Source organism: Hetaerina americana, unplaced genomic scaffold (genome assembly GCF_022747635.1).
Source record: "Hetaerina americana unplaced genomic scaffold, ioHetAmer1.1.p SCAF_9, whole genome shotgun sequence".
In the NCBI taxonomy this organism is placed as follows: domain Eukaryota; kingdom Metazoa; phylum Arthropoda; class Insecta; order Odonata; family Calopterygidae; genus Hetaerina; species Hetaerina americana.
In genome coordinates this window covers 57,246,370-57,318,458 of record NW_027287538.1, presented here as the reverse complement: position 1 = coordinate 57,318,458, position 72,089 = coordinate 57,246,370, and positions in this window count along the sequence as shown.

Genomic DNA, 72,089 nt, shown 5'->3' with positions numbered 1-72,089 from the left:
CTTCGAAACGTTTGAGCGATACGATGGGGAAGAAGAACACGATCGAGGAAAGTCGTCTCGAAGGGCCTAGGGAGAAGGAAACTCGTTGGCTGAGGGTTGAGGAATGCGGGGGTGGGTAAGGATGTTAGGTCGCACACCGAGTTGGTTGCGCGGGTGGGTCGCGAAGGGGGTGGGTTAGAATTTTAAGTGTCCAGCCCAGCACGTGCGGGCGGACGAGACGATGCTAACCCTCTCAGAATGACGTCGAAAGATGCGGCACTGCCGCCTTGAATATCACTTTGAACCGGGCTTAAACAATCACCGCTCTTCCGCTAGTGGGTATCATAAAACAAATCTTAACCGCACTTTTCATCTAGCCGGCTTCGATTGATTTGCATGAAGAGAAAAGGCTTGCCTTATCACCCGATTAAATTTCATTCAACCTCAAAAAAAAAAACATTTAAAAAATCACACACTCATTTTGAAATGATTTACTACGAGACTTCTATAACGCCAAAAGCATCAATGTTAATAGGCATGAGAATTTTGTGAAATTTATGTCACCAACGAAGATCATAAATGACAACATTCCACAGTAAAAGATATTCTTTCTATAACAGTGACGACCGTATATTTGTATAAGGAATGAATTATGAAAAAAGTTATGACGAAAAATTTCATTGAAATGGTAATAGCGTCGAACAAAGGAATTATATCTCGCGCAAACATCTACCTCACATGCAGAGAGTTGTTAGCCAGGTCCAATTCTAAAAAGAGAGGGCTATGAGTTATGTGACTTAGGAAGGTAATCCTTTGAATCCCAGTGAATTAAATTCTGCTCAATAGAAAATCTTTGAAGACCGCTGGTATATCATCAAATTAAATGTATTGCACGAAGTCGATGGTTATCTCAGTGAGTATTCAATTAATTTTCTTGCAATGAAAGTCATAACTAAACATGATCCTGAAAAATGCCCAAAAAAATTGCCCAAAAAATAAGCCCAAACGGATGAAATACAATCAAGGCAGGAATCGCACGTCAAATTGGGAGTTGATAAACTCATTTCTAATTACCAGCGATGATTTAAGTAATTGGCATAGTTTACTTATAATATCTAATTGACCAAAAGTCCCTTTGAATTTTTAATAGAGAACCCATGAAAAACTTTGGACTAAATATTTCTAATAATGCCCTTTACTGTCTTATTGAAATTTTTACTAATAAATTAGATACCACGTCGGTATGAGTACCAGTGGGAGATATCATTTTGAATAGCATAAATAACTATCATTAAAATTTCACGTCATTAATTATTTCTCCTTAATGAGTTCCAACGTATTATCCCTACGATTAGATAATAATTTAATTTCCTTTGTGCACAAGATGAAGATTATATTCATGAAATTTGTCAAGCATTTACCGCATGTTCTAAGCTATATTTTCATTTTTACTACAGACCATTAATGCGTACTATAAAAGGTCACCCTTAAATGATAGAAAATACTGATTTAATTTCCGTCTCCTTTTTCATTGCCTACAAAAGGGGAATTTCAGAGAGCAAACTGTACTATTTTCGGCAATATAAATATGCCAAATTATTCCCTACATAATGCTAGTCAATTTTGAAGCAAACTAAACCTGAAGTAACCATAAATAGTGATAGCGATTTCCATTACCACCTATTTTTGACATTTTGTTCCTATATTTTATAAGGAAAGCATATGTACATTCACTGCATACATTTTATTTTCTGAGACAAAGTGTATTCGTGAATTTTCTATGTTCTTAAGCTAATGATTCGCTTTATAAATGAAAATGGAAAAATTTGACTGACGGGTAAATATTAAAAAAACTGAGTGCTTTAATTACACGTATGATCATAGCTACTAAAGGTTGCGGAAGGAATATAGTTTACTGATTCAGCTAGCGTAGGACTAAACTTGTAAATTAGAAACAATAATTTAGTGGATGTAACTGCATAACTACGAGTATATAATTTAGAAAGGATCCCGATTAAAAGAGGTTTTCTATCATGATACAAGCGCATTCACAATGACTACTTAAAAGTCTTCATGAAAAATAGCTCTTTGAAAACAAGAAATTACAATTTTCCAAATGCGCTTAAGCAAGCAGTTCATATTGGAAAAAGTAAATGCCAAGAAGAGCATGTTGAGACTGCAAACTTTGGAGGAACTGGGCATGAATGACTGGAGGATTTTTGCCAGCACGGGACGCTGCTTCCTTCGGCATTCGAATCATTCCGAGTGATATGCAGACCGTAAAAAGCGCAACCTTCTTCCATCTTATGGAAGCCCCAAAGCCTTACTTTTTTGTTTTCCCTCACCGGAACAAGGATGAACAACGACGTTGCCTTTTCCCTGAGTTGAGGAATGCAAATCCCTCCAAGGTTTCTACAAACGCATGAGCGATCAGCTTTTATCATTCTTGCGAAAACAGAAAAATAGGTGAAGATTCTAATGAGCGGATTCTAGTCCGTAGCTTTGGAGACATTCTACAGCTCTTAGGTGAACGGTTGAATTATCTTCACGGATATAAATGTTATTCGCTATTTCTGTAAGACCTACCGACAGTTTGAACTTTTATCGCCAACGCTATGACATTATATGCATAGAGGAGAAACCTTTGACCCAAAAGTAAGAAGTAAATGAGATTTTAGCACAATTAAGAAATCTAAAATAAAAATTGGAATGTCTCAGTTGAATTTACAGGAGCGGCATGTAGTTTGGACTATAATAGCATAGCGCAATGGCCAGCATCACAAAATCTACACAATCATATGAAATACCTGGAGTAAATTATTACCGCCAATATAAGTAACTACTCGTCTTTTAAAATGATAACCTTTGATAAAATAAATAGACTCGGGTGTTGGTTCAGATTTCAACATTCATTCTTAAATAAAAGCAACAGCTTAGTAATTTTCCACAATAATATTATCAATCATGATACAGCTTATTTGGCTTACAAATAGCATATTCTTATGGATTTGATTGTAGAATTTCGCCGGATTACTACCTAATACCCAAGGCAGAGTACTGATGGTGGGAAGAGGGGTAGAAAGAGAGAGTGATAATGGAGGGAAAGGGTGCAAAACGTATTCGCCCGCAACACAGCTGGAGGCCCCGTCCAATTCTGCAGCACATCCCGGCTCACTTAATCCCCATGTGAAGCTTTTTTCCCCATACTTTTCTAGACTATATTATATGACAAAATTCTAAAAAGCATTTCGCTAAATAATCTACTAGTTTGTCAAAAGCATAGAGCCGAGATTACTGAATTGGCTGTAGAAATTTACAAAACGAATGCAACATTTTGAAGGTAGGTATACACCGGAAGATTCAGAAAAAGGGCCTTATGTTACAAAAAACCATGATCTTTGTGAAATTTGAGATTTGAACAGGCCACAGATTGACATTCACGTGAGAGATTTAAGCTGCATTATGGGCAATGATTAGAGATTCTTATACAAAGAGTTGTTACCAAAGCTGGCGCATGAGTTTTGAATGGCACAACGCGGAGGATGACTGTGTATTCCAGGACTGTAAGGAAAGTGACTCTTAGAAAAGACATTAAACTATAAAGGATTATTTGCCCAAAGGAGTTTATTCTCCTGCAGAAAATTTCTAGGTGGTGAAGTGTAAACGTACAGACTCTATTGAAATCTTCTTTTCCATCCCACTAACTCCTCTTGCAATTGCAAAAGCCATTTCCAAAATGTCTATATTTAAGTCATCGTAATATACATATTCTCAATTTTGGTAAATTTTGCATTCTCTTCCCTAGCTTTTTGAATGGATAAATTCACCAAAATAATAGCAATCCTTCTGGGTGAATAACCAGCGTTTTTCCGCCAAATCAGTTGCAATTTATCTATACCGAAGCACTTCACTTCCGTTTCTCCGCCACAATAATCGAAAACCTTCCACAATGGCATTTGTATCAAAGATAGAGTGATGACATACGAGTATAACTGACCTCCTAGCCCAGCCTGGAGAAATTTCTATATATTATCTAGTAAAAATGAAGACGGTTTATTCGTCAAGACGTCTAGGCACACCGGAAAGAGTACCCTTTAGATTTTCCTCTCAATAAACCTGTAAGCCATCATACTATCCGACCAAGGAAAAAGAACATTAGGAACATTTTTGAATATGCATTTGGGAAACTAGCGTTGATCAAAATAATAGTAGGGGTATATTCGAATGAAGATGAAAAGGAGGGCTCTTAATTTACGCTGGCGAAATTTAGAGTGAAATAATTCTCTTGCGTTTGGGACTCTCTGAGAAAATAATTAAATTCGGAATTCAACATTGAACAAAGAAAGACTGCACGTTTTGTAAATAACTCTTGTTAAAGCTCAGAATCATTACATTTTCATTGAAATTCTATGGTCTAAAGACACTGAAATCATAATTATTAAATGCGTAACTTAAGTTATTGGGTAAAATAAATGATTTACGTTTATCGCTGGCAAAGAAATAATACTTTTAGCTCCGCATTACATTGGAATATGAGACATTTTCTTTCCATACCCGGGACCATTCAATTGCCGGGCGAATTCTCTAAGATATGATGCGTTGATGGATATATCGTTTGAGTATACAAATAGAGCATCAGATATTGTATTTAACATATTGGTCACGGCTCTGTTACAAAAAAATTATTAAAAACTAATGAATAACATTCGAATGTGAATTTTATTTGTCTATGTTCAAAAAAAGGTCAAGTGTGTCATATCAATCGTATCGATCTCGAAGAAAGAGATCTTTAAAAAATCTCCGCCTATAACTTTAATCTCTGCGATTTGTCTTTTCCAACTAATTTATAACAAATGATATAATCTTTACTCTATACTTGGAAGGTTTTTGATGCAATTCATATTATTTAAATCTTACAATAATCGACCTCAAGTGAAAGAAATATGAATGACCCAATAACAAATAAATGTGACATTGTCTTAGTAAGTTTTGTTTTATTACATTCAAATTCAAATGTTCCACAATTCATAGTTTCTTCATTTTTTAATCTTTTTCAATCTTCTATATTTCTCTTCTCCCTCTTCCTGGATGAGTACTGAGCACGACAACGCAAAATGGACTTCAAAATGATGACCACGGATAGATTGAAAAATTAGGTTGATGTATTGCATGGTCAGTCGACCGCTAAGCTCATTCATTCACCCTCGCTCATCAAAGATTCCATCAATTAAATCACATCTCGTAATCATACCAATAAGTCAAATATACCTGCCACAAACTTTAATCTATCTTTAGATGTTTGCAGTTAATATCTCTTTCCAAGATTTATCATAAGAGCGCTTCATTCAAACTAATAGTGAGGCCTGCGGTTTTCATTTTCGTGTATTTAAACCGTTTATTTCCCAAGATTTGTGTGTCAAGGGGTTCAAACCTACTTAGTTTCCCTACGAGAAGATTTTCTTTCGATGCCTTTCGTTTGCGTGTGGTTTCGGTACGCCCATAATATGTCATGCCAAAGACTCCAAAATAGTTTTTCTCCTGTTCCAGTCCTTCCACAGTGGATTCCACAATGTACTTTACCCCACATCATCAAGGATTTGGACAAGGACATTCAGTGACTTCACCAACTTATTTGCAATAGAAACCAGTAGGCAATTTAGCATTCCTGGAAGATATTTGCATTCTAACCAATAAAATTAGCTGAAAAATTCGTACACATTAGTAAAATGATTTTTATTTCCTGTTAGATAGCTACTATATTTGGATGCAGGCTTTCTTCGCGTGTTTTATAAAGGAAGGAATAGCGAAAACCGTAGGGTGAATATCGGTACGTGTAGTTCAAAGTCAAGTACTCAGAAAATAACTGATATAAGTATCAATCAACATGGTATTATGGTAAGACCTGATGAATATTTTTGAATAATTAATAAGTAAGGGTAGTAAGGGTAGATTTTCAAGCTCTATCTCTATATAATGCAAAGCAATTTCACTAGCACTGCTGTAATAATAGTGGCATTATAATTAATACCCAAAATATAAAGGGAATGGTTATAATTCATGCATTGCCAATAAACAGATATAATAAGTACTAATTGAGAACCCGACCCTCTTCGGATACCATTTAGTCAGCATAATATTTCGATTTGACTAAGCTATTCCTTTTGATATGAATGAATTACCTCTTGTCAATAAAATCCCATTCTAAATACTACATTTAGAATTTAACTGCGATGAAATTGCATCCTTATTTCGTGGTAAATGTAAGTAAATGAAAGAAATAGTGTACCAGCAGGGCATTTTGAGAACACTCCTTGCTGCTGAAGGGAGTGTGGTGTTCAGAATAAATTTTCTTGGGCTCGCGTCTCCTTGGGACTAACAAGGCATTTTTGGCGTCCCTTTGGTGCCATCGAGTGCGTTCTCTTCTCTTGCATATCATAAAACATCTTTTTGAACTTCATCCTTTGGGGGTGTTAATATTTCTAAGAATGTATGTAATTATTCCAAAGGTAAACGGAAAGAAATTCTTGAAAACGGTGCGTATGACCAAATTCCATGCTCTCGTTTTGTCCTGAACAAAAACATCACAGTTTACCTCCAAAAGGCTTCGAGGTGTGAATTTTTGCCGACTTCTAGTTGCATGTTTCTACCATCCTTATTGCTTAATACCTTAGCATGAAGTAACGTCCGTCATTTTATCGATACTATGAAATCCAGGGCCGTCTTCGAAAATAAATGTCGTAATAATGTACAACCCTAGCAGGAAAAGAGAAGGAGAGAAACAAATAAGCCGAAGGTAAGGTATAAAAGGAGCATGAGAGGCAGAAATTTTCTTCTTCTGGTCCATCCGACCCCCTCCCCGTCTCTCCAGACCACGTAACCTGGAGTCTGTCTCTGGGCTGGTAATTGAAACGACGTCCGAGTTGGACCCTGCTGGGAAATCACCTTTACTCGATTAGTGTGGCCTACCAGGAGGGGCGAGAGCGAAAGGTGGTGGCGTGGCTGTGAGTGGGGACTCCACCACCGCACCCCGGCTCTAGCCTGCCTGGCTTCAATACCACGAGGACCACCAGTAGACCTTGTTTTCCTCGGTAAGGTTCATTTCTTCTCCTGACGACCCGAGGCGTTTGTTTGCTCCAATTAATTGGCCGCCGTTCCGTCGATTTTAACTGGCTACCAGGAATCTAAGATCTTACACCTTGGAACCTAGTCATGGGCATGCTTTCATTAGGATGAAACTCCATTGGCAACCGCCTCTGTCAAAAAACTATGAGAAAACAGCACAGGTTTTTTCTACTATCACTTTTCTAACATAATGATAATTGAAGCATATTTTTGCTGTTTTTGGGAACACTGGGTAATTTTGTAACAACGCATGAATGAAAATGTGTATATACTATATACATATATCAATATGTAAGACCCACATATATATATATATATATATATATATATATATATATATATATATATATATATATATATATATATATATATATATATATATGTATGTATGTATATAATTCATGCGGTTCGTGGCAGTCCAGGGCTGGAGCGTTGAGTTGGAGGGCTGGGTTCAATGCCGGGGCAATTAACTCTGGAAACCATCAGCTGAACCCAAGCTGTCAATTTTTCGGATGCTATATCTTCCTGGGAAACCATAGCCAGCACAGGGAAAGGAACTGGCCCCCTACCCTGTGTATTTCACAAGCCGTTCGCCTTAGTACTGGGCGAACTCATTCATCACCTACCAAACCGAACTTCGGGTTGATCACTATGGTAATATATATATATATATATATATATATATATATATATATATATATATATATATATACATATATATACATATGTTATTATTATTAGGTAATCTACCGGTTAAGGTAGGTTTTGGGATGGACATAATTACTAATTAAATAATTTGTAACCCATAGCAAAACACAACATCCTATACATTATATATATATATGTATATGTATATATATATATATATATATATATATATATATATACACATATAGTTTGTGTGTATACACATAAATTCTGCAGGTAATATATATTAATGGTTACTCAAGCACGTCTCATCACAGCCCTCTCAAATGAACACAATAATCCTTTGTTTTTATATGGAACTTCAATAAATTATTATGGAAGAAAAAGCTTTCAGCATGGAGTTAAAATCATAACAATATATTATCACCAAATATTGTTCCGTTTGTCTCCAGAATGGATGAGAAATGAGTGTATATACTCTCCCTCCTATTGGGAAAGATATTAAAATGAATATTTTGTTACCAGGAATATTAATCCGAGGAATCGCTATCTATGTGATCTATTTTGTTGATCAGTCTGTCACTTTGAATTAGAATCACAAAATACGGTTTAAATAAAAATGTATTTTTTATTTACAGAGCGTAAAATATTTAATATTCAACTCATTTACAGAAAGAGAATTGCACATTACTCTGAAAACAGTAACTTAGTAATCGATCATTTTCGGAAAACATTTCTGCTTAATCTATAATACAATTCATAACCCCAGATTAATTAATATCATTTCAACGAATTCAGCATAAAATAAATATATCTTCATAAATGAAGGGAGAGAAAAAGGATTAGGATTTTAAATACTCACTCAAGAATGGGGTTATGTTTCACAACGTCGCTGCTTCCATCAATCCAACAAACTCGAAGGTAGTTACTGTTAGGTGAAAGTAGAGCATGTACTAAGCCGTACGGAGTGTGAATTTCACACGTTAGGGGTAGGGGGCTAGTTCCCATACCTATTTTACCTTTTGGATTATCCGGATATCTAATACTATTGCCCCACGTGGATATTTTAGATGCTTGTCCTAATGTATCACGCGACATGTGAGCCTGAAACCTTGCAATTAGTACCCGAACGCTCTACCCATAGAAACAATATAAACATACTGAGTGATATTCAAGATGAAAAACTATTATTGTTTGCACATTATGTTATAATATGAATGAAAAAATGAAAATTTCAGGATCTCCTAAATGCCTATCCGAATGTTATGATAGATAGATAGATAGTGGTCTTTATTTGGGCGAAATTGAGACCAAATGGTCCCTTCTTCCATTTAACCCATATGATCGGGTCGAATAAAATATACTTCCAGGAAATTACCAGAATTAAAATTTCAAAATAATCAAAAAATATTTTTAAAACATTGTTTACTCTTGGTGTGTAAATAAAAGACAAATAATATATTTTTTCCTTGAGATATTTCATTTATATAACCACTGTCCGTTTTCAACATGTCAAATCCCACACACCTTTCACCTCCACCGTAGTAGACATTCCACTCCTCATAGTTTCGGGAATTTTACCAACACCAACGCATCCCCTTCAAACCCGTAATTACCCTTTTCCACCCTTTCCCCTTCACAACCCTTCACCACTCCTCTTGGCCGTACTACCATCCTCCATCTCTTTCCCTCTCAACCGAAAACCGTGATCCCTTTTATTAAAAAATAAAGGCTTCCCTTTTTACCTCCGCCGCCGCTGATGCTCCCGTCGCTGCCGTTCCTCTTCTAATATTCCACTTTACATCTCTGCGGCAGTACTAGATTTGCATTCGTCTCCTGCCCTTTAAGCATGACCGTGTCTTCATTAATGTCGACACATTCCATACGGAGATGTTCTCCCGCCCGCCGGCACTTATCCACTTCCCTTCTCCAACCCCCATTCCCTTCCTCCCCCGGAGGCGATGAAATGCCCGGTCTTCCCTCGCTCTCCCCTCCATCCCTCCAACCTCCTTTCCCACTCCGTTCGCCTCCTCACTCACTTCCTATCTCACTCTCAATTTCATTCCCTCCACTCTCCTCTACTTCTGCTCTCCCCAAAGAGCCACTTTTGTTCAGAGCTACTTCGCACGCCAGCTGGGGAATTCATATGTACATATCACGGGGCTATGATAAGAAACCGGGTGCTACCTAGATATTAGTACTTAGGGTAAGAATATTAAGCAATAGAACTTAGAGAGGTAATTCCATGATCTAAAATTCTGAAAATACATAACTAATGTTAGTGCCTTGTTCGTTCACTGTTTGCTCCCCTTTTAAACGTGTTTACTTTTGCAAGTAAATTGATATTTTTCAAAAGAAAATTGTACCTTGAATACACAACTTAAAACAAAAACAACAGCATAACATGCCAAGTCACTAAACATAGGCAAATGTTTTGTAGGTATCTTCGCTCAGTAGCCTTCCAACTCCACATTCATTAAAATAAAACTACGAATAATGTTTCCTTTCATTCTCACTTTTGTTAATAGACGTGTATTTCGTTTTCCTGCGACGGCGTTTTTATCAAATTCTAGAGTTGACATTTAAATTAATGTTTGAACAATTTTTGTAAGCAAACAAAGCCAATTGACATTAAATAGATGAATTTAGGTTTAGCATATTTACGAATAACTCTCCAGTTGAAAAAATATTTCATCGAAAAATAATTTGTGGCGTACTCAATTTTCCCCAAGTCAAAGTGGTGTTATATATATTTTCTATGAAATTCATATTTCAATCGCAAAAATTATGGAATGCGGAATTCATATCTGATTCACCAGACCCACAACAGAAAATGAAAGAAAATGATTTGAGCTCATGCATCACAACTAAATTTGACACCCAGTGCGCCTTCTGAACAGCAGAACCACTTCCAATTTTTATCGTACGTATCATATCAGTTTAATACTCACCTAAACAGATGATCTAACTGCTAAAAATTGAGTAATGGAATAAGACTCTAAAAGTTTGCAGTAATTTAGGGTATTTAGCGTTACCAGGGAGTGAATAATATATTCACTTAAATACTTCAACAGTGCCCTCGTAGCCATCTTGATAACTAAATGTACAGCCTTTTTTTTGCTGTACTTCCTTTTTTATTATTCGAATGGGACTATTCTAAAACTTATATGTCCTGATACCCAGATATGTTCACATATTTTCATTTGTAATTTATATAGTAAAATTAAATTCACTATGACTTTTACCCGGGGAAGGAGTTAATACGTAGGAAGTAAGTAGAGTTTGGAATGGTTCTTTACTGACTTCACCGACATTATATACACGCATGAGTAAATATCATCGAAAGGCAGTTAGAACTACAGCGGTAATACAGAACATGCAATGGGATCCGGGTACACCTTTCCGATACCATACCTTTGCTTACAAGTGGGAATTTTCACTAGAAAAAACTATAAACACAATGACGACCATGGTCAGGTTTCGCTTGGAGGACGTAATGTGAAGGGCGAATCGTGTAAACGAAAAAAAAAGAAAAACTCGAAGCACGTGTCACGATTGAAATAAAATGTACGCAATGCAAGTTTTATTTCTTTCGATTAGGAAAAAAAGAGTCGTATTTTCTTTTCTCTTACGCGATAAACTATTGAGACCCAATAATGGAGAGATACAATGAGTATGTCCCCACCTCCGAACGCAATTTGGAAACGAATAACAAACGCCATCTCCCCCACGTCCCTCTTTCTCCTTTATACCCTTCCCTCCCACGGCGCTACCCGACCCCCTCTCCTTCCCATCCCAGCCCAGCAATTCATTCGCTCATTCATTATTTCTCCCTTCAACGCGCTCTGTGGAGCTGACTCACACTCGTCCACGCGCCGAATATTCTTCTACGCCTCTGCGCCCGCTTTCTTCCCCTCCCACCGCATCGTCTCCCCACCCGCCCATTCCTTTTCCCGGCCTCACAAATTCACACCAAACCCTCTCCCACACCTCACCACCCCCACCCCCACCAAACTACCAGTCCCAAAACCCTCATCCCCGCTCCCACTGGCGTAAAAAGTTCTTTCACCGGCACCCCATCCCTCCCCCGTCTCCAACCCCGTCCACTCATCAAATTTCCCGCACTTTTCGACTCATTGTTTCTCGCGTTGCCCGCCGCTCGCTGGCGTCAGTGGTGTGAGATTCCATCACCGCCCCACGCTCACTCCCTTTCTTTCCCCTTTGATGAGTTCTCTCGCCTCGTACCCTCCCCACAACTCCACACGCTCACTCCCCCCGGTACATTCGCATTCGTCAGGCGTTCTCTTTTAGTACGGCGGCCCTTTCTTCTCTATTACTCCGGCCCTCGTACTTGTACCAACGCGGAGGGGAAGTCCCGAACTGCCCTTCCTCCTTGGATTCCTCTTTCAAGATCCCTAGAACTATTTGGAGGGGTATGTAGTCCCTGGTGGAAATCGCCTCCTGGTTCAGCATTCACACATAAAATTCGAATGTTAATAATAGGAAACAGCCTATCACTGTAGCGCAAACAAACGTCAGTATTCCGTTTTTCATGTTTTGCATTTGTTTTTTACCTTTCCGAAATGATTTTTTTGAATGATAATGATTTATGCTATGGAAAATATAATTCGCATTTAATGATAGTCTGTCAAAAATGTACTAACGCAGTATTATCTCTTATGACAAATACTATTTAGGGAGCTCCATGCGTTATATATAATGCCAATAGGATATCTGTCCGTGAATCCGTTTGCTAGCAAAGCACCTTGGCAGTGTTAGTGAATATGGACAAAAACTTACCGTATAAATCAGAGGGTTTGGGTACCAAGTTGCATGCTGCTTTTAGGGGTGTTGCAGCAGATTCTGGTCCCTGACTTGTAACTTGGATGAGCGGATGTCCGTACACCTGTCCTAGAGAATAAAATAATTTGCATTAACGTTAAATTGAAAGCTTGTCCATTTTATATGTTAACATTGAAATGTGTGTAAACGTCAGATAACATTTTCATAAAAGTTCTAGTTTGCCTGCTGGAGAATGGTACCACAGGGAGGTGGTCAGCAAAGGCATACGATATTGCAGATGGTTTGAAATATTGAGCATTTCTGCCAGTGAGAGAATGACTATATCGGATATTTGGAATGGTAAGAATTCAAAAATATATTAAGGATATGCTCGAATAGTACACTGAAATTAAAGATAAAATTATTATGACACATATTTTAAGCGCTTATTTTGCAAGTGTCCAATGAATTAATGTCCAATTAATCACCGAATTCCTCGGGAGGTAAAAATTGAAACAATTTTTTAAAACTTATTTGCCAAAAACCAGACGAAAGAGTTCTTTTGGCAATCTAATTTTACTGATCATTTGTCCAATTATACTATAAGATAAAAATCCACAGAGTATTTGCCATACAAAATATTCTCAGTCCAAATTTCAACTCCGACTGAATATTTTGGGTTAACAACTTGCATTAAATCTAGGATTTTCATATTTTTTAATGAATCGCTGGGACCAAACAGCATCACTCCTTTCTCGTAACTATTTTTAATAGTCTTTCAATGCCACCTAAAAGAATTGTCAATTTGATGCATAAAACACCGATCATCGAATTCTTTGCCAATTATTTTTCCTATTTTTACCTTGAAAAGGGCGATCATTTGGACTTAAACATATCGCAAATATAAAAACAAATTAGCTGTAAAGGTAAAAACAAAATTTTCTTTAATATGTTATGAGCGGAGCCAAGCCCATATCACTAGCTGCAGGTGTCACGTGTGCCACTCTAATCGCTAGACATGGTTATTTTGCCGAGACTTAAGGCCAAAAAGATCTCAACTATGAATATAGACTAGGTAATGGAATTTAGCAAGGCCAGGCTTGTGTGAATAGTATCTATAATAAAAGTTACGGTGAGATATGGTTTTTATATTTATTTACTAACACACGTATATTCTTCACATAATATACATAAATTGAACAGATACAGCAATAAAAAATCAACAAATAGAAAGTACAAATGACTTCCGAGGAAGAACAATTAAAGCATACCAGGTCATGTATCTTTTCGTGATATCAAACAAGGTGGTATAATAGAAGAGAGGTGATTGCTGTCGCGTACAGTAATCGAGAGTGATGTAAATGTCAGGATACTTAATTCGATACAGAAATGTACTAGCTCTTAAGTAGATGTCGACCCTAAAGATAATCATGCACTTCATACATCTTTAATATCTATTGTTTGAAAATTAACTAGGGGGAACAATGGTTCCTTTGACCTCATCTCACCAAAAGAAACGGTGGGGCATCTTTCCTAATAGGAACGTTTGAATACCGACCGGGAGATCTTGGGTTTAAAATCCTAAAATGATGGACGCTTATGACTAAAACTTAAAGTTGTGTGCTATTCGGAGTAACTGACCTTTCTTGGGAATCTCACATGGAGAAACGAAAGGCCCCCAACAATCCTCTGTGAACTTCACAAGTCTTTAGACTGAGTGTGAGATGAGCTATTAAACCTATCTTCCAGAAGAATACTCTCGCCTATGGCAACATTGGAACGATCTTTAGGCATAGAGAATTGATATCCCGTAAGAAATAACCATTGTTCATATACTTTGAACATAAATAAATATAGTCCATATATAGTCGATTCCGTTGCGGTTATTTAGAGAGATAGAACATTTTTAAAAGTGTATTCTTTTATTTTGTACGGTAATTAAATATCTGAGGATATCTTTAATCAGGTTAGTTTGAAATTCTCGATAAAAGACCATAATTTTTATGGTGAAAAATGGGTTAAAGCAATTTTAGTTCAATTTTAGGGATATTCGAGAAATACCTATACAAGGTTATATGTATTAACACAACCTTTTTTGATATTAACAAAAAAATACAACATGAAAGGGCAATTGATGTGGAAATCGTGACTACGAATTCTCTCAAGGATAAAACGTCGTCCTGAAATTTATGAAATCAAAAACACCTTAGATCATCTGCAAGAGACATTGAAATACACAATTATTCTGTTTTGCTCATTTCACGGTTTCAAAGATTTTCTTTGAAATTTTGAATCTAATAACACTTTCTCTTTGCCTTTCTAAATAATTATTATTTCTTAAAATTACCAATAATAACGTACCATACACATCCTACATGGGAAAGAATCTTAAATCTAACTTGGCGTAATTCAGCTATGCTCCTTCTATGAGTGTTTGCAACAGAATTAAAAAAAAATATGCTCGCGAAAATAAAATTGAAATATGTAGGTTTCAACGAAAGGCAAGTCATGTTTGCCGTGGAAAACTTGATTTAAGTTTTCTTTTCTAGATATATATCCTCTTGTGTTTTACTTTTTGAGGAGAAACCTCTACTTCGCCTCCGTCGTTCCACAAGTCATTTTCTTCACCCTTTCCTCCCTGACTCCGTACATTACTTAGCCAACACTCTCTGAGTTTGTGCATTATTCTCCCTCTCCTCACCCTCCACCCTCATTTTTTGAGGCATTTCGCAGGGCATTAGTGAAGATGAGTGCGCAGGTACTTAAGTAAGGAGAATGATGATTTGTGGAAGACACAAGGAGGGATTCCTCATTTCCTCGTTTACTGCTCTTCCTCAATCACTAGATTCATCAACGCCCCCAGAAGGGCCGGGAGGAAATGACAAGCTTCTGCGCGAAGGAGCTCTCTCATTTTTTCCTCTCGCCTCGAGGGCCGGTTAGTTAGTTGAAGCACTAGTCTCTGAAAGAGGAGGCACTTTTGGGTCTGAGAGAAGGAATGAAATAGTAAAATCCTTCCACGTTTGAGGCACGGAGGCCAACGGGAACGTAAAACCACCATCTTCTCTGGAGCAAATATGCTCCAGGAGAACTGTATCTTTTCTTGATTATAAGTAGGTACCACATTACCACGGTGAGGCAAAGGATTTCATGAAAATAAAAATAAGTTTTTTGCCGATGTTTACATCGTATTTGCCAAATACATATCCTCCACACCTATTGTAATTTCTTACCTGTGGAGTTTAATGCACTGAATCGTTAATTTGGAAAGTAAAACATATTGATTTACACATGTTTTCTTTTTAAATAATTAATTACTGTGTTTTGATGACAAATATTCATTTTATTTATCATAGATTACGCTAAATATGTAAATAGTGTGCTCCACATTGTTCATTTTTATAAACTCTATGCAAGGATCGAGTCTCTAGAGTTCATTAGAATAAATAAGGTCGGATAGATAATGGAACATCATCAGATGAATTGAAATAATGTATTTAATGCTAGTTTACCTTTCATCTGTGTCCATATCCATTTCCTTATACCTATATCAATATAAATGAATATGTGCTTGCCGTTTGGCGAGCTTTCGTGCTGGTATACTATTATGAGTTTTTTGTAAAAATTAAATAGGGTATCATATTTTCTAATATATTTCTATTCATGAAATTAGACTTTGAGAAATTACATGGTCTAATCAACCTGAGGATCTATATAGCAGATCAGCAATTTACTTGGGAACTTATCAATCACTTTATTACCCCTCATAGCTGCTACTGCTGAGATCATCCATAAAAATGAGCGATATTAATATCCGATAGCAGAAGAATAATACAAATTGTATCACCCCTTTATCCAAAAATTTAGCTCTCAGCATATTCGCACAGTTTTTCCCGTGTCAAAACTGTGTCTTCATAAAATCAATTCGTTCAATGAGATACACTAGTTTCAAACTATACAGAAATGAATGCAGATTAAATCTCGAGAACTGAAACGTTGGTTTACCTAAACGCACATTATAATATTAATGATCTAAACTTATGGATTCTTGAACCTCTAAGAGAGCAAAACACTAATTAGCACACACTTCTATTATGAGGAAAAAACGAGATGGAAAATATTTACGTAAGGGTCTGTGTTTTAACGGCTGTTTACTCTTTTCTCATTACTTAACATAGTGAATTACACTCATAGCACCTAAAGTGATTACTCAAAAGCCTTAAGCATACGAATTTATGTTCAATTTTCGGTAAACTATTTTAAAAATAACCAAAGTTTGGCCTAAAGTGCCAATAATTTCAATCCAAATCACGAGAAAGTAATCATAAAGTTTGTCTTATTTGATCTAAAGCACATATTTGGCACAGCAATACTCTTTAGTTTTATGTATGAAAATTCGGTTTAAACAGGAAAAAATCACAACTGATATTTGATGAATGTATATTTCAGAGGACTTGGAAGCGTTAAAGAGAGCTCCATTTGATACGACGGAGAGAACGGGAGAGGGAATATAAATGAATAAAATCTATTTTCGCACTGGTTTCCACTCCACTTATCACGGAACTGAAAAATTCTCTCATCGGTATCATATCCCACGGGTTACGCTCGGGAAAACTGTTCGATCAGCCAGCCTTTTTTTTCTCTGGCTGTCGAAACACTGAAATGGTTTTTCTTAATGTTCGTCATTGATTCCATCCATGCACTTAATTCAACCATGCTTAAAGTTAGGTCAACATGAGAGAATAAATTTAAACAAAACAAAGGTTATGTGGTTTTCGTGAAAGAGGAAAGCTAATTTAAATATGAAAATAGGGGCTCATACACCAGAGGAGATGGAACAGTTTACTTATCTTGGAAGTGTTCTCCATTAAAGTGGTCAAATTAGTAGGAGCATGAGAATTGCCTTCCCTATGGCAATACTGGTATCCTAAGAATTACATTTACTAGAAAATCGCAACACTTAGATTTTAACGTTAATATGATTCAAATGCATGACGCAATCAGATGTTTGCCTGAGAATATTTTACTCAAAACCAATCTGTTTACAGCTAGGCTAACAAGGACTACTAAAACGCTTTAATTCTTATACCTTTAACAGAAATATAATTATTATCCCTACACTTTCATAAAAAGGTTCAATAAACTCTTCTTTTTGCGTGAAATAGTAGTGAATTTAGAACACTTTGGCACTTCGCTAATACAATGAGATAATTGCAATACATAGGCAAAATGATACATCTATGGATGTGATGTAATTTCGGTGACATACTAATATTGCGGTTTTACTTAGAATTCTGGGTTTTTTCTCTGTTACGTACAATTTTCGATCATCGATGTCATTTTGTAGAAGAAACAACTATGATAATTACTTAGACATTGATAGAAGATGGCAGGGGTAAAAATGATAATCTATTAGACTCAGCAACTAATAATTCATATGTAATTTTCACCCAAGGATAGCCGAAATATTTTGTTTACGATCAACCGCAGATTCAGTTCATACCGAGACTACAGTATTTAGTGACGATATGCATCGACGCATAATAGTTACGTCGGTCCTTCCTTTGGCCCATATTTTCATCTCAGATTCGAACCACGCATCAATATGATGTCGATAATTTGTAATATGGCAGAGCCCTTGTGGAGGTCGGTCCACACCCAAGCGGCCGTCACAATGTTCCACCATTTCAGGAGGATGTCTTGGTTTAGGACTTGGGAGGGGAGCCCTCACTATGAGGGTGGGAGAAAACCACGTACGCCCTGTTGATGCGGAGGGCCGAGGGTGTGCCAGCATAGAGGGTGGGGTGGGTGAGCGAGGCACGTACACACGCACAGACGGACATCGCCTCGTTAGCCGGACGGTCGGGGTGGTTTGGTGGCAGCCGCCCGATCGCCACAGCCCTCGCCCTTCCACAGGGATAGGAGGGCATCGAGGAGGTGGAATAGAAACCTTACTTCTGAGAAGGAGAGCGGGCCGAGAGATGAAGAGCGAAGGGAGAGACAGAGAGAGAGAGAGAAAGCGCAGAAGCAGCGAGTGGGGGAAAGTGGCAGCGAGGAGTAGGGCCGGGGGCGAAGGAGTGGGACGACACCGTGAGAAATGGCCGAACCAATTGCCCTAAAGGGAAGGGGTCGATGCAGACAAAAGAAAAACGCAATGTATCGAAAAGGAAGATGCGGCGTTGCCGGATCGAAGTGAAAGATGGGTCACCACGGAAAAAACCCATCTCCCACCTTCTTCTACGTCTTCCCCCACTTCATCCCCTCTTCCTCTTCTCTCCCACGTACACACTCTCCAACTGAGAAGACCTTTCTCCTCAGGGGGGATGTTTTTATAGCATTCATCCTGCCTACACACACCCTCCCCTATTCATTCGTTTGCTCCGTTACTTTAAAGTTAATTTTTCTACTTTCACCCTACCCCTTTCATTCCTCGTCTCCAGTTGAGTAGGCGAGCAAACAGACGAAATCTTTGCCTTAACACAAGTCGAATATTATAAGAGCAATAGTCAACGGCACTAGATATGATTCGGTTGACTCATTCATATATTTTCGGCTTCATTTGGGTAAGGATCATTTTATTTAATTCTTTTGTTTGAATGACACTGTATACGTTCGATCTAATTGAATTCTAAGGCGCAGCATAGAAAATGTAAGATATGAAAATCGTAACATATTAAATGTTTGTAACAAAAATGTTGTAATTAAGGTGACATTTCTAATATAACCCGCTCCGATGCGAGACAGATGGTTTTATCATTTAGAAACTGTCTCAGAATTGATAGCTGCTGTCGACAAAATTATAAAAAATGATATTAAAGGTTATTTTTTACGTTAATTGGTAATTAAAACATGAGAAAAGAGTACGCATAGTCGCTCACATTACCAAAAGTTCTACACCAGCTATTTTTTCTGGATTCCTTGACTACTTCTTATTTCCTACAAGGCTCTTGGGCAAGATATTAAAATATTCTTATTAGGCTAGTGAGGTAGATATATATATATATATATATATGTATAAAAACTCTAGGTCAATGGCATGAAAAGTGAACAGAAACAATATGTTTTTCAATTTTATCCATCAAAATCAAAATATTTATGGAAGCAATAAGTGTGCCAGGTGTATAAAAAAATAATCGCATATACTATATATCTGCAAATACGAGGAAGTTCTTCGTGGCAACCTTAAGTTTTCAATTTATAGTAACCTTTAAAGTAATGTAGTAGTATAATAAATAGTAGTGATGAAGACACATGAATGATTCTAGAATCTAATCCAAATACATATAATCTTGCCGCAGTAACATTCACTTGATAATACCCACTTTTTTTTCTCTTTATCAACAGTAGTAATAAAAATAATGATAATTATTAGTTTTCCATAGTTTTTTTCTTCATAAATCGAATGGAACGGTATATGTTAGGTATACAGTGGAAATATGTACCAACCAATAATCAATTAAGTCTACACAATGCAAATTAGAGACGGAAAAAAACATCTAGCTCAGAAGTAGCGTAGCCTGTGATGGAAAGTTGTTCGACGAATTTCAACTGGTTATTCGTTCGAATAGAAGTATTGGGGAAACTAGGAGACATAAATTTGTTCGGGAAAAAGGGAACGAAAAGCGCCATGAGATAGGCTGGAAAGGAGGAAGAGGTCATGTACCTATACAAGTATGAAGCATAACTAAAGAGGTTATAAAGGAAGTTGGTCGATATTATGATAGAGTGCTCAACCAGAGATGTATTGAAATACTAAAATACTAATTGTACGTATTATTATTATTATTAAAAAAATACACATGTGCTGATAGACATTGTCAGGTGGCACACAAGTCCCAAATAATTGCAAAAGATAATACATAAAACTAGACTTCAAAACACAAATCTCTTTAACAAAACAAGTGAATCCCCATCCCATTTACAACCATTTATCAGCAAGAAAAAAAAGATAAATTAAAAAAAAAATTAAGCTATTACATATAATACCATACACCACACATCAATCAAATTATTACATATATGCCTTACATCTATTCTTAAAAGTATACACTCTGTTAGGAAAGGGCTCGAATATTTTTGCAGGTAAAGTGTTCCACTCAACAATTGTTCTATTTAGAAAAGAAAATTTTTTTTTATTTGTTCTCTGTGCCCGGCATTTTATCTTAAATTTGTGATCATTTCTGCCTATAAAATTTGGGTTCCCCGCCTCTTTCCTAAGATCTGCCCAAGCTTTCTCCCCCTTCAAAATTCGGAACATTCCACAAAGTCTGCTTACTTTTCTTCTAGATTCTAGAGGTTCCCAGCCCAGCGTTTCTAGCATGTCAGACACACTCTCCATCCTCCCATGCTTCCCCAGTACATATGGGGCAGCCTTTCTTTGCACCTTTTCCAGTTTTTTAATATGACCTTCTTCATGAGGGTCCCATACAAGAGAAGCGTACTCTAAAATTGGCCTTACTAGGGTCTGATAAGCCTTCTCCTTGGTTGCTCTAACACTCCCTTTGAGGTTTCTCATTACCCAATGAAGAGTTTTGAAAGCTTTCTTATAGATGCACTCCACATTTAGCCCCCACCCTAAGTCCTTAGTTAAATATACACCTAAGTATTTGACAGTATCACTTCTAGGAATGACATTTTCTGAGAATTTATATTCCCTATTGTTTCCAATTACCTTATTGCTAAAAGTGATTGATTTGCATTTGTTAACATTAATATCCATCCCATTTTTTGTCACCCAATCTGCCATTTTATTAATGTCCCTTTGAAGTTTGTCACGGTCTCTGTCATTTTCGACTTTCCAGTAGATAATACAGTCGTCTGCAAAAAGTCTTATCTGAGAATTAATATTTATTGGGAGATCATTTATATATATTAAAAACAAGAGCGGGCCAAGTACGCTTCCTTGTGGGACTCCCGATGTTACCCTTGCTTTTTCAGAATACACTTCTCCTAATTTGACCCTTTGTGTTCGACCTTCCATGAAATTTCTGACCCAAGAGATTACTCTTCCATCTGTGTGTAGTGGCAATTGGCCCATCTTAAGCATTAAGAGATCGTGGTCAACTTTGTCAAAGGCTTTTGACAGGTCGACTATTATAGCATCCACCTCTATTCCCGCATCCATAGAGTCGAACATTTCTTGGCAGAACCCTAATAGCTGAGTTTCGCAAGAGTGCCCTTTTCTAAAACCGTATTGGCGACTATACAACCAATTCTCACTCTCCCACAAGTCCCAGAGATAATCAGCCATTATCTTTTCTAATAGCTTGCATACAACTGATGTCAAGCTTACCGGTCTATAATTATCAACTAGTGCCTTATGTCATCCTTTGAAAATTGGCGTAACATATGCCTCCTTCCAATCATTTGGCAGGGCATTATTGTTTAAGGTAACATTGAATAAATGATTTATATAATTTGAAACTACACTACCGCCCAATTTAAGCAAGTCAATTGAGATACCATCTGGCCCTTTTGATTTATTTGCCCTCATTTTCATAATTTTTTTATAAATTTCTGCGCTGGTCGTTTTAATACTTTTGGTATTTAATATTTTTTCGCCTCCTTGTTGACTCAGAGATGAATCTACAGGATCCTTTTTATTTACCATAACCTTAAATACACTTGCATACCAATTGTTAAACGTATTAGCCTTTTCCTTATCATCAACGATTAGTGTCCCATCCTCTTTTTTTAAAGCTGTTATGTTTTCCCTGTTGTCTTTCCTCCTCCGGAGGTACTTGTAAAATTTATTTCCATTATCTATCCCGATTATTTTCTGTAGAAAACTATCTTTGGCTATTTTCTTTTCCCTATTTAATTCACGAACTAATTTTTTGTAAATTATGAGCCATTCCGAGCTCTCGTTCCGTTTTTTGTGAATCACTCTCAGTTTTTGAGTAGGCTCTCAAGCTCTGAGCTATTTTTAATTCAAATTCTTCAAAACAAATCGGCAAATCAGTGTTTAAAACGTATTACTTGTTTTAATATGGATATTGATAACGTCTCATGTGCCATAGAAAATTATTCAATGCAAAAAAACCTTTTTGTTAACCCCTCCACTGCTAAGAACTTACTTAGTACGTTCGCACAGCAGACTACTGTGAACGTACCATTTCAACTTTTCTTTCGTGCGCTATAAAACCATAAGCGCAGTAATATACGAGAAAGTCGGTTTGATATATGATGGTAGAGTTCACCCAGTACTAAGTCTAACGGATTGTGAAATTCACACATAAGGGTAGAGTGGCCAGTTCCTTTCCCTTTGCCGATTATAGTTTCCTAGGAAAATCTGGTACCCTAAATCACACAGCTTGGGTAGAGCTGCAGGTGCCCAGAGAAACTTTCCCAGGAATCAAATCCAGGCCCTGCGCTCAGTAGCCTGCAATGCTCTACCCCTCGACTGCCGTGAAACCACTGGTGCGCTATGTATATGTATATATATATATATATACAAATATATATATATATATACAAATATATATATATATATATATATATTAATAAAAAATTACCATTACATAAACAGTGAAGAGATTATTATTATTTAATCCATATTTTTAATTTTTTGGTTATTTTTTAATTCGGGAATAATTAAGATTACGCAGACACGATATCCTTCCTTTTCGCGGCATGCATAGAGCAGGTTTCTGGAGAGTGAGCGGCAGTGAAAGGATCTGATGCTAAACGGAACCGAATCAACGTCTTTTCTCTCTCCAATCTAATCGTGCTAAATATCTGTCAGAAAACGTTGTGGGCAATACCTCCGATAGCAAAAGTTCACTATTATGAATGAAAAACCCCCAAAGTCGAAAAAAATTGAAAATGTTCAGTATTTTAAATTTCAATTTAATTAAATCAGAAGTTGTAAGAAATCAGTAACCGTCCTCCATTGCAATGAAAAAAGGAATGGCAATGTTCGTTTAATATCAAGACAAGAAGAGTATATCCTGCATACTCAATAGATTCAAGATTCTGATGTTCTTTTCAAAATACAATGATTATCAGGTTACCGCCCCGAAGAGGAAAAAAATAATCTTCAGTATTCTTCGAATTATGGTCTCAAGGTGCAATCGCCAAGATGAAAGGTAAGGACGGCCACACTCTCCTGGCGAACACACCGTATCCATCAGCGTACTAAGCCGATCGAATTTTGATAAATTTGGGAGGAGAGATCGTAATCGGTTTTTCAAAAAAATGACATTTTGAATTTATTCTTGAGTGGATTAGGTATCTAAGCCGCCTTCCGTTTCGGGAGAAGGGTATTTTACCCGCATGGCTGACGCGTGGATTTGGGATTGATCAGAATGAAAATTTAATCCGTTTTTGCTCTCGGCCCTTAATCTGAAGATGAAAACAGAGCAAGCAATTAAAGTGCTTAGACGGCTGATCAACTTCTTCGCTGCGCGGAATGGAATTCCATCTTACATAAGCCGTTTTTACGACCGAAATCTTGAGCCTCCCCTCTTCTCAGCTCTATGGACGCAAATAAGGCAGTTTTGGCTGCCCGGGAGGCAGATTCACGCAACATCCAATTAAATGATTCAGAGTCACGACTCCTTGCTTCCCATCACGCTCTGTTTCTTTCTCTTTCCGACAGATGGCGTTGCAGTGATTTTATATTCCTTGACACGAATTCTATTTTTACTGAGCCCGAATTTCGTCGAGATGCATCACTGAGTCTCACGGAAAACAGAATAGTAAATAATTCTACACGTGAACTATTGAGCGTAAAATTTATAACAATTTACGAGCATTAAACTTTTCTCAGCCACTTAGCTCAGACACTTTGCTCTGCCATAAAAAGCTATAAAAGTAAAACAACCTTCTACTATTACCAGTAGTTTAAGAATAAAATGCAATATCTATGACAATTATGTCTCGAATATCGTTTCAACGGTTCATCTGGTTGGTTCATTGGCCTATTTCCCCCTTTTAATATTTTGATGTGAAAAGCGGGGGTTCAGTTCTAAAGTAATTATCACCCCAGCTTTATGGATCAAATTTATTCTGCATATAACCTGATTTGTATGCACATAATATTGTACTTTAAAACCGATGTAGATTTTTTGATGCAGATTTTTTTCGTTTCAGGAAGCCGTCGATTGAAGTAACTCAAGTTATAGAGAAGGCATAGGCTCGCAGTGCCATTAAATTTCTTCATTTGAAAGGTTAAAATGCCCAGCAAATCCACGATGGAATTAGGGAGGTTCATGAAAATGATAGCTTGTAATTTGACAGTTGTGAGGTGGAAAAGAATTTTCAACTGGCCTCATGACCTTCACAAACTGGTCAAGAAGTGGAAGACCATCACTCACGGACGATGCTGTCACGGTGAAGAAAGTGGAAGGTATAACCTATTAGACCGAAGATCAGCCATCCAAATGATCATTAGTGAGACCGATCTTAAGTCCGGCAGTATGTGAAATAAAAAACAAAATGAACTCCTCATGTCGAACCTGTAAGCACCCTAGGTTTTACGACTGCTTATCCGGAGCAGACATGTCGCGACCTGTCAATGGCATATTGAATATTTTGGAGCAAGACGAGGAGGATATATTTTTGGTCGCCCGGTAGCAAAGGATGAACTTTTGATCTCTCAATATGATCCAGAAACCAAAGAGATGAGTATGGAGTGGAAGCACAGCTACTCTAAAATGTATAAGTCTCCAGGGAAGTTCATGCTACCTTATTTTTCGGTTTGTCGTGAATTCATCTCAACAGACTAACTTGAGAAGGGTAAGAGTATCATTGGTATCTATTACTGCACATTGCGGAAAATATTTTGCGATTCTCTGAAAAAGAAACGGCGCGGTATGATCACCAAGGCATTCGTCCTCTTACCGACAGTACATCTGGTCACTCATCTGGAGAAGGGATTGGCGACTCAAAGACATGTAGCTTTGAAATATTTACACATCTGCCCTGTTCTCTGCCCTATCTCGCCCCAAACGGCTTTTTCTTGTTTCCAGAACTAAAAAAAACATTGCAAGTTCTCGGAATTGAAAACACAAATGGCATCATTTAAGAGATGAAACAGGGGTATTTGACGCAATCAGCTGAGTTCTACAATGACGGCCTTTCGCTGGGAGAAATGTATAACTCTGGATGGCAGCTCTATGTGATATAGAGGTCTTAGGAATGGCCCATAAATATTAAATGTATATTTTGATTATTGTTTAGCTATATTTAACAGTTCAAAAAAACCCCACGGTTTTTATAAAGGTATATATACTAAATGCTGGGAAAAATTATATCATATCTAAGTATGCCCATGTCTCAATTTTAGTTTGCGGAGGTCAGTATCAAAAAAAATATTATCGGATGGAAATAATTATTGGAGTTATGATTAATAAAACACAAAAAAAGAGAAAATAATTAAAGCCATTGGCAATGATATTTTTATCGAAGATTTGAATTGATAATAAACTAAGCAAGGAGAAAAAATTCTTCTATTTTCTTCAAACATTGTTGCAGTGGTATCATCTGACGCCTCTTGTCCTCAACACCAGTAATATTAATTTTATTCTCCCCCTTCCCAAGTCTCATGTTACATAATAACAATTTTTATGCCTTGATACTAATATACTCATTTCCAAAAGATCTCAAACAAAATATGAATTCTTAAGTAAGATACGTGTACTATGTCAACAGACTTTCGGTACTTTTGGTTACATTAACAGATAGATTGGTCTTATATAAAAGCTATAATGATGGTAGAAAAATGTGAAAATCACTATTTAAATACCTCAATGAACTCTCTCTCAGCTCCCGCCATCCCGAGAATAGAACGAATGCTAAGCAAAGATTAGCGCAGACAGAAAGTTTATTCTGGATCTACGTCAGTAAAATGAGTATCGGTGTAATGAGTATCTCTGGAGGTAAGCATTGTTTTACAATCGAAGATAATTAAATAATGCACCTAAATAAATAACGCGTTATACATTAATATTACCCTAAATTGTATTGATGTATATGCAAATGGGGTTTTTTGCACTCAAACAATTCATAAAGCGCAAAATCAATATAATTTTAGCCATTTAAGTAACCCCATTGAACAAATATCAAATGTGGAAAAATCGCATTCACAGGCTCATCTTTTTGTAGAAATCGAATTCCAGAGCTCTCTCCCATAGTATAAATAAATCCGGACGGATCAAAAAAAAATTGCACATTGAACCTTTTGCTAAAATGATGTCTTGCGATTTTTTTCATTATTTTTAATTGGGGTGCTATCCAGTTCTGCGTCACGTTTCTTCAACCTAATTCCTTACCCACCACCCTCACCACTCTCAAATGGTCCACAACCCGCCACTCCCCACCATTCCCCTTCTCACAAGACAGCTTACGCTAAATCTCTACTTTCCTCAGGATGACTGAAATTAGTAGAAATCCTTAATGGCAATTGTTCGCGCGAGTAGAGGGTGGAAGTGTATACAGAAAAGGGACGGATGGAGCGGGGATCATCGACTCAGAAGCATCTTCGCGATTTAATTTAGAAGGGCATGACAAGTTGGGGAGAAGGTTGCGGAAAATGGGATGTTGTTGGACAGAGTCGCGACTATTCATGAGCTATTTCCCGAGGAAAGTCTCTCACCGAAAATTGTGAGATAAGAATTGTTGCTTGAGTTGTCGTTCGAAGACAAAGGAACCATGTGGGTCAGCGAGGCCTGGAGGACAACGCACTACGCTGTGTGAGAAAATCTATTGCACAGTTAGAAACTGAATTGATGAAAATATATTGCCTTGAATCTTAGTGGTAAATTTCCAGTAAAACCTTATATAACTCTTAAGTTCTACACGGATACGCGTAAAGTACACATTATTCTTTAGTTTTCTTAAATTTAAAATTTTCCATTATCCTAAAAATCCACATGTCTGAAATATCCAACGGAAAAATGTTTGCCTACCTTGGCTTTTAAAAATTTCACTTTGACAATTCTCTTAAACTTAAAGCTTATAAATATCATTATATTAAAGCAACTATTTGTTTTGATCATTGAATCACAATATTTGCACATAATAAGATGTAATTGTGCCCACGCAATATTTTCTTGATTACAATCATGTCGTCGACATTGCAAACATAGGAAAAACTTTAAAAACTCGCAAAAAATGTCCAAGGCATATATATCAGATTATTAAAGGTGGTCTTACTCTACGAACATTTATGAAGTTTATTCGTTTAACCTTTCCTTTTTGAGATGGGCAGACTTCCTTCTTCTAAGGACCTGGCGCTTAGCCAACGAAAGCAAATGTGATGAATGAATCCCCCTCTTAGGCAGTCTATGGCTGCCTGGAATTTGGTTATTATTTCAGAGCCATTAAAAATAAAATTGATTCTTTTAAAAGAGATTCAAAACTTTGTAACTGAATTCGGTCTTGTCACACTAAACTATAGAACTTGGGCTATCTTTCGGAGGCAGAAGATACCTTGATCCCTTGGAGGTAGGCAGTCCGCCAAATTTCTTCCCATCTCGACTGATCTCTGGCTATGAGCCTTGCCATAGAGGAACGAGGATAGGAGGGTCATGGGTCCTGCATAGCAATTGAGAGTCCCTTTGTAAGTCCCTCCACCCTGATAATGACGCATTGAGTGGGATAGTAGTTTGGATTACTGACAAAGTATTAGTACAAGTCGAATTCAATAATAACACCTATTCATCGATTACACTTTACATTATTGCAAACGAAAATGATATCCTTCACCTACTCCTATTCTATACTATTATTACAAGGAGGCTGTTGTCACTTCAAAAACATTAATTAATTTTTTCTATGTAGAATTGTACCTAGCATGTATCCTGGATAATTTAAAAGCTTTTCTACGTTAGAGAACTCCAGAGATTCGAAAAATATGGGATTCCCAAGGCCAGGGTAAATAATTCTCATTTTTTCTTCAATTCGTCGTTGGTACGAGGATACGCCCAAGTGCACCTCCAGAGCTATGTGGACCGCTGATGGTGTAACAATATTATTCCGGACGCCTTACTCGTATCCTGAGAGGAAGAATTATGCGCCCTCTCTTTCGTGGCCAGGACTCCCTCTCACGCCCACCGCCGCTTGCGCTCACCCGTCCCTCCCCTTCGGGTCAATCCTTCACCTCCCGCTGCCACCCGCTGCTCCGCCCACCTCGGGAAAGATCTCCATATCACGAACCAACGCCCAAATGCGCCAGCAGAAAGCGAGAGGAAAATGGGCAAGGTAAATGCAGCCACCTCCTTCAAGGTGTGCTTTATGTTTTGGGACGAGTTAGTGAATTAAAAGCAGTTTCCTCTGCTCTCAGGTTTGTATCTTAGGTTTTTGAACACACTTTTGAAACTAACGCTTCGATTTCACAGAGATGAAATAGAATTCAACACTTCTCAAATTGCAATGAATTTGGTCACACTAGGTGGGCAGAAGCGTAGTAAAAACGCGATCCTTGGCCTCGAGTGCTGCGAGCGCGAAAGTTGGAGAAGAATTGATGGTTTTTCTCCAATTTTATAAGGGAATAGACGATGATGTTAAGTTATGAAAAAGACATTTAATTGTAACTTTGCGTTGGCGTCATTAATGTACCAGCAGTCCGCGTACTGTGCCGTGCAATAATGTGTTGCTATTTTGATATGCATACAATCATAATAGATGGGAGAAGTAATATGCATAATTTTTGTGTAAAATGGGAATAACGGAAGATGATGTGCCAAAGACTCCGAAATAGACCTATTACATTCCATCTCGGTTGAAAACTAAAATATTTTATTTTATCTGTGATAGTAAACTAGAATTATAATACCATAGACAGAGATTAAACAATATATTCTGACTTTTATTCTCCAATATGGAGAAAATAAAAGTTAAAAGTAATTAAAGGGTAAGTTATCGTAGCGAAAGTAAGAGGGAGTAGAATGTTTAGAGGAGTTTAAAGGGGGAGGTGGGAGGGTGTCTCGGTGGTAGTGGTGAGATGAGAATAGTGGCTTTTAGTATTAAATATACTTAGTTTAGGCCGGGTGATTCAAAAGCATGTATATAAACGTATTTTATTGAATTAAAATATATGCGTACAGATATATTTTAATTAAAGATATGTATTGAATTAATATATATATATATATATATATATATATATATATATATATATATATATATATAATATTATGCGGCTATACGAGTATTAAACAAATAATGTAGCTTTGCTTATGGAACCCTATTATAGTTATTCAAGGCATAGACATATTAACACCTTATATCACATACCAACTGGATCCAATGCACCAAAAGGAATTTGGTCAAATATTTTCACCGTGCAGATATTACGCAAGGTGAGACTACGGATTCCATTCCGGAAGGCATTGACCCGCCTACTGCCCAAGGACGGGGCGTTGCTGCCTTTAAATTGCAGGCATTTTTCTCCACCCGCGATATAATCATGCACTCGTGCAAGAGAAAAGGAGGTACAGGCAAGAGGGACACACCTACAATATGTCCACCCCTCCTCTGAAAGACAGCGATGGAGAGAGGCCATTCTTAGGGCTCCTCCGATCGCAGCGTTCGTCCTCCGGCCGAACAGCGATTTCATTTTAGGGGTTCGACGGCGCGATCACGTTCAAATGTCGCCTTTCACTTTCATTACATCCCCATCAACTCCACATCCTGGTTCGTTCCGTTTCACAGACGATTTCATGACGATGATGGATAATCCTTCCCTTCTCGTTGATGAACTTAAATTTATTATGTTCTAACTCATTCAAATGTCACTGGTAATGATAAAATATCTCGAAATATTTGCGGATTTCTTGCAAATTGAAGATTCAATTAACGTTCTTGGAGATTTTTCTTATTTTTCCTGCAAAAATTTATGCTGAGAGAAATCTACAGTAATAATTAAATTTTAGGCAAAATTCAAACGTTATAATTCATCCTTGAGTGTAATTCCAAAGGATGATAAACATAAACAGCGAGAATTTCTATAACATGCGTTGCAATTTAAAAAAAATTGAATTTGCCCAATGCCAAATATAGTTTTTTTATTAGTAATTTTATGTAATTGAACCAACTTTTCTCACGTGTCTTGTAACTCATGTGCCTTCAGAACTGCGAATGCATATCGACCTTAAATAAAGTTGCCGATCGGAAATTTTTTCCAACATTTTGCTTGAGTATTTATGCTCCAATGACATCTCTTCATTGAAATATTAATAATTTATGTATGTTTGCGTGTGTATATATATATGTATATACACACACACACACACACATATATATATATATATATATATATATATATATATATATATATATATATATATATATATATACATTTATATATATATATACATATATATATATATATATACATTTATATATATATATATACACATTTATATATATATATATACACATTTATATATATATATATACACATTTATATATATATATATATATACATATATATATATATATATATATATATATATATATATATATATATATATATACATTTATATATATACATTTATATATATATATATACATTTATATGTATATATATACATTTATATATATATATACATTTATATATATATATATACATTTATATATATATATACATTTATATATATATATACATTTATATATATATATACATTTATATATATATACATTTATATATATATATATATATATATATATATATATATATATTAAATTGATTTTCGAACTTAAATTCACTGTCACTAGAATTGTGACTATATATTTTTTTAATATGGAAATATTATTGCCCAATATTGGCAGAATAAATTTCCAATTTTGCCTAATTTCAAAATCCTAGTGTTTAAATTTTGTCTTCAGATGATATTCCGTGCCTAACCCCTAAATTATGTCGTATAAAATTTGAATAAATGATTTTTTACTCGGTTTTATTATCTTCGTTAAAAGAGTCAGTGTTTCGACCAACTCGTCTATAATACCGTAGATAAGGACATGTAATACAATTGAAACTCTAATAGAGTTATTTATGCAAAACATTATACTACTAGCCATCATGCCCTGTTAATCAGCAGTTCTAAAAGCTCAGAACTAGACTGTTTTTTGGTCTCATTCTAGTCTAGGGCTCGTACATTCCTCCCTTCATCGAAAAAACTGCAACGCTCTAATTAATAAACTCGTAAATCACCTTCCTTGCCATCTTTTAACTTGACGTCAGACCTTAAATGGACAAAGAGACATATTGGCGAATCATATTTACAGCAGTTTATGGATGTGATTCATGGGCTGCTATGAACTGTCTGAACTATAGTAATTCACTGCTTTCCGAACCTACTAGTTTAGATGGTCTCTGAAGACACTCTCTCTTTTTTATTATTTTAAAGTAACCACTGATTAGGGACACGGAATTTTGTGTTTAAAATTATTCTTAAGAAGCATTATTCAAAACGTTTTTCAAGCAATATTTTCGGTACACATATGTCTTATACGCCATAATCGTTTTGTACAAAAAGTGTACTTAATTGATCTTGTCATTGTTTATGTAATTAATGTCAATTTCGTAATGCACAAAAACATCATGTTTCATTAACGTTCGGGAAAAGAAACGCCATTCACCACGAGAAGCGCTGAAATATTAATATTAACGTGATCTCTATGCAAATTATCTTTCTTCAATGACAGATGAACGCTAAATCCATTGCATTCCGTAAAAGTTGCTCGCTTACTCTAAGAAAATCATCTGTTCCACCCGGCATATAAACGCACAAATTGCTCTAATGAGATGGCTCCTTTTTCTACCTCTCGGTTTGGGGACGTGGTTTACGGACGCCCGCAGGCCCAACACTCTTCAGCCAAGAAGGACCTCTCATTATGCGCGAGTCCCAGGGGTCATTGCTATGGAAACACGATTTTCCATGCACTTCTGTCCTTATCTACGCTGCGAGGCGGTTTCGTGCGGAGCTCAAGTAAGCGGCTGTGTTAGTGAGTTATGCCGCTACGCGTCGGAGAGAAAATTAACTTGGACGCTGATGGTTTAGTAATACGACCTCAAGGGCCCCGGAATATGCAACTGGCAGCCAAGAAACTTCCCCTCCTCCGACCACCCGCCGCTCTCTAGGTTCTAAATGAATTATCCATTCAGAGCAAATGCGTCAAAACTTTGCTCAAGTCCTTAGCGGGAACATAGCAGAAAAACCAAGGGCGTTTCAATATCCTTTCTGTATTCCTGACGGCTCAAATGATAATACTTATTGCTCTATGCCCTCCCACTGGCGTCACTTTTTTTTCCAGTACGCCTCGAACCGTAAGCGAGAAGCAATGTTGCGGCATTTGAACATAAATTTCTCGTTGCTTGCAAATGCAGCTAAACCTGAGTCACCGGACCACATTGCAATTCCCAATTTAGCGGCTCACACGGCAGGTGCAAGTGCAATGCGCTTGTGATGATGGTGACATGTGGAAGGACCAAATTTAGTGCAATATGGGAACGCTTTAAACACAAGCTAAAACTTTACGAGGAAAACAAGGGTTAAAGAAATTCCCTGATGAGTATATTTGCGCGGTGCAGTATTATTAATAAGGTATAACGAACGACATGAGTAATTGAATAATAGAAATATTCGTCCAAGTATATTCGTACATTTTTGTCCATATCTTATACAATGTTCGAAACAATATATCTAATGCAGTATAACTTCGCAAAATTAAGGCAGATTGAAGAGATAAAACTTCGCAAAATTCAAATTCAAAGGCAGATTGAAGAGATAATTCCATGGGAAAATGAAGAACTTCACAAAATTCAAAAACTTCAAAATTTCAGAGAGAAATATATGATTCGCCATGTTTGGGGATCGAACCCGGATTCCTCGATGTCCGGCAGAGTGCTATGGAGTCGTCTTCTTATACTCGGAAATTGTTTTTGTAAAAAAATGACAAAACCATATATCACTTTCTATTATTGTCTATATTTAGATAAAACTATCTTCTTCGTTCATTTTTCAATAATAGTACTACACAATACGTCTCTTCTATCGATCAACGTGGCTTAAATTTAATTTTACAAAATAAAATTTTATTGAAGAAAAGAATTCTTATTTATATTCATTTAATCATAATCGTTAATAACGAACAATTACAATTGAAATAACGTCTTTTTTACAGACATTGAGGAAAAATTAAAGGTCATACACGAGATGCTATTTTGTAAATTTGTAAGATAGCTGAAACGTGTTAGCAAACTTTATCAATTAATACCTGAACAATTTTAGGGATAAAATGTATTTTGCGATTTGATATAATCTTCATTATATTCTTGTTACTAGGACATCTAATTCAAATTAACTAAGAATGAATAATCCTCTTATAAAATAATTATGATAGATGTGTTAAAAATAAAGTCCAGTGAATGCACTTCAATAAAAATAAAAAATACAGACGGAGAAAAAATGTACATCTCTACTTAAAGTTCAATCGTTCCACAATCAATTCAATTAGATATACCATACTCTCATTTACAGAAGAATACTGTACATGTATATTCCACCGCTGGTGAATTTCTCTCAACGCATGATGTATTCCAATCTTATCATTTCTTCATTTGTAAAATTTTATTTTATAATCTAATTCCAGACTTGCAAATATTTTTACTTGAATAAACTTCTTCTTCATTTGGCGACGAAAATACCATTGAGATCAGGGTAAGCATATTTTAAAATAATATATCTATTGAGCATTATTTAAAGTTTGAATGGAAATGAAGACTGATTGTAAACAAAGACTGAAGGGAGACTACTACAAAGTTAATCAACTATATGGAAAAAATAGTTTGGAGCCATAAATGCACACACACATAAGATGGAAACGCCAAAAAGTAATAGCTAAATTAAAATAACTAAGGATTTTCAACGTCATCCTTGAATTTAAAGTAGTACTTTATTTTCGTCGTCGTTTATAAGAACGAATTATTTTTTCTAGGATCCGGGTTTCTCTCAATGCACTTCCTACAGCTCATTCAATCGTAAAGGATAATGCCAGAGTTTTTGGCAAGAGCTGTTTACATTCATTTTCATGCCAAGCATTATTTTGATTTGAAATACTCTGAGCATTCTTTATATGGGCGAGATGAGACCACTAAAATATTGGAAAGTGAAAAAACTTGATACGGAGTACGAATCCCGGTCAAGGCGAATGATTTTTACACTAAAATTGTTGCATTGAAATGCATATCAGCGGATGACTCCATTAAAAGTTACTGCTGCGGTATCTCCCGCAGTTTCTTGGAACTTTGATGAATGTAAAAAATTTCGATCTATTGCGACTCAAGTCTAAGAAGAGTCAAAATAGAATTTCAAAACATTTCTAGTAGGCATGAGTAAGGGAGTAAATATAATTTAGGATTTCGGGAGGAGCCTACTTTCACGAGAACGTTAAAATATGTAGCAAATCCCCAGAAACCACGAATTCTGCATCTGATAACCGATCAGACAGCGATTCGCTAAGAAATACCTTTTAGAATGACGTCAGAGGATGCTTATTATGAAGAATGCGATCGTTGGTCGAATATAACGCCGCAATCAACACAGGTGATAAGAAATCCACATCATGACCAATTTGAATGCGATGCACTTATTAAAGATGACGTGGAAATAATTTTAATGGCATGTTTTGATTACGGGAAGGCGATCTCGGCTCGTCTTCCACCCACGAGGCTGGGAGGGAAAGCGGAATTGAAAAAAGCCATTTGTCGGGGATGTTTTTATGGTCGGTAAACGTGGGCAATTTGGAGCCCTCAATTGTTAGGAATTGGACTCGAGCAATCTCGGCGTTAATTCAGACGGGACGAGATTCACAATCCAGGCGGTAGCGGAGATGCCTCAGCACCGTCGCCGTAGATAAGGCCTAGGAAAGTATAGGTACTTTAGGGCGCCAATTAAGCTGGCCATTTCCGGCTGAATCGTGCTTAGATTTTACTCCTTTTTACCTCCCCCTCACAGTCTCTACCTTCATCCCTACGTTCCCGAAAACTCCTCTTCCCGACATTCTCTCAAACGCCTCTGCTTCAATCTACCGCTCCCGCCCCCATTATCTCCTCCCCCCGCATATTCCGAGGGTGTGGGAGCACTTAGTTTAATGGAGTCGGCTAAAGGGCCCTCTGAAGTCCTTTCTCGGCGTCAGGGTTCGGAAACGTCGGGGAAAAGAACAATCGAAGGCGACGTAGCGAAGTTGACCTGAGCGACGCGTGATTCTTTGTGACACGCGACGTTCGTGACCGCCTAAAGGAGTAATGCCTAATTCTATTATTATTTCCTTTTTACTTCCCTTTTCTTTTACAAATTTCCTTTTTTTTCTCATTCTCCACTCTCCTTCTATCGTTCCTCGCCCTACAAATCCCACAATTTTTAAATCGCTCCTTTGGAAGGAAAAAAGTTTCTCCTCTTCACTGCTACCCCGCTGTGAGCGAAGACTTCCTTGCCAGCGCCCCTCTACCCCTTCCCCATCGGCCCCTTTTACTCCGTCCCACTTCGAAGATTCGCGTGCGTAAGTCTTACGACCTTCGCATGCGATTAAGGGTGCACCTTCCAAGTTCACGCTCGAGAAACGCTAGTTCCTTTAATATTCAGTGCGTCCTTAATGATAAATACAGAAAAATCGGTATACTGGTATTAATGCTAACAATATATTTTTCTATGTAGAACTAATAGCGTTAAGTTGTTATATAATGAGGATTTACCTTTAGTAAGGCAACATTATATTGGCGTGTTAGAGATACCAATTTCAGATAATGAATCATTTTAAACAAAGGGTAGTACATTTTAGTAGTAAAAATAGGAAGATGTAGGATGAAAATCTGATTTTATAATTTTTTCTTTCGTAATTCACGAAGGGATTGCACAAAATCCAGTCCCAAATTTTTCTTTTAAAAACTAACATACATATATTCTTAACTATGAAATAACCAGTAGTCGTCACTGAGAAATACGTAAGAAAGGTATTCATTATAATGATTCGAGGACACTTTTCTACTCACGTGAGACGTAGATAAAAACAGCAGTAGAGGTAAGAAGATTGGAGACATTTGAAACGTAGTGATAGGGAAGAATGTTGAAATTATTATATGTGGGTAGGAATATATGAGAAGATGTAATTAGAAGAGTAAGTAAAGAGTGAGGGCAATAGGGGTTACTTACAAGAAAAAGAGGGGGAAAAATGGACAAATCTTGATAGAAGGCAGCTTACTGAAGACTATTGCTAAGGTATACCTATAGGATAGAATTTCAGCAGAAGACAAAGTATGCATTGCGGGAACTAGGCATTAGAAAATGTCGGTACACGAATCTACGTGTATGAGGGTATGAAGAGATTAGCCGGGAATAGGATAGTATTGAGAGCTGGTACCAATCAATCCTCGGCTTACTAATAATTCATAGTAATGGTGACGTGCACATAAGGTTTGCTTCAGTAATTGTAACAGTTCCCTTGGCTGAAATAAAATGATAACAATGGAGACTTCAAAGAATAGAAAAAGAGCAAATAAGCATAGAGCGAATAGAATTTTTAGGATTTAATTGGAAATAAGGAAATTGAAATGAAAGTTCGATAAAACTTGGAAAAAATATCGAATGAACAGAACGACCACATTGATCTAGCCTTTCCACTAATCCAGTTTGGGATAATTTAGGCATAAATATATTTAAATATGGAAAATACATTAATAATATGCCGTCATGATTTTTGTGAAATATATTAGCGAATTTTCAAAGGAAGAAAACCCGAGATTGAATGATCTTCTTGGTATTTGACTTTTTAATTTACCAAAGCCTAATATCTCTGTCTGAACTTGTATTTTCGAAGCCCGGGATCCGAATACCCAAAGATATAAATCATTGTCAGTTTTGAACAAAATTCAACAAAAAAATAAACTGCATGAATTTATTTTAATCATAGCGTAGGTTTTCTTTTTCAATCATAGTTACTTATGCCAAGCCAAAAATTCTTTAATGTATGCTTATAAAAAAACTCCCCTTCAAACGTTTTCATGAATGGCCACAAAATATCCTGAAAATATCTAGTGCGTATCCTACTTGTTATTTCAAATATTTTTTCAAACTGGAAACCGTTCAATATCGCAGTTTCTCAATTAAAATGAATTACTCTAAATAAAATTCTCAGCCCGATCAAAATGAATAAGATGCTTCAATAATTGTGTCAGTATCTGAGACTAGACTTAAGGTCTATGGAATAAGCAAAAACGGATAATAATGGATTGAGAATCAGAGAGTATATCTCGCAACGAATTTTTATGAAAAAAATTAAACCATTATTATTACTATCGGCAATCTACCGGTTAAGGTAGGTTTTAAATATAACAGTTTCAGGTTTAACTTTGTGGCATTCCTTCATTATGAGGGTGAAAAGAAACTTAGCACTTCCAAAATAAAGATTAAATATTTCACGGCCATAGTTTCCATGCTGCGCATCATCATCAGGTTTCTTTTTACCCTCAAAAGGGTAGGTTTTAGATGTACACAGGCTACCAAACGGTAATGCGACAATTTCCTGGCCTCTATTTTAAAAAAAACAACCTGGCATCCAACATGACAATAATCATCAATAATTTACTGGAAACTAAAATACATTCATCAAGATAATTCAATGCATGTTTTTGAAAACTCTTCTAAATATTAATCGTTCATTCGAAATCTATGATGACGTGACGTATATAAGAAAAACACTTGTAACAATAGGGAAACCTTTATTTAAATTATGGTGTTTTGATAATAGACTAGGTAACTTATCGCTGTAAGTTCATTGTATGCTTTCAAAAGTAAACTGATTTACTCAATCGTCCAACTTATGTTCAAAACTTTTGAAATTTGAAGAAATATATAAATCACTTTTGATTATCTTTGAAAGTATCTCCTTTCATTGGAATGTTACCTAATAGTAACTGAAATAAAGGTAGCGAATAAAAAAGAGCGAGTTCCTCTATAACATTAGTGGATGAATAGGCATGACTTATATTTTCTCCAATTACATAGATTATGGTGCCCATATACAAGGCTTTATGCTTGTGCTTCAACCGTAAGAGTCATAAATAACTACAGTGTCAATTTTCAACACTTAATTTCGCGATTGCACTAATTAATAATAATTAGCCATTGGTAATCCTTCCATTCCCCTCTATAACATTTTCCGAAAACCTAACCGTTGGCTCATGAACTCGACTGTGCCCGTTTATTTAGTGAGTGAATTGGCATTTTTTAATGCATACTACCGCCCTTTATGTAAAATTCAAATAATTAAACTGTGCGCTGTTTCACAACTGATGAATGTATATTGCAAAGCCTTATGATTGAAAATCGTTCCTAAATGTCACATACATCCCTCTCAAATCCATTGGAATTTCTTTCACAACCGTCCATTTATTTCTTTTGCACATTCTCTCTTCGATAAAGAAAACATAATAGCCTCGGATATTTTTTGTATATTTAATTTTAATTTAAGTGTAAAGGGTTATAATTTATATTATGCATGTGTATGAGGGTAGCAATTAAAAAATATTTTGGAAAAATATATTAAGATTTTCCTCTACATTAAAATCTCCAATTCACGGTACTGAGTTTTTGCCACTGAAGTTTTTTATATTCTCTCGTAAGAATTTTAGAATCACGCTGGAAATTGGAACAAGTTCTAAAATTCTATGTGTAGAGAATTATGTGTTGCTAATAATATTTTTTTCGGAAAATAAAATAATAAAATCTATTCTACACAACCGGCTGGGTGCGTAGAATAAATAAATTATTAAAAAGTCTCTTGAATAAATTACAAAATGGATAGGTACTCAAAAGCCAAATAAGAAAATGAATCCACGAAAAAAATTCAAAACCTTAACGCCCCCAATACTACTGCTGCCGGTGTCGGCAGTTCCCGAATTGATCCTGCGCTTAATGGTTTCGAACGCAGTGAACAGCGATTAACTCTGAATAGTTTCGCCTTAGGTTTCTCACCGGGTCCCAAAACTCCAATTTCCAAAAGCCTTACGACAAAAGCGCCAGAATGGAAGGGGAAGCACAACTGCAGAGTGTCGTAGGTGCCGAGCGTGCGAGCCGAATTGCTCAGCAGCGAAATTCACGCGTCTTTTTTTCTGCTTCAACCCTTTAATGTGAGAGCGAGAGAGGGAAGTAGGGTTGTTTGAGTAGGCATGAGGGTGTGGAGGGGATTCGGTGGAGGACGTCTATCCTCCCGTGCCTCCCACACTTCCCCAACCTTCCCATCCAAACCCTTCCCCGGTAATACGACTCCGAGGAAGTTAGCGCTCGCGTGAGATGCTAGAGACCTGACAATGTGAACACGGAAGCACACACGCACACACGGACACATAGGCGGTGCCATTTTGTGGTGAAGACATTTACACAAGTCTCAAGTTTCCTTATACTCCATGGGACGTCACAGTGGCTCTAAAGCCCGTCTCGCGAAACGGCTCCTGGCAACGGTGCGCAGCTCACGGAGACGGAACTAACGCGGTGCGATGTGTTCCTTCCTACGCTCCCCTCCACCCATCCGCCAAGTCTGTTCCTCGCTGCCGAAGTGCATTCTCGGTCTTCCGTTCCGTTCACGGAACGAAATGGCCTGGGAATAGACCGGGGAAGTCTTGCCGGCTCCTCACCGTCACTTCAAGCAGTTATCATTATTATCATCATTATAAAAGTCTTTTTTACCCCGTTTATTTCACGGACATTACTGTCTCCGCGTGGATTGCCACCATTATTCGGTCAGGATGCGACCTGCAGGGTGAGTTATGCCCCGGAGTGCAATCTACCCGCAAGTCGCAGGGACGTCACATCGTAGTAGCTTGATCGGTGGCACTTAGAAGCTATTACCTCGGCTCACTCGGAGATGTGAGCGGGGAGGTGGAGGAGGGGTCACCGGCGAACGACGTCTCGATTCCGGGCGGATATTCCAACCGATACCCCTCTTTTGCGTTCTTCGTCCTCCAAGTCTCTGAATCATTGTAAGGCCGAGCGTGCGATCACCCCGGGTAACCTCGGGCTCCGAGGCGGGAGTAGAGAATCGGTGAGGACGGTGTGGTGGAAGAGAGGATCTCCCGGCGACTGCCGACGCGGAAAAAGATTTCAACCGAGTGCTTTAAACCTAGAGGGAATCGGAATCGTAAATTCAAGTAAGGTTTCCACGCGCTCTGCAGGAGGGAAAAAATTTCCCCATGACCTTAAAACGGCGTGCGCTCTGCATTATTTTTCCCTGAAATACAAAGAGTGTCTATTGCCCGGACGGATGAAAATCGGGTACCGGGCGGAATGAAGCTGGGATTTATTCGAAGAGGCGGGGTAAGTTAAATACTTAAACTAGAATAAAATAAACCGCCTCTCATGACCCATGTGCATTTTACAAATGGTATCTAGTTTTTAGAAAACTGATTTTATGATAGATCCAAATACGAAGGCTTGCACTACATCTTACGTTGGATAAATGCTTCCACAAACCTCTGCCAAAAACATTATATATTTTTCCTGAGTTTAAATTTATTCAAATATTGAAATATTGGTTCTCAAACTACGTACCTAACATCCAATTAGTATTTATTCCGCGGATTAGTCCGTAGTTTCATTTGCTTTGATTCAAAGTACTATATTTGCATAAAAATTCAAATGTGATACCGTTTATATTATGTGTTTTATATTTTGAATAAGATGATTTAACACCTTGCTAATTAAACACCATCTAGGAGCGAAAATAATTTAATATACGAATTCACTCGAAATAAAGATTTTTTACATTCAAGTTCAGAAGAGGTCTTCTGATGAAAACTCACGAAAAAGTAGCATAATTACATTTCTCAGTCATTTTTCAAAACTTTTCACATTTGCCACTGTTTTTTCCTGAAATGATTTTTAATGCCGAAAAAAACTTAGCAAGTTCTTTCAAAATTGTCCTAAATCTAAACCCTATAAGGGTTCTTTGTCAAGGCGAAATTGTTGCATTGCAATGCCCTCTTAACAGGTTGATACTGTGATTTATATAAACGCAGAAGTAGCCATATACTCGTATATGCGTGCATGTGTGTGTGGGTGTATGTGGATATGGGTGTACAGGTGTTTTTGCGTTTATGCATTACACACCTCAATCCTGCAGGCAATGGTGATGTTTTCTATTAAAAATGAGAACCAACTTTGCAATATATGAACTCAACGAGCACTTTCACCCTCTAAAATACCACCTGGAAATATTATAACTCAGCCCTATTGTCATCTTTGCTCTGAAAAAACTTACACGGATATTTGGACGGAAGACGGATATAATTACCAACATTAACAAGGAGGATATTTGAGCTGCATATTAGTTCATGATGTTTTAATGCGCCATTTGGAAGATATATTTGTGAAGATTAAAAATACAGAGAGGTTTTTCAAGTTAAACCTCTATAAAGATACCATCATATGAGTCATACCTAAGTTTTTGTGAGAGTAAAAGTAGAGTTCATCTAGTTTTAAGCCAAACAGCGTGTGAAAATTGCCCACTTATGTAGAAGACTAGTTATTTTCTCTGCGCTACCTTTGGTTTCCCAGGGAGGAATTGTAGCCGAAAAATCATACAACTTTGATGAAGCTGAGGGTGCCCAAATGTAAGATCCGGAATCTGACACGCACTCTACGGTTAGTAGGTCAGTGCTACCCACTGGCAGCGGTTAACTTAATGCAATGACCAACTTTTGTCAGTGGGTATAGGCCGTAATTGGGTATAAGTGATAAATTGTTTGAGAACTAAGTTGAATGAAATTTTGAAACAAATTCGATGCAATGTGCAATTAAAACTATGTAACGCAACGAGATGAAATTCTGGCAGAAAAAGTATGCGTTTCAACTGGAAACCATGAAAATAATTATTCATCATATCTTCGTATGAAAATTTGGTAATACTTAATATATTATAAAATTAAAAACAAGGGTCAATGTTCATATTTAAATTAGGTAAACTATATTTTACCTCAATGCCAGCATACCTATGGAGTACGACGTATTATGATGCTTGTCCATCCTTAAAAATACAAGATATCGTATCCACAGTCTTACATAAACTGTGCTGATACATATTTTTGACTAATATTGACATTTTGAGTTATTTTTGAAAAGCTCATAAGTCTGAAAATTTAATAGAAATAAATCTTCGTTATCTATGCTTAAAATATTCAAATATTCAAAACGTCACATATCCATTGTGAAAAACTTTGTTAAGTAGGTTCTAATATTAGACTGTGACACCCAAGGAGCGGCATTTTCGGTCTTCATAAAATAACATACTCGTAGTTAATTTGAAAGAATCGCCAAAATCACAGATTTACTTAACCACAGCGGTAAATTTCCGAAATTTTAACGAAGTTCAGCAATCTGGTACAATCTGAGCTAGGTTTATATCTAATAAAATTTTATCATTCAAAGTTTTTACAAAAAAATTGAGAAATATAATCAATGCAAAAATGATAGTGGTGGTAAATTTTGTCATGAACGTTTTTTTAATTTTGGCTATGTTAGGTATTTATTTCATACATCAATATCAGAGAGACGATTATTGCATTTTAATATTAATTAAAGAGAGCGATCGATGACATGTGGGCACTGGTTATTCGTCACTCGACTTCCCCTGCGTCATTTTCACCATTTCATCGCGTTATCTGATCATCGTGATATCTTCTTTTGGCGCAATATTTAACAAGCAAGCCAAGAGAGAATCCATTTTTCTGACACTCTATTACACGTCTGCTTCCTGTCTGCTTGAATTCCTATCTCCCGGAAACTCGTGCTCATCCCCAACCCACTAATCCATCATAATTCATCGGAAGTAGGAAGCCATCGGCACACTCCGTTCACGTCGTCGAATTTCGGAAAACTGTTCATTTCCCCGACGAAGCGCTCGAAATTTTTTACATCCTCACTAAGTGGAAGCGTAACATATATAGAACTGTTTGTGATTTATCATTCCGGTAAAACAGTACAGATTAGCTCAACGTGTGTAATTTTCCAAACCGAGATCCCTATCGCATTCAGAACCAATTGTTATTTTCCCCGCTGGTATCAAGCAATTGGCCAAAACATAAATTTAACGGGTTTCGAAATTTTATCCAGGATGGCAAAATACGGTGAAAGAGAAATACTGCTTCCCTCTGATCACGAATATTCATCGTGAAATAGGACTAAAATTACTGGTTTCAATTCGAAGGAAGTAATGAGGTTGTACTAATTTACTTCATTGAAATCACAATGGAGCTACACTCACAAATAAATTTATAGAAAAGTTGCTGAAAATTTAGGTCATCCAATTGAGTTAGAATTTAGATTAATCGTGAGATATAGTAAAATGGTAACCGAGTAGAGAATCTGAAAATCATTTCGGGATATACTCCATATGCATTATATTAGAACTATTCTTAACACTCAAAATAATTACTCCTAATCAAAACATTATTTTTTTTAATGATGTGACAAAATATTTGTCAATTAATAGGTTACAAAAATTAAAGACGAACTGCAACTGCCAGCAAACACGTAAAACGCTGTTAACACTTTCATTAAATTAGAAGTTGCACTTTATTCGAATATAACCTTACCTAGAAGTAATAGCAGACAAAATATTGATCAATATGGATAAATAATTTAATTTTAGAGAAAATAAAATGTAATTTTGGAAAAATTGCTGCGTTTGATCATTGCTTTCGTTATGTGGCGTGCCAAACGTGGCTCTGTCGTGCCAACAGTTGCACGCATGTTACAGATCAATCGTCCTCTATATAGATATCAGATGGAAAGGAGAAATAATTATACGGTTCAAAAAGTAATTCTTCGTAAATTAGTATCCCAAAAACACAATACCCCTTTACGCTAATCGTTCAATATACGATATTTATTCTGGGAAATGGAATAATATGATGGACATTTGGGGTAACTCGTTTCAGCACGGTAAATGCAAGACAAAATTAAAGACTGAAAAATTCGTCCGGCAAAAGAACAAAAGGATTACCCATTTTCATACACCACTGCGGTCTACTCTAATTTTTTTCACTCTAAGATAGTGTAGAGAAAAATTATTACATTTACATAGAAACTCTTTGAAGAATAGCGAAAACACTTTTCACTGTAGTTGATATCCTTAATGAAAAGAATGGCAATGCATGAAGAATATATACACTTCCGACCGTAGAAAAGGAGTGGCATCTAATTTGGTAACCACATGACTTGAAATGGAAAAATTTCGAAACTAAAATATTCTTTCTTTACCGTATTTACGTTACTAACCTGATTTCCATGCTATTCCAACTTTGCTCATCCCTAAGGCAACTCTATGAATGAATAACAAACCTAGAGTAATGGAATCTAATTATATCCACTTGTGGTGATACCAAGAAAGCCTTATTTACCTTGCATAAAACCTACGCCCATTTCAAAAAAATAAAAGGATGTAGAAGGAAGTAAATGATATCCCGGAAGAAATCACTTTACATGGAATAAAATAAGCCAATAGTGTGAGGAAGGAAAAGGTAAGGTACGAGATAGAAGTTAGCATTTAAAATAAAACTAAAGAAAAATAAATTAAGATTATAATAGAATCGGTAAATATGCAGCAAATAAAACGCCTTTTGTTTTTTGAAGAGGATGAGGAATAAAAAAATTCATACTACAGAAAACACGGACAAATATCTGTGCGTAAGAGTGTGTTTAAATATGCATATATTATTATCATTATAAGGTAATCTAACAGTCAAGGTAAGTCTTAGATGGACACAACTACCAAAAATATATTTTGTGACTCATACAGTCCAGCAACCTATTCTACATCAAGTCCCTCTTCATCCTTGAGTACTTCCTTCCTCCCTTCATCCCGTCCTACATCCCTATCCAGTTCCTGCCCTTTCCTTGTTTGCCTAAAATTCTCTCCTCTATTACAATCTTCAACATCCCACTCCCAGTCAACACGCTCTTCATCCATTTTCCCGGCCTTCATAGTATTTATCCCAACGAACCCCTCTCTTCGCCACCATACCAACTATTGGCTGTCGGCTATCGTCCCCGCCGCTGTATATTATTCTATAATTATCACTCCAGTAATCCCCGCTAAGCTTCCATCTCACCTCGCATAGGCCTAAAATATCTACAAATATACTTCCCCTTTCCTTCTCTCGCTTAGTATTCTCTAACTTTCCCGTCCTCAACATCGTCCTAGCATTCCATGTTACCATTCTAACTAATTTGGTCTTCTTCTCCTGCGTCTTCTGTCCTGCTGCTGCTGGTTTTCCCTAGCAAGGGTTTCGTGGGATGACGACTGCTGAAGCCTTGCTTCCCCCGCTGCCGGGCACGACACACGGCCGATTGGGCTAATCCCCGTAATTGCCAGGACTCATATTCTCTCTAGTGTCCACCAAGCTTTATTTTGTCAGTCAGCCAAGGGGTTGCAAGCATTGCTGAGTGAATTGGAAATGCAGTGTGACAGATATGGGATGATATTCAATATTAATAAAACAAAGGTTATAGGATTTTCTAGGAAGAAGATGGATGAAGGGCGTATTGATCGGTAGTGGAATGTTGAAGACTGTAATTGAGGGGAGAATGTTAGGCAAACGAGGAAAGGGAAGGAACAGGATAGGGATGTTGGACGGGATGAAGGGAGGAAGAAAGTACTCAGAGATGAAGAGGGACCTGATGTAGAGTAGGATACTGGATTTTGTATTTTGTTAGGAATCCCAAAATATTTATTTAGTAGCTGTGTCCATCCAAAAACCTACCTTAACCGGTAGATTACCTATAAATAATAATATATGTGCATATAAATATATATATACATATATATATATATATAAATATATATATATATATATATATATACATAATAAAGAGTGGGTCGCAGTAGTCCATGGGGTAGAGCATTGGACTGCTGACCGGAGGGGCCCGGGTTCGGTTCCCGGGCAAGGCATTCTGGACACCTGCAGCTCCCCCCAAGCAATGTGATTTTTCGGGTGTTAGATCTTCCTGGGAAACCATAACCGGCACAGGGAAAGGAACTTGCCCCCCTACACTAATGTGTGAATTTCACACGCCGTCGGACTTAGTACTTGTACAACCAAGGTAAGTGATTTTTCGGGTACCAGGTCTTCCTGGGAAACCATAACCGGCAAAGGAATAGGAACTGGCCCCCCTACCCTGATGAGTGAATTACACACGCCGTGTACGGCTTAGTACTGGGTGAACTCTACCATTACCTACCAAACCGACCTTCGGCTTGATTATTGTGTTTATGGTTTTTATGGTTTTTTTATATAGATAAAGAGACAAATGATAAGGATAAAATTATTGATAGTATTTTTGGAGAATCTTTCGTGAGTAGATGACCTAAGTGCTTTGCGAGAACATACAAAGAATGGAGAATGATATGAATGTAAGAAATAAAGTGGACTCAAATCTTTTGTATGGAGTATTTTTAAGATAACAGAAAAAAAACCGTCAAATGGTAACTGGTAACGACTTGTTTGGGATTGTAAATTGTGTGAAAGAGGCGGCCAATGTCTGTTAATACAAATATTGTAGGTTTGTTGACTGTAGAGTGTTCGGTCTTAGCGAGCGAAACACCCCGGTGAGTTGTGGATAGTGAACGAACTGCCAGGGGATATGAATTCGATCTATCCCTGTGGAAGGTAGACGCACAATGTGTACCGGGATGATGATGCGGATGCTCGGGGAAAGCTACTGAGAGGGAGGGAAATGGGAGGGTAAGCGGAGACGAGATGAGGAGAGAAAGAGGAGACGAAATGGAAAAATAAATGGGAGTATAAACAGAAGGGGTCGGAAGCGTAAAGAGTAGAAGGGTGGGCTTTACGAATTGGGACGTTTTGTGGGTCAAGGGGGAATGGATGTGGAGGGAAAAAGGGAGGAGAGAAAACAAGGAAAGAAAGTAAACACTGGAAGGAGAGTGGAGAGACGATGGGTCAGAGGGGTGACGGAAGTCGACGGTCTTCTGTTTTTTAGTTTCGAGGAGTGGAAAAACAAAGTAGAAGGCGCGGTTGTATCGGTTGACAGACGAGAAACACGATCCGATGCCATCGACCGTTCGATCTTTCTGGCGTGATAAGGGAAAAGATTGGGATTTATAACGATTTCAATGGAAATTTCTGTCCAACTCCACTTTCGCTCTGCCCTCATGGAGAAATCAATAGTGAACAAACGAAAGAATCAGCTCCAAAATACAGTTCAAACAGTTTTGATCCTAAATTAAAATCCGTCTAAATTTCTATGCAAAAATAGAGCTAATTTAAAATTAAACCAACGATTCGAAATTTTCACTATGTTGTTGCTATTGTTAATGATAAAAATCGTGTGATTATTCGTTTTACAATTTGAACTAGTAGATAAATACTATAGTAAAATAGTTACCACTAGTATGCCCTTATATTCAAAGGCGAATCATTGACTAACTCCTTACGTGTTCATTAAAAAATAAAGAAACAATTTTTCCTAATTCCCTCTCTCAGTAAAGACACATTCTTGTATTTAAGTGAAAAAAAACGAAACGCATAAAAACGCAAAAACTCATGTTTAATATCAACGTCGATACATGAAAGTCATGAATTAGATACTTTGTATTCATTAAACTTACGAGCTTGATCGTGAGCGTAGCTGGGTGCTCCAGTCATTTAAACCTCCCGAATTGAATCAAACCCGCTGAACTCATCCAATAGCCGCCTATATATCCCCCCCCTTGTCCGTTTCCTATCGTCCCTCTTCCCTCCTATCCTCACCCTTCCCCCACACATATCCTCTCCACTTTCTTGCGAACTGAGATGTAAGGATAGAGAGGATTCTTAGAGTGATAGTTGTACAGTTATAAACAGTTTAGGGGAAGATAGTCAGCGAAGGGTGGTTTTAATAATGAACAAAAAGGTAGCAAGAGGTGTAAAATTGGAAACATATTGACTTTGAACCCAAAATTGATTGGAATTTATTTAAACATACACTGGAATGGAAAATAATCATCCAAAAGAAAGGTAAAAATAAGATCAAATTTTTAAATCTTAAATATAAGTTTCTTTAAAAAGAAAGGGCTGAATTAGAGTGGAAAAAATTAAATTGTATTATTTAAGTTAATGTTCCTTCAAATTTGATTCCGAATAATATGAAGTCTTTGAGTTTCATTCCGGAGATTGTCAATTATAGGGATATTTTATTTAATCGTTCGATAGATCACTCAAAAAGATGAAATATGAGTTAATTAATTCATTTGAAAATACATAAAAGAAAAATAAATACGCTTATTGGGAATAAATCAGGGGTTTGAATGCTATCTAATTACTAAGTTAAAAGAAGAAGCAATCGATAGTACCCCGCTTTAAGAAAATAGTACGCATATTGATATCCAAACACCAAGTATTATAATAGAAGAGAAAAAAATGTAACAATTTTCAACTGTGGTTACCAGGAACTGTGAAAGTGAAACTACTAAGAAAATGTTTTTAGTGTTTCTTTCATACGATTACTAACTCCAACATAGCCTCCACCGTGCATATAATACGTAATTGTATTCACATTAATCATATCCAGTCGTAGAGAAATAAATTAACAATAATACAAACAACTATGTCCTTAGTTATATGAAGCTTCAATAAAATCATATTGCCAAAAAAAAGGCCTCGGAAATTTAATTATCATCAAAATAATTGAATGTATATAGCAATTTGAAATAAAGTACAGGAAACTAGGATTTTCAAAGGAATGCGTCAGAGCTCTAACGATTGAACTAAGTAAGGCAGAGAAAAATTAAATCGAGAGATTGTTTAAATAAAAGGTTTCAGTATTTTGGGTGATATTTTTCAAATTACTTTTTAAAAAATTACTGACTTCATGTTTCTTGGCTCATTAAACATACATTTAGATAGCGAAAATTGCTAGCTGTCTAAATAAATATTTCTACAGTAAAAAGCACGTCGATATTAAAAAAATGAATTGATAAAAATTCATGTGATTCCTCAAAAATATGAGTTTTTCATTAGTTTTAGTATGAAATAAATTTGCGCATTGGAATGCGTATAAACTTCCAGGCTCAAGATATTGGCATGGTATCAGATTTCATCTGATGTATTGCTCCCAATTACTTTCCGATTGTTGCCGTAACAGTACAAACACACACGATAATCGAATAAAAATACGTACTATAATAATATCCATTGTTAATAATTTGAAATTATTCATAAGCTTCAATGTGGTAGAACATTATATTGCATGTGATTGGGAAGCATGAAATACTTTTTCAACTTTCTTCACAAAATTTCATAAACTCGGATCAGCAAATAAGTCCCATATTCACAAAAGTCAGCGGGACCACCATGCCCTATTTGTCAACATAGACAACCCCAAACATGTACGCTGGTTATACAGATATGTTTATCCTTGAACCCAATCTGATTAACACTGGATTTAAACAATCCCTCCTCCGTAATTGAATTTCAATTATTGAATTGCCCCGTGAGAAATTTAATGGGAGAAAAGAGAACACACGAGAGGAGTATCAAGATGCCGGGGAAAAGAATTCCAAGCAGAACGAATAAGGAGGGTGACACGGAAAGGAGGGTTTCTGGGGGGTAGAGTGGGAATGTTATGTGTGGTCGAGAGCTAAAGAGGGAGGAGGGAGAGTAGATGAGGAATACAACTGTTTCTACAAAGATGACACGGACGCTTACCGCCAAGAGGGCGGTAGAAAGGAGAGCCTAGCGGAAGAGGAGTCGAGGAGGGATGAAAGAATAGAGGGGCGAGAGGGAAGTACTCTAGCGGTGGGAGAGTGGAGACGGAGAGTACTCCTTGGGGAATGGAAGCGGTTTCGCTTCCCTTTTGTTTGGAATTTCCGCAGAATTGGAGCGAACGAAAGAGTATGAGTAAACACAGAAGGGAGGGCAAGGATCAAATGGTAGAATGATAAGCGAGTGAGAGACAATAGAGGGGAGAAAAATGAGAACAGTGGTGAGTAATGTCGTAGTGGAAGCTGTTTACAACGCTTTTATGGAAGGAGCTACTACCCACGAGCGTTTCACGAGCTAAGGGACAAGTTTGGTAAAAATCACAACTTTCTCAGTTAAATAAAACAGAACATAAATATTCCTTTGAGACTCAAATCACTATGTGATAATCGTTTCATGAATGGAAAATCTATAACGCAGCTGATTGATTAACAAACAGCCGAACCCAAATTGAATCAAAATGTGACATACGAGGGTTGCTATTTATATATTCAGCCTAAAATGAAAAGACAGTAATTTATTGTTGAAAATTACTTTATTGTTTTTAGAAGTATTATCAATAATAATCCATACACTTTTGCATGCGCTCGAACCAAATTTCGGAACACTTTTCCACTCCACTCAGATTGAGGTACCTCCAAAATATGGTTTTTGAATGCATCAACTCCTTCTTCAGACGCCGAAAAAAGTTGGCCTTGCAATTTTGTTCTTGATAAACGAGAATAAAAAGAAGTCATTTGGTACTAAGAGTACCAATACGTTTTTTTTTTATTTTTAAGCTCATTCTTCTAACCCTTGCCCGTCAATGTGGGGGTGTTTCCTCACATCGTCCCCTGCCAAAAGAGGGGTGTCACATTTCCTTCGTGTGGTTTTGGCGGCGGGGACCATGGTTGCATGTCCATGAGGTAATAGAATTTCCCCTTCTTACTCTTCAGATCTGAATGATCTTTCTTGATATGATGAAGGCCTGTCGTATTAATGGTTGTGGTTCATTTTCATTCCTCATCATATGGCAAATAACTATTGTGTTGGATGAAATGAGCACTTGTTTGAATTAAGTCTTCCTACAAAATGTATTTTAATTTGCTCGTTATTTGAGGTTTTCTAGTGCATATATATTTTACCTTATCCCTTCGTCTTCCTACTCCTGTTTATCTAACCCAACTGGCGCTTGCACCCCCTGCCCCACACCTTTTAGGTAGTTAGCGGGGTGTTTATGTAGATTGAGATGTAGTGTTTACGGTTCATTATTTTAAAATGTAGGGTTGAAACAATTATTTAGTTAAAGGGTTTGAATTATAATCTTGAGAGATTTGATGCAAGAGGATCAAGTGTTGTTATGGCTTTTCCTTTTCAAGAACCATGCCTTTTCCATTTTTGGCCCTTCTAGTCTTCAGACTATGGATAAATCTAGGGAAAGCTCTACCGTCAGACATTTTTCACGATGATTTAATTCATTGGGCGTCTCACTTTATTAAAATGGACTACTCTTTACACATCTTCCTCTGGGAGACCGAAATGGACGCGAGAAGAGAAAGAGGGGTTGAATGAGAAATGAAAGGGATGGTACAGGAAAGAATTGCTGAACGGGAAGTAGGGTCAGAGAGGAGGAGACGATGATAATGTATTCGGGGGATAATCTGAGACATAATAAATTCAAAACGGTTCTTCTCCCTTCCTTTCCTCCTCACTCCACGCCCACAGAAGCTCACTTCGGTGAATTCAACGAGCACAATGTATTATGGACCCCCTTTTCCCTACCTTACGCGGACAAAGAGGGCACAAATCTGGCTTAAAGGCCGCTTTCAAGATTCGTAGAAAGTTGTTCGTGTGTTTCGAGATCAGTGTGGTGAGGTTAAACAAAAAGGTGAACCAAAATTTTTCCCGTTGCTTCATTCGAGAAGGCTGCGGATTTGTTTTGTGACTATCGTTGTCATTATCCTATAGCAATGAAAGAACATTCACAATGATTCAAACTTGTCAATCGTTTGCCTAGAATAAATTTCTTTTTGGTTGGGAGGAGTTGAAAGAAAAAAACTTTTTTATCTCCGTTATCGAATACATCAAGCTATTTTCAAAATCTGCTTATGACTCAAAATTATTTTACGTTTAGAATGGAATCTAAAGATTAAAACTGTAATTTCCCATCAAAAGCTTTTTCTGGAATAAATACGGCTTACAGATAAAAACCTGCAGTAAAATTGATAAAAATACCATGGAATGTCAAGTAAACCCAGATGTATAATTTCTTAATGGGAATGAAGTGTTTCATCAAATACTCGACTAAAAATTGACATGCTGCGTCATAAGAGCGAAAAGTAAAAGGTTGATGTTTATAGTTATCATTAAACAAATTTTATCACTCCTTTTAAAATTGGGATAAACATTTTATTTCAGAAATTCTTCAACGTGTGCTGAAAGCGTTTTTATTTCACCTGTGATAGTTATTTAAGTATCATTTCAAATTTTTTTTTATAATTAGAATAATGTTCTCGTAACTACTTCATATATTTGTTGCTAGTAGCAGTTTAAAAGTGACTCAATGCCATTGTTTTTACTAAATGACTTTCTTCCACTCTTACTTCGTTTTCCAACAGATAGAATCGAATGTTACTACCATTTCTTCCGATCTGAAATAAATCTTTTATATACGTGTATACGTATATATATATATATATATATATATATATATATATATATATATATATATATATATATATATATATATATGTGTGTGTGTGTGTGTATATATATGTATATATGTATATGTACATATACATATATATATATATATGTGTGTATATATATATGTATATATATATATACAGGTATATCTTAAAATAAAGTATCATTGTGACAATAATGTAAAGGAAGAAGTGAGATAACGCTAGCGAAAAGAGGCTCAGAGAAACACATAAAAATAAAATTCACAAGTATTCCGAATTTTCGAAGGAACTCTTCCGTTTTTGAGAACTATTCTATTACATACGTATACGAGTTCCTTTTTTTGTGCCGGCTATAATTTCCCAGAAGGATCCTGCACCCGAAAAAGCACACAGCTATGTACGTATGTGGGTCGCGGTAGTCCAGGGGGTAGAGCGTTGGATTTCTGACCGGAGGGCCAAGGTTCGATTCCCGGGAAAACCTCTCTAGGCACCTGTACCTCCACCCATACTATGTTATTTTTCGGGAACCAGAATTTTCTGGGAAACCATAACCGGCACAGAGAAAGAAACTGGCTGTAACCTTAGTACTAGGTGAACTCTACCTTCACATACCAAACCGACATTCGGGTTGATTACTGTGTTTATGGTGTGTGTGTATACGAGGGTCATCCGGAAAGTAGTACCCGTTCGTGCCGCATGAAGTGCTGACGACGCGAGTAGCCGCTGGACGAGGTCAGATAGCTTCAGTGGCTTGTCTGCCTTCTCTGAGCCAAGTTGCGTGACGATAGCATTGCCTGTGTTGTTTCTGTGATTGTTTACAATGTTTAAAAAAATTGAGAACGCCGCCAGTTGTGAAGTGAGGGCAGTGATTTAATTCCTCAATGCAAGAAACGTTCGCCCATGTGATATTCATCGCCAATTAAAGGAGGTGTATGGAGACAATGTAATGGACGAGTCGTCTGTTCGGCGGTGGTGTCGCAACTTCAACATGGGGAGGGGGAACACACACGACGATGAGCGTTCGGAGAGACCGTCTGTCATTACAGACCAACTGGTGAGCTCAGTTGACGAATTCGTGAGGAACGATCGGCGCGTCACAATTGATGACATCTGTGAGCATTTTCCCAATGTTTCTCGAACAATTGTTCATGAAATTGTTAAACACCATCTGCATTATGCAAAAATTTGTGCAAGATGGGTCCCTCGCGTATCTCAATGAGCTGGCGGCGAAGGACTATGCAGCAGGAATACAGAAACTTGTCACACGTTATGACAAATGCCTTAATTTGCTTGGAGATTATGTTGAGAAGTAGTTTAAAGTATCCTCTTTCAAATAAAATTTTTTATGTTTGTTAATATTTACTTTTGTGTCTTTATTTCACGAACGGGTACTACTTTCCGGATGACCCTCGTATATATATATATATATATAAAATATATATACATATATATATATATAATATAATATACATATATATATATATAAAATATATATACATATATATAATATATATATATATATATATATATATATATATATATATATATATATATATATATATATATATATATTTTTTTAGGTAATCTACCGGTTAAGGTAGGTTTTTCGATGGACACAACTACCAAACAAATATTTTGTGACTACTAACAAAACACAACCCTAAATTCTACTCTACACCAGGTCCCTCTTCATCTCTGAGTACTTTCTTCCGCCCTTCATCCCGTCCAACATCCCTATCCTGTTCCTTCCCTTTCCTCTTTTGCCCAACATTCTACCCTCTATCACAGTCTTCAACATCCCACTACCGGTCAACACCCCTTTCATCCACTTTTCCTGCCTCCATAGGATTGCTCCCAACAAACCCCTCTCTTCACCCACCATACCAAGTACTTCTTCATTTGTTTTCTTCTCGGTCCATTTCACCTTCTCCATTCTTCTCCACACCCACATTTCAAAAGCCTCCAGTCTACGTCTATCCTCCTGCTTCAATGACCACGTTTCCGCGCCGTACATAGCTACGCTCCATATCAAAGTTTTTACGAGTCTTTTCTTAACATCCTTACTCAAAGTCCCCGTCATCAACTCCCTCCTCCTCGTGAAAGCCTCTTTGCCTAGCGCAATTCTTCTCCTTACGTCCCTACTACTTTGACCGTGTTGGTCCAAAACACTACCGAGATACGTAAACTGTTCTACCTGCTCTAGTTTTTGCCCTCCTATTTTAATGTTAAGCTTGCCCTTTTTCTTTCGAGAAAATCGCATAACCTTTGTTTTATTAATGTTGATTCTCATCCCATACCTGTCGCACTGAATTTCCAATTCACTCAGCAATGCTTGCAGCCCCTTACAGGCTGACTGACAAACTAAACCTGGGTCATCAGCAAACCTAACTGATTTTACGAATTCCCCGCCCACTTTCATTCCTACCTCTAGTTCTTCCCATGCCTCTTTGATCATTTCCTCTGCATACAGGTTGAACAGCAACGGTGATAATGGGCAACCCTGCCTTACACCCCTTCCTAACACTGCCCATCCTGACTCCCCGTTTCCCACCCGCACCTGAGCAGTCTGAGACATGTACAGGTTGCGGATTAGCCTCCTTTCCCTCCAATCTATTCCTATTTTCTGCAGAATACTCATTAGTTTTTCCCAATTCACTCTATCAAACGCTTTTTCGAAATCTACGAAACAGGCAAATACCTCCTGGTTGTGTTCTATATTCCTCTCGATTAATAATCTCATAACTGCAATGGCATCACGTGTACCTCTCCCCTTCCTAAACCCAAACTGATCATCCCCTAAGTAATCATTTGCCCTACTCTCTATCCTTTTGTTTATGATCCTGAGAACAACTTTAGCTGCGTGGGATATCAAACTAATTGTCCTATAGTCCTCACATGACGTGGCCTTTACCTTTTTCGGAATCGGAACTAAAACTGCTCTCACAAAGTCTTCCGGCCAGATTCCCTCCTCATAAATGCAACGGATCAGCCCATATAGCCTCTTCCTCCCACATTTTCCTAAGCATTTTAAAAGTTCCACGGGAATGTTATCTACCCCCACGGCCTTATTTAGTTTCATCTCCCTTAATGCCCTTTCTATCTCATTGTCTAGTATGCCTGGACCTAAGCTGTCTTCCTCTACGTCATTTTCTTTTTCAATGTCTAACTGTGTTGGTCTGAGTTCTTTACTATACAGTTCTTCTATATACTCCTTCCATCTCTCTTGGATCTTTCCTGCGTCAACTATTACCTTTCCCGCCTTATCTCTAACTATTAGCATAGCTCTTCCTTTCTTACTTCCCGATAACGATTTAACTTTGCTGTACAGCGCACCGATTTCACCCTTCCTCTGGAGACTTTCCATATCCTCGCACTGCGTCTTCCACCATGCGTCTTTTGCCTTATTTGTTGCCCGCCTGAATTTATTGTTCAATTCTTTGTACTTCATTTTGCCTAATTCTGTATTTATATTCTTCCATTTTCGCCGCTCATCCATCTTTGTAATCATCTCATCCGTGATCCATGGTTTCCTAGTCCTTTTAGCGTTAACGGTTCCAAGAGTCTCTTTTGCGGCTTTCGACAACCCTTTCTTGATACTTTCCCATTTTTCTTCGATAGTACTTAGCTTTTTACCATCCTCCATGATTTTCTCTACCACCTGTTGGTACTCCTTCTTTTACAAACAATTTAATGCTTCTACATTCCATTTTCTAACTCGCCGCCCCTGCCTTATCTTTTTAAAACGTACGCTACATTTCATAACAACTAAATTGTGGTCAGAGTCCGCATCCGCTCCCGGAAAGCTGTGGGAATTTATCACACTATTCCTAAACCTGTGTCTAACCAGGATATAATCTAGCTGATATCTTCCTGAGTCACCTGGCATTTTCCATGTATACCTGCGTCTTTTGTGGTGTCTAAACCAAGTGTTGGTGATGACTAACCCCTGTCTCCTGCAGAACTCAACTGCTTTCTCCCCGCGGTCATTCCTCGTGCCCAAACCGTAGTCGCCCACCTCATCACCATCTCTTCCTTCGCCTACCGTCGCATTCCAATCCCCCATCACTATCAAATGTTTCCCTGCAGGAACACATGCCATCATGTCCTCTAACTGATCGTATATCTTATCGACCTCTCCTTCCTTATGGTTGCTCGGTGGCATGTATACCTGAATAATAACCAAGTTCGTCGGTTCTGCTTTTATCTCCACTAGTAGTATTCTATCCGTTACCTGCTCTATGTTGACTACGCTTCTTCCTACCTCTTCATTTAATAGTATGGCAACCCCTCGTTGGCTCTCGTCCCCACCGCTGTATATTATTCTATACTTATCACTCCAGTAATCCCCGCTATCTTTCCATCTCACCTCGCATAGACCTAAAATATCTATATTTCCCCTTTCCATCTCTCGCTTAACATTCTCCAATTTCCCTGTCCTCATCATTGTCCTAACATTCCACGTTCCTATTCTAACTAATTTTGTCTTCTTCTCCTGCGTCTTCTGTCCTGCTGCTGCTGGTTTTCCCTTGCAAGGGTTTCGTGGGATGACGACCGCGGAAGCCTTGCCTCCCCCGCTGCCGGGCACGACACACGGCCGATTGGGCCGAGCCCCGTGGTTTCCAGGACTCAAAATATCTCTATTGTCCATCACATTGTTCTTGGGAATGATAATTGAGGTGGTTTCCCGTTGCCTTCCTCAATAGTGTTTTTAACGTGACACCATCACTTACTGGCCGCCCCACTGGGGTCAGACGCCATTGCAGCCGCCTCACTGAGGAACAGACGCTGCGTGGACTACCTTTCGTCTGGCTCCTAACCTTCGACCTATCTGGCATGGGTGACCCTACCAGGAGCAATAATTATTACTCCCGCCAGCACAGCTCTAGGGGTCATCGGAACGCACAAGCCCTTCCACCACGTCAAGGTTGTAGTCCGGGGAGGGATATATATATATATGTATATATATATATATATATATATATATATATATATATATATATATATATATATATATATATACAAAAACACATATAATATGAGAAAAAGTTAAGCAATATCCCTCACCATTATAATAGAGAAATATAAATAAAATTCAGAGGGCAAGGTACAACTCCGCTAATATAAGCGGGATACTTTATGTGGGCATGTCTTTTGAACTCTTGCTTAGCCGCACTCTCTACATCCACGACATCCTGTTTGCCAATGAATACTTAAGGCTAGTGTCTCCATAACGTAAAAAATCAGCCTGTATCGCCAGAAACCTTTAGGTACACTTTATAATTTACTGCACACACAATGGCTAAAACTTACTGGAATTCAACCGAATATTTAAAAGCGATATTGTACCGAATAAAAAATTTCATTTTAGTTTTTATGGGGTGTTTTCACGCCAATGCATATGCCAAGGTTATAAGAAAATCCTTTGTACTACTCATGGTTAAATTACAGGTTCGCAAATAATGTATTTATAGATCGGCAAACCCCCCAAACTTTACTAACTACTATTTAGCTACACTTTCTTTCGGATATTATTGTAAAAGCAAATATTGTAGAAATAATATTTCTTCATGAAACATTGTGTACATGTAAATTTTTCAAAATATATATGCGTGTTGCTTAAGGAGTTGGCACAAGTAAACCGTTACAATCTATTTCATATAGCGTCGTGTGAAGGTGTTTCAAATTGTAAGAGGTAAAGGTATTGGTAGGTAGTAAATCACATTATGCACCGAGAAATATTCGAATGTATGAGTTGGAACAAAATATCACATTGTACCGATTATAGACGAATTATGATTTGTGCTTCAACTCGGTTTTCTTGTTTTATACGTGTCCCAAGAACCTCACATGAATTGTCATCTTGATCTGTATGCGTAAAATTTCTTATCAGCGTTATACTCCAGATCATTTTAAAAACTAGAGCAAAAAACTAAACATAAACTAGGATGTACACAATTTCCCAGTTATGGATGTGAAGATTCATTCTCAACAATGAAAAATATCGGTAGGAAATGAGATTAACTTGGTTTACTCTGCATATCTCGATATATTTTACTTGCATATTAACATATACGTAGAATTTTGTTTTCATAAATTTACATATTGAATATAGTTAATTAAGATTTGGCAGCAAATGCAAATATGAAATGATTTCCCCTCATTTTTCTGACACCTCGATAAGCCAGTATGAGGCCGCTAATTATAGTATCGCTCTTATTTGTAGTATAGTCCACATATATACATAGATCGAGCAGAATTTGATGGAAGTAGGAATGAGGAGAGAGAGAGAGGAAAATTTTGAGGCGAAAACTGAAAAGAGGAGAGAAACAAGAGATAAGGGAACGGGAGAAATATTGACAAGAGTGGAGGGAGAAGGCGGCGGCTCGGTGGTGGGCGGACATTGGGGAGTGGAGGTGGAAAGAGGGGGTAATACGGGACTAGCTGGAGCGTGCCACCTTTGGCGAGGGCGTCTCGTCGTCGAACCACTCGCCGTTGCCTCCCACTCCAAACCCGCTTGGCATACGCTCCCTGCTGCCTCAAACAGACTGCGAAACGAAGGGGTGGCGGCGGATGGGAGGGCAATCTCCCAACTCCCACACCCCCTCTCCACCTTTCTTTCAGCCGTGAGGGAGAGACGAGGGGGATGGGAGGAGATGTAGTTTTGAGAGCGGAGGGAGAGGCTTGGTGGATTAAATTACATCTTTATTAGCGCCTCCTGACAGACTACCTCTGAGGTACAAGATCATTAGGATCATTGGAGCAGCAAAAATTACGTACAGTCACTTATGGATCCGTGTGTGGGGCTAGCCTTCCTAAATCTGTGATAATGAAGTCCTAACGAAAACACTCGGATGGCATGTAGCCTCGAGGAAGAAAAACATAGGAGATATTACCCAGAAAAAATTCCATTTAATAGACCCTCTGCGTGAGACCTGGAATGGAATACCATGTCTAAAGTAACTAAAACATTTTCGATACCGTATTATAGTTGTATACAAAATTTGACACAAACTAAAGATCAGTCAAATTGCAATTTTTAAAATTAAATATTTACAAAAATATATTTTTTTAACGTTATTCGTGACGCATTCCATGAATATATACCATTATTGAAGTGTCATCCTGCGATAGAATTGTAATAAATCCCACCACCTTTAACAAGGCGAAATCCTTACTCTTCAAAATATTTCATTAATGGGAACAAACATTGTTGGGAAAGGCGTAATGCATCAGTTGCTGATAAAAACGTTTGGATGGAATTCGAGGGAATACAAAAAGAAATGACCAGAATAGAGAGGAGTAGGCAATGCTTACATATATACGAGGGTGGTCTGAAAGGTTTCAGACCTAAGAAGGATAAAAGACATCTTTTTCTGAAATTTTCTGAAGTCGGAAACTTTTCAGGCCACCGTCGTACACGCAATATGGCAATTATGCACATAATATGACCTGTATACACATGATATGACATATATACACATAATATGATATATATACACATAAAAATACATATAATATGACACCCCGGATCCACCCACATAGGACCATTCTGGTAGGTAGTCAGTGGACTGAAACGACGGCGAAAACAAATACGGTGCAAACAACAGATGCTCAGAATTACAACAGAAGTGAACCTATTTGGGAGGAACCTGAAATTAATATTTTCAGCATAAAATCACCGCGGAAGCCTTCATAGCTAGAATAAAAGCCTAATATTTGGACGGATGGTAATAATTATCCCGCATCAGAATAAATACAAAGGGATAGAAACAATATGATTCAGATTGGGTTTCATTCAGAGTTAAATTACGATTTAAGTTATGCAACTAACCTCTTTAAGGGCTATTTAATGATGGATCAGCATAATAGAGTACCTAATAAAGTTGGCTGAAACCCATAGTTTTCCCATGAGAATCAGCGATACGTAAATTTTTTAAGAAATCGTTTAATTTGTTTTTTTGTGAGAACCAAACTAGTACAACTATATGATATATACACATATATGTTGCTACTTACATTGCTCTAATGAAGACGGCTACAAGCTCTTAATCCGCAAGCAAGAACAAAATCTAAAACCACACACTGCTCTTGACAAAAGTTTCTGACAAAAAAAATGCCTTCTAGTAATTAAGTAGAATAAGGAACGTAATTTTAGAGGTGCATTGTAATAACTTAAATTAATGACTAGTAATTAACAGACCAATCAACCGATAATTTGGACAGAAAAAATCTCAATTCGATTCCCTTCAGATACCGATTAATATGTGGTTTGATGTTACCGTGATCCTTGACATGAATAGTCTGAATCAGAGGAATTCCTTGGTTCCTGCGGGCCCTTTTGTTATTATGCACAAGGAATAAAAAATCGGAGGTGAACGGAATCGATATCAGAGACGTTTTTTTTCCCTTTTTCCCAAAGAGAGAGGCTTTTATTACCCTTGTAAAATCGTTCATCCATGTTAAACGTTGCATAGGAAAGCTAAAAAATATCTGTTAGTGGCAACCAACAACGCATATTCGACTGATTTAAGAGTACTCCCAATTTTACCGGGAGTACAATTCTTACCCAAAAATGGTTTTTAAAAACGTTTAAGCTTAAAATTCAAGTTTATAATTATATAATTAAAACTGGAGCTATGCCATTCCACAGTACTTTATTAAGCTAGTTTATAATAATGAATGCGTCTGTTTATTTCAATGTATACTGGTGTATTTTTGTATTTTCTACACGTTTTGTACAAGAGGCATCGCCAAGTCTCCCTCAATGCCCATTGTGTATGCAGAATTAATCATTTAAATTTCGAGGATACAAATTATTAGAAGGCGCAGAACTGGCAATTAATTATTATAATAAAGGAAAACATTTTTGAAATTTGGACCTTACAGGGTACTAACGGCCCTGACAAAAAGGTGTTCAAGGCACACCTGTGTAACACCCTCAGGTAACCTATAACTTATCAATGATAAGTGATTATTTGGTTTTAAATGTTCAATATAGCGATATTATTTATTCGAATCCGTTTCCAGGATTGTTGCCATTGATTCCTTCTTTTACTCGTGAGAAAATTCTCATTTATGGGTATTCCTCGTTAAAAATAAATTATTTTCAGTTCAGAGACTTATGACAATTTTCAGAATCAATAATTAATTATCATTTCCAGTTTTCAGTCACCAGTTTTCAAAATGTGCTTAAAAGTTTTCATTTGATCTAGAAAGTACAAAATCTGTAGTACTGTGAAGTGTGAAAAGTAACATCTTCCTTCAGAGGATATATAATAATAAAAATCATAATTGACTTTAATTGATTTTATTGACTTTGATTGATATTACCTCAATCCGATCCAAGAACAACATCAATATGTAGATATATCCAATGTTGGATATACATTTAGTCAAAAACAAATTTTAGGTACATTCAAACACGATATCGTCACGATAGTAGGAAATCTCATTAATTACTATTTGCCACAACCAGTAGCCTAATATTTTTATTAATTATTATATTTATATATTTTATGCAGATTTATATTTATTACACTTATATTTTATTTAATTATATTTATTATTATCTTTATAATAATTCCTAATATTTTTGAATATTTAAATCTTTATTTTTGTAATTTTATTGGAGGGCCAATATATCTTGCAGTTAGAGAAACATGATGGGGCACTGGCAAAGCCTGTTTGAAATCTTATGGAACGATTTTGGCTATGACCCTGATTTCTCGTTGGATCTACGATTTTAAAAGAAATCATCAATTACGAACTAGATTTTTCATATGAGCAATGTATTTTTAACTAACAATAATGTAATTCTCTATATTGGCAAAAAGTTAAGAGACATTGTACGGTCACATGACGACTACTCTACATATAAAGAAATAAACGGCGAAACTACAGCAACTAACGATTGAACAGTCTGATTTTATTTTTACCGTGTTTGGCTCCTTTCTACTCTCATCAGGTTTAGAAATTTAACTGGAGCATTGGGCATCCCTATAGAGCGACCAAAGTCAATTTCCTGTATCATAGAGCCATAATAGAGGAAGGGGTGTCCCTCGAGGATATTCTTTGCCAAGCACGATGTTGGAAAACCTGGAGGGGGCGGAGGAACGACCGACAGCTGGGTGACTCAACGGAAGGGCCATTAGGTGTGGAGGACGACGGAGGCTGCCTGGTCTGCCGTGGCTTTGCGGAATGGACAGGGGAGGGGAAAAGTCTGGCAGTGCACAGAAGACCAGTGGCAGCATGCATGTTGACGGTTGAACAAGGTGAAGGATCCTTCCAGGGGCACTGCAAGAGAGTGCTTGTTTACAAAAGGATTCTAATGGGTACAGGGGACTGTCAAAGAGTCTCTATGAGCGTCTGCTCCCGACTCGCCTTCAGACCAGAGCCCATCTTTTGAAGGAGCGTTAAATAGCTTACTAGCAGCAGAGGGTGATTACATGTATATGAATAATTAATAAGTGCACGCTTCATAGAAGTGCTATTATTCCCCTTTCAATTATTTTTAATTTCTTGCATGAACTCAATATGTTTATTGTATATAAGTGATATACTTCACACTTTCAAGATTCACTTCATGGAATTATTTGCTGTTCATATTAAATGAGTTTGTGATTTTCCACAGAATCAAGAAATTAACAAATTCATTTAATACGGACGGAAATAAGTGAATTAATGGAAACACATACATTCCATGTTGGTAAAAACTGACAGGTCGTGTCTGAGCTAAATAAACCAGGGCTCGTGATTGGTGCGTTGACCTGTTAATATATATACCAGGTGAAACTTTCAACATAACTGCTGTTTAGATCATTAGAAATTGCGTTGGAAAATGCTGTGATGGGGATAGACAAACGTCCGAGGAGTGAGCGCGATTCAGAGGACCCGGCTGACAACAGTTGGAGCTACGGATGCCGGGTGATATATTCAAACGACGAGCAGAAAATTGCAGAAGTGGGATTCATGCTCAAAAAGAAATGAATGAGGATATCCAACTAGGGATAGTATTTATTTGACAGTATGCTGAGGCTTGAATTAGACGGAGAGCTTATGGACAACCTACTATTTGACAACTATTGAAGAAATATATGCCAACTTACAGTCATTTAATAAAAGTAACAGATGAAGCATAGACAAAATTTTGAAGATTTCAGGAGCTTTAAAAGGGAAGAAGAACCTATTCCAAATGGTAGACTGGAATGCAGAAGTCGGAGAGGACCGAAAGGGAAAAACCTTGGGACAGTTTAGAATGGAAAATCGAAACGCCGCGGGAGAAAGACTGATAAAATTCTGTGACGAGATAAATATGGTATTGGAAAACCCTCATCATGCAGCCTCGGAGAAGAATATACAAAAGCTGGAGGGCAGAGCAAGATAACAAATTAACTAAATCATTTTAAAAACGAGAGAAAAAACTAAGTTCAGTAATGTAATAGCTATCCGCGCGCCAATATAAACGATGATCACCATCTGGTGGTCATGGAGAGCCTATTGCAATGCAAGAAGATGAAGAAAGTGACAAAGGAACCCAATTGGAACAAAAAATATTGGTGGGACATAAATTAGGAAAATATTCATCTAGACCACCAAAAGAAATATAGAAAAATAAATGGACTAGTATGGCAATATAATGGAAATATATAACGATTCTGATAATTGAAGTGGTAAACGAGTAACTCATAAGTAAGGCAGCGAAATCTAAGCTTCCATGAAACTGCTCAATTAATAGACCTCATTGAGGCCAGAAGAAAATACAGTAATCTATGATGTTAACCTGAGGCATCCTTATATAAGAAGTTGTCTAACTTAGTAATACGGGAGTGTAAGATGGCCAAGGGAGAGTGAATGTAAAGCTGCTCGGAGGAAATCGATGACTTAATAAAGAAAGGAAACAGCAAAACGTTACACTAGTGAGGTAAAATAAAAGATTCCCATTATAAGATTCGGATAAATAAATGAATCCCGTAATATCCTAGAAAGATAATGGGAATAGAATTGAATAAAATGAAGGCATTGGGAGAGATGGAAGAAACCATTGAAAAACTCTACCAAGGGCTAAAGCTATATGAGGGTGACTTGACTAAAGAAGAAGTTGTGATGGCAGAAGACAAAGGGAGCCCAGAATGCTAAGAAGCAACTTTGACTGAGTCATGAAAGACCTGGAGAACAACAAGGCGCAGGGAGTTGACAAAATGGACAGAAATAATCAAGCCACTCGGTGTCGAAGTGAAGGATACTCACTTTGGGGTAATCAAAGATATCTACAGTAGTCGAACAATACCAGATGATTTTTAGAAGAGTGTTATGATTGTAATGGCAAAGAAACCAAGGACAGATTAATTAGAAAAACAACGAATATTGGGCCTGGTGAATTACGCATGGAAACGTGCTATGGTATTTAGCCAAAAAATTAGAAGGAAATATTAAATAGAAAGGAAAGTAGAGACCCCCAATAAAAAACAATTCCGACTCAAGGAAAAACGAGGAGAAAGAGAAGCAATGCTCAACATGAAGGCACTGCCCGAGAAGTACTGCGCACAAACAAGCCATAATACACATGTGGAATTCGCTGACTTGGAGAAGGCCTTTGAGAATTTTAAAAAGAACAAGATGTTCAAGATAAAAGAGGCACTTTTAACGGATTACAACGGCAGAAGTGTGGCCCTTCAAATCTACAGGACTCAGGTAACAAACCATCCAAATGAAAAACGGAAAGAAATTTGAATTCAAAACCCACATAGTGGTTTTACAAGGATTCAATCCCTCGCCAGCACTATTTAACGTATATCTAAAAGAGCCATCAATAGAAATAGGGTCGCTAGGGCATTGTAACAGGCAAGGTAAATGGCGGAGACATTAACATGCTCCGATTCGCAGATGACATCGCACTGGTAACAGAAACGTAATAGGGCTTTCAATCAACTCTGAATTCTAATGACCAATGCTTCGGGGAAGAAGAAAGCTGAAATCCCTAGTAGTGGAAGAGAGAAGCAGAAGAGCGAACCACAATCAGAGGAATGAAAGTAGAACAAGTGGAATCCTTCAGCTAGGAGGATGATTTCGGAGAGAAGAAGCTCGACCGACAACAAGCGAAGAATAGCTCAAAATAAAAAGCCGCTCATGAAGAGGCAACTAATATCTTCATAGAACCTGAGATTGCGAGCAAGGAAGAAGTTGGTGAAAACGTTCTTACAGGGATGTGCACTCTAGCGATCAGAGACATGGGAAATTTGAAAAACGTAACAGGGATTTATAGAATCCTTTCTAACATATTACTGAAGGAAAAAAACCAAAGTTAAAATGGACAGGCGTGTGTGATAGACAAAATAAGGAACGAGGCATAAAAAAAAGAGTAGAAGAAGAATGGACTATATGAAGCGCTCTAAAGCAAAGAACTATTAGATGGATTGGGTTCGCCTTGAAGCACATTAGATTTCTTAGAAGCAAAATGGAAGATAAATTGTACGGATAATCCCATGAAGAAGACCAAAAGACAAGTACATAGGACAAATTAAGAACGTAAAACGTGAAGCTATTAAGGAGTGAACAAATTTTTACTGAATGAAAGATAGAGAAACGAATGGATGAGTGCAAAAAACCAATCTTATCATTAAATTATTAATGAGCAATTTATGTATTTTATACAACCTAACTATTCATTTTCTCTTTAACTTCTCATTTTATGCTGATAAGGTTGAAACTAATAAAAAATTAAATATATCGGTATGGTATAATAAAGTAGAATATTTTGACAACAAGTATTAGCCGCTTAATGTATTAATGATTTATATTTATTTTGGATTATTAACGATCATTTGACTCGTGAAAACTTAAAACATAATATGTCATTTCATCCAAAAAGTTAGCCTTTATACTGTTCTTTTTGTCAGCACAAACGAGATTGGTGCGTAAAATTTTCCTTGCCGTAATCTAGTGCCTGGAACCCTTTCGCTTGCTGCAAGCAGTTGACAGTCCGTCCTTCAAAATGAGAGCCCTTCAAACGAAAAGCTCAAATCTTTTTTGGTGATGAAGTCCCCACGCGAAGATGGGAAAACGAATCATACGACAGGATTACGTGTGTATGCACGACAGAGGGCACGGGTGTGTCCAGACGACCATGTCCCTGCACCAAATAAAGATAAAATAAAAAAAGCCTTTTCCTCTGCGGGACAAAAGGTGTCCACACGTGTGAATACAGGGGAGGTTGGGGCGACATTGAAGGGGGAAGACGGGGGTTGAGAGGGGGTCTGGTAGAGGATTGCGGGTTATGTGATCGTTTAAAAGGTGTCGACCGTTGTCCCGTCACCATGGAGACAGGGTAGATGGGAGGGAGAAGCGGGAAGCTCCTACACAACGGCTGTCAATTGCACCGCGCCCATAGTAATGCGCTCAGCCGTGGCCAATTACGAGGGCGAATAATACGCCCCTTCCACGCACACTCTCCTCTTGAGGGAAAGGTATTTTTTCTCGTTTATTTTCGCGTCCCTCAGGGCCCAGGACCGTGTCGTCGAGGACTGTCTTTCAGGGAATGGAAGGGTGGATGCGAAGGGCGGCGTGTTTACATCCGCGGTTTCGCACGAATAGGGTGCGCAATTGCATACTGGTGGTTCCCACTAGTTTGTCGTCCCTGGACCAAGCTGGAATGGCCCACGTCGGAGTCTTTTATTTTTATATTTCACGTTGTGTGGTAACTCTGACGCCCGAACACTCACGGAAATGAATGAAGAACGTCACCCTCACAAAATAGACTGGCGGATCCCAAGAAAACCGCATAGAGGACTCCAGAGTACCCGGCCCAATTCTGGAAACTTGTTGTTGTCAACTGACCCTTAGAAGACTTCTCTAATCAAGGTTAAAATACGAGTGGAGAAATCATTTACTTTTTGACTTCTATTTATTTTCTCCACACACCAACACTACGCAGGGAATCGAACTCGCCAATAAGCAAGGACATTATATTTCAGTGTTTTTTGTGACTACATATATGAGGTGGACCTCGGTTTCTTCATTTATTAGCTAATTTAATCCTGAATTTAGGCCGTATTAAGGTAAAGTACAATTCACAGACTATTGCATATGATGAGAAAATACTTATCTTTGGTATTTTTTTACTGCTAGTAAATATTTTCGAGAAGAATCAGTAGAAAATCGGTTATTATTGGTAACAACAACACTATTTCCATTATTAACAATACAGGGACCAAATACGGCCTTTCATTAAACCTCTTATCTCTGAAGAAAGTGAAATTATTTTCTTATACTTAACACGAAATTTTTAGGACCCTAATTTCCCTAATATTATCCTTTGACTAGAACACTTGATACATTTCCAATGTACGTATAAAATAACATGAGTCGCCTATATGACATCAGTTCTAAATTACATTAGCGAACACTTGATGTCTTAATCCGGACAATAACACAATATATTATATTTATTCATTAGCTAAACCCTTGATTATGTTTTAAAATATAACCTCAGAAATTCAAAACTTGAATCCGCACATATTCAGTTAACTTTTTGAGAATAAGGTGATTCAAGGAATTTAATAGCAGAATCAAAACCTTAAAGTGATTTAACTAATCTTTTACCAGTTAATGTGCTTAGATGAATCATCAATTGAGGTAAGAATTTCACCATTTTCTTCCGTCTGTCAAATATAATGATTCGGAGAGCCATTCTAAAATGTTTTAATCGAATCAAGTGTGAGGAGATGGTGTCCATTTACAAACAATTCCTTCCTCTGCAGAGGGGTCAATGTCAATATCCAGACTGTACCAAACATTATTTTATTCTTCGCGTGTAAATGCATAGTTTAACGCAGCTTTGTCGCAATGGGCACATGCAATATTTATTGTTTACTATAAAATATTTAAATTTCATATCAAATTTTCTTAAATACGAAATGGTTTTCAGGAACCAATAACCGCCATTTACTACTCGACAAACGAGCAATGATGAAAAATATTTTACTCTGGGCACCACTCACACTTCTTCCGATCAATGGTATCCTAAAATCTAGCATCATCACCGTATATGGCTATTTCCATAAAGACCTTTAAGAATACATGTCTAGTGGGGGATTAAAATTAACACGTCAATATGGTATGGAGCGTATTTCAGCGCATAACTTATAATTACCAAGTGGATCATATTAATTCTATGTGGTGCACACCTTGGTTTAAACTAAGGTCGTTTAGACGTGTCATCTGAAATTTAACGTTGACAACTTCGGTGACCTACCCGTAACAATACTCCCCGCACCAAAATTATTCTTTCTTATTTCAATAGGCCTGCTCCATATTATATAGTGATTCCGTTAAAAACTACACTGTCCCATCTATTAATATGAATACATAAAGCTTGCACGAAGTGAAACCAGGGATAAATTTCGATATGAAACATTATCGAGAGGGATTCATTACTTAATGCATATTTCTCCATTGCCGTTTGTTGATCCATCTTTGTATTTCACTTTCCAATAAGGCGAGTCACTGAAAATGAGATATATTCCGTTACAAAAAAATTTATAACCCTTCCCTCTGTCTGTTGCTTTTACTCCACCGAGAAATACTAAAGTTCACTGTGAAACGAGCACGCGTTATTATGTAGCATTGAAATTAAAAACAAGAAACCATAACGCGAACCCAAGGGTACCCTAATAATCGTTACAACCGCAATTGCTTCCTGTATTAATTTCCTTCCCTTGTCCGGAATGCCCAACAAACTTAACAAAACCCAATGGGCTGGACTTACCGGAAATGAAAAGCCTTTTGCGCCGAGAAGGGCAAGAGTTTCTCTGGGCGGATGGCCATCAATTTTTAATCCGGACGAATCGAGAGGGTGAGAATAGAGGCAGTTTGCGGAGGAGGAGGAAGAGGCCGGGGGGGGGGGTCTGGGAGGGGCGAGGAGGGAGGATGCGTGGTCATGAAAACGAGCAGGAGGATGTAAGGAGGGTATGGACGTGAAGGAAGAGCTGCGGAGGGCGGCGCAGATGCCGGTTGCTTAGGGACTAAGGCCACAGGGTGAGTGCTTCCGGTCGTAACGAGGTCCACGGTCCGGATAGGTGACGGTTAGGGAAATTAACTGAGGCAAGGAAAACATAATTCAAATGAAATGAACACAAATTATCCACCGGGCATACCACTTGATCAAAATATTAAGGCGATATCCTGTGTTTGAGAGAGGGCTTTTAGTACCAGGGCTCGAGTATTGGGCTTTAAATACTTTCGTTATCAACTATGATATTTCATTCTATGATTCGGGATAAATTTCGGTGAATCGATCAAATGCTAGGGGTTAAATAATAATTTACATCAAAATCAATGTAATCAAGTTTAATTGACCTCCTAATCAATGATTATGCATTTACTTCATGGTCCATGATGAAAGAAACTATAAAAAGCGGCTTATTTAATAAAATAATGGGATCTCAACTATAAATTGAAAACAAACAGATACGGAATAATTGGTTCATAATATAATCAGCTTTTCAAAAATTATGCATTTCAATTCTAAATAAACTATACCTGGATAAAATAATACTTGCGGAAGAATTGGATCGAACTCCGAAATCTAAATGTGTTCATTTTGTAAATGAAGACAGTTTTATCAAAGAAATTCAATTTTATGTAAATGCTTACTCAATAGTAATAACCAATTTGAACGAGGAAGCTGCCTGGTTCGTAAAGTAACTGTTTTAATTTGTGTTATTAATAAGTTTGAGTGATAATATTTAAAAATATATTAAACCAGTTTAAAACAATAAAAATATAATATTTTTGCATCGTTAACCAATCGCGTAATATGAAATAGCATAAAAAGTTTTTTAAAAAATTCCCTTGTGTTTTAGAACCACGGTTACCGAAAAAAATTTTATTTTTATTAAATTTTGGTTGGCTTAGCAATCCTCCACACTTTTTACCTGATTTAATTGTTACTATATTGTTTAGGTTATATTTTTATAAAAAAATTGGATATGGTATACGCCTGGCAAGTAACTATAAAAAAGTAAGTGTAAAAATATAAGTATGAGCAATCAACTATTAAAAAACCATAAAACACAGTAATCAACCCGAAGGCCGATTTGGTAGTTGATGGCAGAGTTTACCCTGTTCCTCTCCCTGTGCCGATTATGGTTTCTTAGGAAGAATTTATTCCCAAAAAACCTAGTGGCTTTGGGGAAGCAGCATGTGCCCAGAGAGGCTTACCCAGGAATCGAACCCGAGGCCTCCCATCAGTATTCCAACGCTCTACTACTTGACTACCGTGACCGACGCAAATGACTGTTTTTAACTTAATTGAAAAATTTCTGGGAACACATGTGTTTTATTTAGAATATCATAAGAGGCAAAGTTAACGAGACTTCCCTGGGTTGTAGTCTGTTGTGAAAATGGCCGGTTATTGCATATAAGAAAAAAAATACGATTTTGAGAATGAAGTAAGGTTTAGGCTCTCCCATATTTTCGTGAGAATTAGCAGCACGCATTTATTCAGCTATGACAAAATGGGGATCACCAGGATAATATCTGTTTATAAGTCTGAATATAATTACACAAAGATCCACGGATTTCCTGTGAATTTCAAATGAAAGGCTTCAAATAAACCATATATATAGAGTGATAACAGATATCATACACTAAATGATCTCTTTAGGGCTTCTTGTTCAAATTAAGAAAGCCCTCCCCCATTAACTGAGAAGGATGCCATTGAAACAAAAACAAAAAATAACTTAGGAAAAATAATATTATCTTTACTTTCTACAAAATAAACTTTAGAGTAGAAAGCAAAGATAATATTATTTTTCCTAATTTAAAAATGGAATTCTACAAAGTTAAGGCCTCAACCATTCAGTGCATCAAAACAAAAAATACAAAAATAGCCTTTTTCGCCTAGTATTTTAATTGCAAATAGGGTGAATATATTTTCATGCCGAATAGAAAAAAAAATTATATGAATTCACATATGCATGCAAAGAAGAAAGTAGAATCAGGCATCAGAATGAATTAGCATAAATATTTATTAATATTAGAAATGTATAGTTTTCTACCTTCCTCCCGATAAAAAATTACATAAACTAGAGAAATATCAATACTAGCAGAGCAAATGGCGTACAGATATATATATATATATATAT